Here is a 72,089-nt window from a genome sequence, read left to right on the forward strand (position 1 = left end):
ACAGTTTCGGGCCCTATTTTTAAATAATTCAAAAAAGTCACAAAATAAAATGTCAAGTCACCAGTCTAAAATCACAGTCAAAATATTCTGACAAAATACATAGCGGAAGCGAAAGAAAATCAGACGCGTCCATATGGCCTTCACGCATCCTTCCTGCCTCTCGTCGGTCTGCCCCTCGCTGTACCCCTACCTGAAAAGTTAAAGAAGAGAAAGGGTGAGTATAAACATACCCAGTAAGGGACCCACTACTAGGCCCGTTAGGGAACAACAGTTAACTTCCTATTCGAGGGTACCCTACATAACAGTCTAGTGGTTCCGTAGAACGCACATATCAGTCTAGTGCTCCCGAAGGATGCACATATCAGTCTAGTGCTCCCGAAGGATACACATATCAGTCTAGTGCTCCCGAAGGATACACATATCAGTCTAGTGCTCCCGAAGGATACACATATCAGTCTAGTGCTCCCGAAGGATGCACATATCAGTCTAGTGCTCCCGAAGGATGCACATATCAGTCTAGTGCTCCCGAAGGATGCACATATCCGTAAGGCACACTACCCGATAGATGAAGCTAACCGTTACCCCTCAGTCCAAACTAAACTGTCTACATCAGCCACATCCCAACGACATTCATATCACAGTCCCGCCATAGGCTTTGTCAGTCAGATAGTATAGGTTTAAACATCTACACCCTCAGTTGTTATATGCATTACCGATTCGTACACCAATAGGGAAACCCTAGGTCCAATCGACTAACCAACCAAAACCGGAGTCACTGTCCTTCCCCGTCCAAACTCCATGAACCACATCCAGACCAGTGTTTAATACATACTGAATCGTAACTTTAAGGTCCATCAACATAAAATCTCAATCCACAAATAGCAGTCACAGTATATTTTTATCAGACAAAATATAATATCAGTACTTAACAGTCAACACGCATACAGATATTCAGTACAATCACTAACGTGTAATCCCCTGTGGATTACTACGGTTTTAGCCTAGACTCGGGGTCCAGTAGTAGGAAAACCCTTACCTGAAACTCGGTTATGCCCCTCGATCGAAATCTACGCTCAACAGATCCACCTAAACGAAACACGAAGGTTTTAGTTGATGACCTTAGTAGCAGTTGTTTTAAAAGGTCAGAAGCGCTAACCGTTGACTTACCCAAGGAAAGGAAACTATCTCCAACCAGGCCTGCCGCGGAACCCGAGAACTTAAGCGTCAACTCTGTACTACCTTCAAGGGAGAAAAGTAGGGCCACATCTTAATCCAACATTCAAACTCGAATCGGACAAGGTAACATTAGGGAATTCATCAAAACAATCCTTACCGAAGACTCACCGTGAACCGAAGTGGAGGAAAGAAGGCTTAGGTGGCTCGGCTCGGCTCGGCTCAGCTCGGCTCGGCTCGGCTCGGCTCGGCTCGGCTTGGTTCGGCTCGCGGCTCGGCTCACTCGGCTTGCGGCTCGGCTTGGTTCGGCTCGCGGCTCGGCTTGGTTCGGCTCGCGGCTCGGCTCACTCGGCTCGCGGCTCGGCTTACTCGGCTTGCGGCTCGGCTTGGTTCGGCTCGCGGCTCGGCTCACGGCTCGGCTTGGTTCGGCTCGCGGCTCGGCTCACTCGGCTCGCGGCTCGGCTAGGACTGGAAGCGGTTTCGGGTCGGGTCAGCACTGGAACCGGGTCGGGTCGGGCGAAACGGGCAGCACGATTCTGCGGCTTCTCTTTTTTTTTTTTCCGGCGAACGACGGCGGTGGCGATTTGCGGACGACACACGAGCTGATGGCGGAGATGATGCCGGCGGTGGTAGAACGAAGAGAGAAAGCTGGAGAAGTGTCGGCTGTAGATGGACGGTACCCCCTCGGTGTTCTGCCGGCGCCGTAGTACGAGGTGAGGACGGGGAGGATAGGTGATGGCGGAGGCGAAGGCGGAAGAGAGAAAAAAAAAACGGAGACGGAGAGGAAGGGAAAGACGGAGACGGAAGCGAAAGGGGAAGATGGTGAGGCGCGGCGTCGGGGAGAGGAAGAAACGGAAGAGAAGAAGAAAAAGAGAAATTCTGGGGGGGGGGGCGGCGCGCGCGGGACGGCTAGGGTTTCTTCTTCTTTTTTTTTTTTTTTAAAATATATATATATATATAATATATTAAGTTTAGATAATAATAATAATAATAATAATCTTAATTATAATAAAAATAAAAATAATAATGATATATATATATATATATATATATATATATAGAATAAAATTAATATAAATTTATAATAGAATATTAATATATATTATTATAATAATATTAAATAAGAATATTAATATTTATTTTAAATAAAATAAAAGAAAATATTAACATTAAAATAATAATAATAATTCCCGATAATAATAATATAATCAATATTATATTATTATTTTACCGTTTTACCAAAACTCAAATTTCCGAACAATTTACTTAAAAAATGCTAAAATTTTACCTCGAACGTCGGGGCGTTACACGAAATTTCTGTAGAAATTCATAATGGGTTCCATAAAAGTTAAGTAAAAAATATTGTTTCAAAAAGTGTTTTCATGCCATGATCTAGGTTAGAGAGGAAAACCTAGAACGTGGTGTGACATACATAGCTAAACTCTTCTCACTGTAGATATATTTTTGTGTCCACGGATATACACCAATAATAGTAATGCATTGGATCATTGTGTTTGTATCAAATACAAAGTGAGCCGTATCCATAGTGTTACCAGAATAAGGTATCCCTATACTATAGACCCTTTAAACTGTATCTTTGTATGTCTCTACATATTGTTCAAGACTCGTCTCATCCAACAGCTTAAGATGTTAGTTTATTGGATTTAGGTTATTAAGATAAAACTAATAATATAATCAATAACACTTATAGAAATTATAATAATAACACTTTATCAATAACAGTCAATGAATTATATTTGCAATCTACGAGTTTTAGGACATAAAACCCAACAAAGCCTCTACTTAGCCCACTAAGAGTTAATGAGATTATCCAAACAAATGTTGGATTTTCTCACTAACTTTAGTCAAGGAGCAAAATGGTAATTTGACTATTCTAGTTAAAGTCAACCTTTGACTTTTCAAGTCATAAGTCAACATTTTGACTTTTACCATTTTGACCTTGTTGACTAATTTCGACCTCTCGAGCATAAATCCACATTCATTTTCTTGAAAATTTATAGATGGTCAGAGTTTGACTTTTCAAAGTCAAAAGTCAAGATTTTGACTTTTTACAACTTTGACCAATTCCATTATTTTCGAGCTTCCAAGTACGAATCTTTATTCATATTTTTGATATCAAATCATATTTAAACATAAAACTCCATCTCTAAATCAACGATTATACCACATATACTTGTCAGTTTCTCTCTCCTCACCCAATTCAAACAATTTGAATCGATCCATCATATTGTTCTAAGTTTATTCTATATAAGCTAACTGGGGAACCTAATGGACCTATAGATTATGGACCTCAATGATCAAAGATTAACTGACTAAACCCTTTTAGACCAGCTAATCAACATTTGCTAACTAATAGGTCATTACACTAAAGTCCAGTAGTTGCACTCCCATTACAATAGATATATTTGTGTCCTTTTGATATAACCACAATCAGCAAGTTAATCTTTCATAGGTTGTTCATAAGCTCAGTTGGATCAAAATTATATTTTACCCCCGAGGCTACAACTTGCTTCTTAAGTCCTACTGATCCACTATTGAACAATTGGTTTAAGGTCCAACCTATAAAACGAATCCGCCCTTAGGGCCAATGAGAGGGTGGGGCCCCTTGTTCAAGACTTGGATTCAGTCTTTAAGGGAACAATCTGTCTAGTAACCCTTAAGTAGGTAGAAGTGAATTTCGTCTTGCACCCTATTTCCGCAACTATTCACCTGGTCTTATCCCTGAAATGAGAGACTTATTGGGTCAACGCTAAAGAGCTACCCTCACCTATGCAGACCTAAGGATAATCTCATGTGAATAGAAGTTCATAGTTAGCTTCGGATTTAGATTAAGTTAACTAGGTCATCAACAATCAAAATAGTGAGTTTTAAATAGCAAATGACGTTATAAAGTAAAAGTGAATATTTCATGGTTCAGTCTCATGTAAAATCTTTACATAGGATGCCCCCACTTTCATGTCTCTACATGAACGATTCAAGATCACATCGTTTGTTCTAGAATAAGGTACCCAGCCTTTATTCATATACTATAAACCGTTTTAGGCTATATACTAAAACTCGATCCACGTTTATCCACATAAAGTTTAAGTTTACTCAAAATAGCCTCATGATCTTAGTTTATTGGATTTAAGATTATAGTATACAATTTCTCAATAGCGGCTTTATTGAATAGAATATGATTACAAACTACGAGTTTTAGAACATTCCAACAAAGTTGATTCATTTGTAGTATATATATTAATCCTTGAATTTTTTCTAATAAAGAACGATGTGTTAGTTTAGATTTATCATAGTATAGTTTAGATTTATCATAGTATATTTAATTTTTATTTTAATTATTGTTACTAATAGATTATCGTGTGTTTGTAGATTTGATGGTGAACATGTATGTCAATCATTGAACTTTTTTAATATAAAATACCATGTGCAAAAAATTTTAGATTTACCATAGTTCATTTAATTTTATTTAAACTATTATATGATTTGTAATACATTGAGATAAATTTGCAAATTTGATGATTAACATTCTAATAGAAGAATTGGAACCTTTTCAAAATACTTGGAATTTCGAAGGAAGTTATTGAAAGATATTATAAAACAAAAAATGAAGAAGTTTTAGTGATGTTGAAAGTTATTGTAATAAAAACGACAACAATAAATCTCATATTTATTTATTTATTGTTTATTTATAATTTAATAAATTAAGTTACTTAAAATGTGATCATATCTTTTTTTCACACTCTTTTACATTATTAATAATCCATATATATATACGAAATCCAAACTTTAGTTTAAAAATACTTATAGTGTTTTGTCCATTTTGATGCTCACAATTGATTTCACATTGTAAGTTAGACTTAAAGTTTGAGTTTGTGCGATCTATTAATTTTATTTATTTATTTATTTTTGGTTTTCAGTACTCCTCAATTTTAGAATGACTATTAACAAAAGGATCAAGGACAAACAATACTATATGATGAAATTTATCTTCCTGCTAGACAATAATTATAGGTTTGCAATTGCACTTTATAGAGTTATCTCAATCATTCATTCCATCCTTTGAAATTGGAAGTTTATCCTCTATCCCTACGATTACTCTATTAAAAAATATTAGTTTAATGAACTAATATTATATTTTCTTTAGTTATCATAATATGCTTCTTTAAAATTGTTGAATGTTCCTCAATTCAATATTATTTTCTTTTATATATATATATATATATAATTATGAAGGAAAGAAAATATATATAATTTCAAAAGAAAGATCTTGACACATGCAACACATGTCTGTGTATGATAGTTCATTAAAAAATGTTATTATAAACAATCAATAAACTTTTTAAATTTGCTATAAAATGTTTTTCATAGCTTTGACAATACACTATCATAAGTTATCTAAATACAAGAAGATGCTATTAAAAAGTTGTTTCTATAATCTTTCCAAAACGCTGTCAAAGGCATACTTTTTATAGCTTTTATAAAACTGTTTTAAAAAATCTAGACTTTTTAATATCGTGGGCTATGACGCCTTTTGGTAAAATATTATAAAATGTTTATGATAGGGTTTTTCGTGAGTTATCATAGACCTATTTTTTCCGTAGTGAATTGTAATTAACAATTACAAAGCATGATGTATTTGTAGAGCCACTAACATAAGGTACCCAACCTTACTCATTTACTACAAACTGCGCAAGTTATCACTTAAACATGATCTAGCCTGTAACACCCCAAAAATTTGGGATGTTTTAGTTTCAATTATCTTAAGTGTAATTATTGAAATTTTGGATGTTTTGAATTATTTGACTTATGAATATTTGATTTTTATTAGACATTAAGAAAATATCTAATGGTGGTGGTGCTTGGAAGTTGTGTTAATTGGATGTATTTGAGGAAACTTTATTAATTATATTTTGGTCGTGTAATTAATTAAGTTTTGAGGATAATATAATTATTTTATTTGGATAATAAAATTGGTAGATATATTTGTTGAAGATAAAGATAATTGGGTTGAGGAGAGAGAAAATTGAATTATTTGGTTAAAGATAATGGTGATATTTTATTTGAGAAAAAGATTGATGTGATTAGTTGATTTTGAATTTAAAAGGAGATTTGGTGGGTTTTAATTGAAGAGAGAGAAGATTGGTTTTGTTGGTTTAAAATAAGAAAAAGAAAAGAGAAAAATAATATTGGTTATTTATTTGTATTTTAAAAAAAAGGTCATTGGAATCTGTGCACCATTAAACCATCATCTTTTTCATTGAGAAAGAAAAGAAAAACCATAATTTTCTTGAACCCAAACCCTAGCCTCCTTGCAACTGCCGCCGCCGTCGTGCTCGTTCGATCACCGCCGGAATGGATCGTAAGTCACGCATCATCCTCCGCAACCCGAGCCATCTCCGTCCGATATCCTCCGTCTGGAAGTCGTCGCTGATCAGCTGCTTTCCGTCACAGCCCGTCGCTCACCGCTGCAAGACAAGCCGTCGATTGCGCAGGTCGCCGTCAAGCCCCAGTCGCTTCAACCGTCGCTTAAACCCGAACCCAGAAACCCAAGCCGCACCCACTGCCAGCAACACACACGTCCGTACCTGTACTGTAGCCGAGCTGCCTGTCTGAGCCATCCTACACGCGCGAGCCGGCTGTCCGAGCTGCCTTCTGCTTTCTAGTCGAGCCGCCTAGCCGCTTCACCTGTCTTTGAGCCGCCAGCCTGTTTTCAGTCCTTTTCACCTGTTTTGGTAAATTTGATTGGGTTTTGGAATACCCAACTAAGATTTATAATTTTTTTGATCTTAAATAATTTAATTTCAGGGTTAAATTAAATTATTTCTCTTAAGGGACATCTTGGACCAATTGATTTTTGGAGCGTGGGATTTCTCTAGTTAGGGGCTTATTCGTGGCAACCTCGACATAGGATAAGTTATTTCGACTGAATTCTTGAGTCCTTAGTCGTTTGATGGTTAAGTTATGTAAAATGATGTTTTCTAACTATTTAGGACTTCGCTGCTTGGAAAGCGTGCTTTATTGTTAGAATTCGTTTGAGCAAATCTCCAGGTAAGAGATTCTACTACTAGACCTACGAATGAAATTAAGAGGCATATATTTTTAGTTGTGCACATTGATAACTAGATTGCATAATGGCATGGTAATTAATGATGATAAGTTATGACATGACGATATGATATGACATGATGTTATGATATGACTTGATGATGTTATGATGGTTTATTACGTGCATGTTATGGTTAGGGTGTATGTTAGTTTATCCTATTAGATTCATACCTGCATGGGTGTCCTTCGGGATCACCACCTTTTTAAGACCGCGCAGTCCGACGGGACCGCCAGTCTGGCATTGACATAAACATGATTCGAGTGGTTCGATGAGATCGCTTGCAGCCCGATTGTCTTAGTGTCCTTTCGGGTACACTACAGATCAGATTGTCCTAGGCGTTCCTTTGGGATCACCGAAGACCAGTTATGTTCCTCCGGGATCACATTTTACACGTGTTCGGGAACGTGCTAGTTCTTGGGTACCACTTTCAGGACTTTAATAGGAAGTTAACAGTCACCAAGCGGGACTAGTAGTGGGTCCCTTACTGAGTATTTTATACTCACCATTTCCATTTCTATTTTTCAGGCAGAGGTAGAGGTAAGGGCAAAGGCAAGCTGGCGAATGACCAAAAGTGACCGTGGCGAGCTATAGGGATCTTTTGCTTCCGCTTTGTGTCATAGTTCAGATTTTGATGTTTTCATTTTATTTTATTCTTTATTTGGTATTTTATTTCTTTAGAATTAGATAGGGCCCGAGTTAGGATTTTATTTTTATACTTATCCCTAATCACATTGTTTATGCTTTTAAACGAAAAATTTGAGGTTTTGTTTTATTCTTATCTTAATTTTACGAATTTTATTTATCTTTTAAATTGGTAATGACTTCGACTTAGTATAAGGAGTTGGGTCGTTACACAGCCATGATATGTAAACTCTAAGATTTGAAAATTAGCAATCAAATTAGTGAACTCCTAATATCAAATTCTAAAATCCTCAATTCAAAATTTGACAACAATCTAAGAAAGTGGATTAGATTTGGATTACCCTTTGATCAAAGACCAAAAGATAAGGAGAACAAATTCTTCACTCCAAGTTCAAACACTCCACAAGCAAGATAATCAAATTTATCTTAATGTTCTTGGCATGCAACCTTGAGTCAAGAATTGCAAAAGAATGATGAAGAGGCTCTTTCATCTACTAGAGAATTTTCATTGATAGAAAATCCTAAATCTTCAAAATATCGAAAACTCATGTTCTGTGTATTTAGTTTTCCTACTTTTAAACCCAACCTAATGCACTAAAAAGAACTTAAAAAGTTCATTCTACCTCTAACTCAAAAAAAAACTAAAACCCAAGTAAACATATATGGGTCCAAAGATAAAAAGAAAAAAAAGTTCCATTTTTGCGAAATAAAATAAATTACAAAGCTCAATTGGTTCCTTCCTATGGCGTCAACCGACTCCAATTATAAATTTTCTGATCAATTGTTGTTGCTTTGAATCTTCTCAATTGAGTTCACCTCCTCTTGAATGGGAGAATTCAATGTCGAGTTGTAGTTTCTTGGCTTTTGATAGTGTGATTGGTCCTAGAGGTAACACAAGGACATCCGATCCTTGTTTATATCAACCGTACATGTGTATGTCTCCACATACATGTTTAGGTCATAATAGATAACTTTGGATCATGATTTATTTGTTCTGTGGGATAATGAAACTAAATGTCAAATAAAATAAAATGTTTTACTTTATTAGATAATAAAATGTTTGTACAGTACAATTACCAAACTACAAGAAGCATGAGGTTATTTAGTGCATCAGCCCCAATAGTATTTACATCATCCAAAATTTAGTATCAACAAACGTAAAATTAATGTACATCGCCAGATATGTTAAAGACAAGTAAGAAGTACGAACTTAACCCATTGTATCACAATATATGACCGGTATTCTTTAGCCAATAAAATAAGAAGTGTGTTCACATGGATGCTGGCGTTCCAACTTTATACCGAACTGTTTGATTTTGTCCATAATGATTTCAAGCTGAATTACACATAAACTTGTGCAGGAAGACGTGGAGTTAAAAAAATTTCAAGTGGGGTTGTTTTCATACTGGTTAATCCAACCTTCTCTTCCATATTGATTAGCTCCTGAGATGGCCTTCGAATTTCAAACCCATGAAGTAGATTTGCCAGCGTTAGATGCATTACTTGGTTGGCAAATGAAACTCCCGGGCACATCCTTCGACCACTCCCGAAAGGTATGAACTGGGTATGTTGTCCTCTGACATCGAAATCTTTATGTGTTGTAAGAAATCTCTCTGGTCGAAATTCATCGGGATCTTCCCATACAAGTGGATCTTTTTGAAGCTTTTTGAGATTCACTATTAAACGTGTCTTTGCAGGAATGTGGTAACCAACAAGATTACAATCTTCCATGGCCTCATGCATGGCTGCAAGTGGTGCAGCAGGGTATAAACGCATTGTCTCCTTTATAATTGCTTGAAGATACAACAAATTTTTCACATCCGACTCCGATACCAACCTATCTCTACCTACTTGTTCGTCTAACTCAAGTTGGGCCTTCATTAATACATCTTCATTATTATTAAGGAGCAAACAAAGAGCCCAAGTCAAAGTTGTTTGCGTAGTCTCTGCTCCACCCAATATTAGAGTCTACACAATAAGTTCCAAAATATTAGTTGGAATAGTTAAAAGAATGCCTTTAGATTATCAGTTTGAAAATTTTTTCTTCAAAATACACTTTCTAAGAAACAACGACAACGATTATGAAATATATTACTCTCATATACTTTGAGTTCCATTTTTTAAAAGTGTTCATTAATAAAAGTTTTTTGGTTTGTTTTATATACTTAGGTGCTTCTAGAAATATTAAATTACTGCAAAAATTAGACTTAAACACTACGATAAATTAATGGTAAGTTTCGAGTGATCGTGAGTTGAATCATTCAAGGCAACATATTTGAAAATTGGAAGTAAAACTAAAACATTAAGGCCCATTTGATAATCATTTCTTATATGTTTGAAATTTTTAAAATATTATTTTTAATAAATAATGAAATTAAAAAAATATTATTTTAATGAATAATTACAAAAATAGATGTTGAAATTGGTCCACTGTTTCAATATAGGATTAGGTGTATTGAAATTGAACCTAGGATGTTAGAGATGTAAGATAGGGTACTCATCTTAACCTAAGATGTAAGAGATGTAAGATAGGATACTCATCTTTCGATGGAAAAAAAAACCACTAATTAAACCAATGATACCTTTAAAACTTATTAAGTAACAAAATTCATAAATTCTATATGGAAATTGTGAATCTTGTCAATGAGTTCTTTCTTCTGATGTGGCAGTAAGGACGAGACGAGGTATGATGTAGGTGAAAATTGTGGGTCTGTTTCATGTTTTGACACCTATTTTTATATTCTTGAGTTATTTTCAAAATAAATTTGCTATTGACCCTCTTTTTGTCATCTTTTTAAACTATATTATTTTAAAAACTAACCTCATTTTTTTTTCTTTTAGTTTTTAGAATTAAGTATATTTCCTCTTTTTTGTTTTTAGGGTGATTTGCATTTTTTTGAGTAGTATGATTGATTCTTTAAACTCCAAAAACAAAACCAAAATTTTAAAAGTTACCTTTTTTTAGTACTCGACTTGTTTTTTTTAGAACCATTTATAACATTTAGATAGTTAAGGTGGAACGACTTAATTTCCAAAAATAAAAGGGTACTGATTGGAAAAATATTCATGATAAGAATTCTTACCAAACATGTGGCTTTTGTGATGGTACCAACATCATAGCCGGCAAGTTCTTCAACATCTTGAACAGTGGACAGCATCACATCCATAAAGTCCTCTTCCTTGTGGACTGCATCGCCACAATTATTATAATCTCTCTTTTGTTGATGTTCTATTAGCCATTTATGAAGCGTCTTGTCTAGAATTTTGGCTGTCTTCTTCATCGCCTTTTCATACCCTCCCAAATCCAACCAACTCAAAAACGGAAACGAATCTGACGGAATAAAAGCCATAAACAGTTGAAGAAAATCACTCAAGGCCTGTCGGAACTGCTCGCCTTCGTCAGTGCCCTCGTTGCTGCTCCCTTCAACCGTTGTCGAAAATCGCTTTCCAAGCACCATCCTAAATATGGTGTTCAAAGTTAATTCTCCAAACCAATTCTTCATCTCCACCAACACTTTCCCGCTTCCATTGACCACCCATAACTCATACAGTTTTTTTATCGAGACTTGAATCTCCGACTTGTAAATGTGTTGGAAAAGGTCAAGGCGTTGGTTAGAGAGAATCTCATGAATGGCTATTTTGCGGATATGACGCCACAATGGGCCGTATTGGGTGAAAGCAAACATGGTATTATTATAGCCCATATGCTTTGCGGCTACAAGCTTGGGACGAGAGGCAAATACCCTATCGTTTGTAGTAAAACACTCTTTCGCTATTTCCCAGTTGCTTACGACCACTGCTCTATGGCTTCCCATTTTCAGAGTAAAAATTGGTCCGAAAGTATCCGCCATTTTCCCTAAGGTTTTGTATGCTGGTTCAGAGCCACCTAAGAGATGAAGATGACCGATCACTGGCCAGGCGCCACTGGCTACCGGTGGCTGCAGTTTCTTATTCCGTTGTTGAGATCTGAATAATAATCTTCTAGATAAAACCCAGAAGAGAGAAAATAGAAATAAGAGAAGAGAGATGACTGCAGTTTTGGAATATGATTCCATTTAATTTTGCTCTGTTTTTTTATCTCCGGAAGCCTGAAATATTTCAGATTATTTGCTTAAAATTCAACTCGAATGGCCGATATATATATAAAATGTTAATTAAATCTATAAAATGGGATCTGATCCTTTTTTTTTTTCTTTTTTTTTTAATTCTCACGATCTGATCCTTTCATTAATATAATAAAAATTGTAAGTTTTTAAAGATTACTTTATAACTAAAGGAAACAAGAACTTATGTTTATCGGTTATTTGAAAGAATTTATTTTTATCTTTTTGATCGAGAAATTGTAGCTTGAAATTACTAGACGACCAAAATTTCTTGATTGCTTTGACCAAGAATGATTGCTAGCTGAGTTGGGAGAGCGCTTAGAAACTGTGAAGCCAAAATATGAGGATACCCTTAGGGGTTATTTGGCCCTCACTTCGGAATCAAGTGGGCTTGACATTTAATGCCAAGCTCATGTTTGGTCCACAATTTGAAAGCAAGGGATTAACAAAGAGTGTAAATTGGGGGTTTCAATATTTTTACAAAATAAAAAAGAAAAAAAAATCTCTATTGTCTTTCTTCCAGATCTCTCATCGTCTCTCTCTCCATCTTTTATTCATGTTCTCATTCAAACCCTAGGTTCTTCTTCTTCTCTACGTCTTTTCATCTCCTCATTTTTCTCTTCTTTCGTCAAGAATCTTTCGGCGGAGGTCTTCTTTTCTTTTTCTCATACAAAGAAGCAACCGTAAGAGATGCTTTTTTTGGCGGTTGAAATCAGATTCCGGCAGAGGAAAGTCGAATCCCCACAGAGAAAAGACAGATTTATTCGCGGGTCTGTGCTAACCTTCATAATGCTTTTTTCTTTTTGTAATTTTTAAATGCTTTCTTTGTTCTAATTTTTGCTTGTTCTGTACTGCTTTGTTCCATTTTTTTTGTTTGTTCTATCTTTTCTGTTTTGCATGCATCTTTTTGTTGTAAGGTTCCTTTTTTTTATGTTTTTTTTCTGTTGTGCATGCATTTCTTTGTTGTAAGATTCTTTTTTCTGTAATGCATGCATTTTTTGTTGTTGTTTTTTGTTGTAAAGTTCTTTTTGTCTGTGTTTTTTTTTTGTTATGTATTGCAAGATATACTTTTTGTTTTTTTTTTTAATTTTTATTACTTTTCTAAATTAAAGTTTGTAAATGATTTATACAGTTCTTAGTTTGTGTAGTCATAGAAGTTGAAGTTAATTATTCTGGACAACACCCATGCGAATCTTCTGTTAGAAATTCAAATTTCGGTTTAGTACTAAAACTATCATATTAAAAGAATCCATGGCATTGTCATTGATTAATGAGACCATCTTTCAAAGGTGACTGAGTTAACTTGGATGCTCATGAATATATTAAAAAAAAGAAAGTGATATATCGCTCATACTATAATTCTAGCTATGTTGCAGTGTTTTGTATGTGTTAAATAATCTGGACATTGCTTCAATTCTCTCATTCTCACTTACTTTCTTATTATTATTGAAAAGCTTATTTCTTATTGGAAAAAAAAAAGATGGAATTGGAGTTACTATTGTTTTTAATTCATTTTTTTAGTGTGGCATGCCTAGATGTTGTCCTTGACTCAAATTTTATTGAGTAGTTTGCACTAGATAGGATATTGCCCATGCGTTGTTGTGAATTTGTTATGAACCATGTTCATAATTGTTGCATCAGGTGAGAAAGGTGGATATGCTTGAAGGAGTTTCAATTACCCGATCTGAAAAAGTGAAGGATGAGTTAATTTTGGATGGAAATGATATTGAACTTGTGTTGCGGTCTTGTGCACTTATTAACTGGATTTTTCTTCTTCACTCTCACATACAAAGTTCATTGCACACTCAAATCATTCAGTGAATTATTCTTCTTTGCCTTATTTTGCTGAAATGTCATGTCAAGAACAAGGATATACGGAAGTTCCTTGATGGTATCTATGTCAGCCAGAAGGGAACCATAGTTGGAGTAGATGAGTGATTAATGCAATTGTAGGTTATATCTGCACTTAGTTTCAAGAGTTTGTTCTCTTCCGAAATTGTTTCTTTTTTTCATAACTAATAGATGTAAGACACTTGTTGAAATGAGCTCACAGACTACACAAGATATTGAGGAAGATGACATGAACATTAATCTTGAAGACTTTGATATTCCAAATCCACATGGACTCGAGCCACCTTCGGGGGAGGACATGCCATCCACTCCAACAAGTATGGCACATGATGCAGGATCATCTAGGCCAAGAAAGAAAAGACGGTCATATTCAGGGGACCTCGTGGACACATTTCGCACAAGTATGCAAGAAACTTCCAAGGAAATTGGAAAGATTGTTGCATGGTAGAGAGAAAAAATGGAAATAGAATCATCCCTACACAAACGATTATATGCTGAATTACAGACTATTCCTAGAATGGACGTGGACGATTATTTAATTGTAGTCTAGTATCTATTACCTGATCCCATTATGTTGCACGCATTCCATGACTACCCAGTAGAATGGAAGTACAAAAAATGCTTGCGTATCTTAGGAAGGCAACCATAACCATAGCTAAATGTAACTTTACTTGACTTTAATTCACTTTTGTTTGACCCATTGGTTATGTTTACTTCTGAAACAAACTAAACCCCTTGCTTAACTATAACTTTTGTAAACCCCGTAAAATTAAATGACTTGTTATATTTTGTGGATGGATTGTAATATTCCTAATTAGAGCAACCATTTTAATGCAACTTAGATCAAAATTATTGTTATTGAACGTTAAAATTTCTCATTTTTATACTATTGTCATGAGAAAACAGTAAACTAAAGAAATTGAATTAGAGGTAAAAAATTTGAAAAGAAAAAACATTTCAATTCAATAATTGAGACATGATAAAATTTAGGATGTACAATTCGAAAAAAAACTAGGAAGTTAAACCAAATAATGTAAAACCAACAACCAAACACATGCATAAAAAATCCAGATTTCCAAATCCTGCACAAACTCAGTTTTCAAATTTTGCACTCCAAACACAGACATTTCTAATTCTCAGGCATCAAAACCCCATCAAATAAGCCCACCGACATTTAATTCCAAGACATTTGATTCCGAACCTGCACACCAAACAATCTCTTAAGGTATTCTGATGTCGTGGTGCATCTGCTCGTACGCATGGATTTTGCACACCGCAATAGCGCTCTCTTGTGGAGCCGTGGTGCTGAGTGGCAGATTCAAGTGAATGCAACAGCCCTTGCCACACATTGCAGCAGTGCACTGCGTGATGAAAGGGGTATAGCAAACATAGTGCTTGTGCATTTTTCTATAAATACAACTTCGTTTTTAGGGTTTTGGAGGAGATGGAGATCGAAGCAATTCAACTCATTTTTCTTCTTTCTTTTTCACCTTTTAGCTAAGGATTCTATTCTTTTGGATTGTAATGAAGATTGGATGCTCCCCGTATACATGTAGTTATCTATGGCTTGTTGAGGGCAAGAGATTTTTTTTGGTTTTTTAGGAGAAGAAGCTTATGTTAATTTCTTAAGAATTACCTAAAATGAATTATATATGCATTTTGATTTAATATTCAACTCTTTCACCTTTGGTAAATTTATAGATGTATGTTTACGTAGGAATTAACTCTTCTTCGATGGATTGTATGTGTCTATTTAATCAATTCTAGGCTTGATCGTCCTTTCGTTGTTTGTCTATCTCAAGTGAACTAAGTATCAAATAAGTGAATCATGTATGCTAGGATCATATGTAGATTATATATATATAATATTGAAAGTAGAGATAATAAAGAACCCACACCGATTTATGTAAAAATTCGAGTATGGGAAGGAAAACCACGATATTTTGTTGTTATTATTTTCTAATAAATTACAAAGGTACAAGAAGGGAGATTAAATAGAATACAAAGGGCAAAGAAAAAAAAAGAAAAGAAAATTTTATGGTAAGTTATTCCATAAATATTTTTTTCGTAAATACAAATTCTAACCTATAAACCTAGAATTCATACTTTAATTAGGTTTAAAAGATCATTTGATTAGTTAAATTAAACGGTCTAATTAATAAACCACACAATGAAACCCTTAATTTTAATGCACATGTTCTTTGTATTAGATAGACGTTTTTCAAACTCAGTAGGACAAAACCATGTAGTTTAATTAGAGCATAGGTTTTGATTAATAATTAAGGTCTTGCTTCGTTTAATTGAAAAATTCAACTTCTTGTAGTTGAAGCTAGGATTTTATGTAGGGGCACAAATGGTAAATTCCCTACAATCAACAACTAAGATTTTCTGACCACATGTTACAGATATGGATGGACTATGGAGTCTACCCTAAAATTTATTACAATAAACTATAAAATAATAAATTACAATGAAACTATAAAATAAATCCATTGTCAAACTTAGAAAAGCAAAATATATATTCATAAAAATGTAGCGTGCAGAACATGTTTAATAAATATTACAAAAAAATCTTTTCCATTTTGACATTTTCACAACGTATCCATTAATAATATATTTGTAAATTGAATTATGATATCCACGTCAATTTTGATAATTTTAGTCATGGCTCATGGCCATTCACAAGAAACTTTATCTACACTCTAAATTTTCATATCAAACTTGTAACATCAATATCAAATTTTAGATCATGACAAGTCATGCATATCTTAGTTTAGACCTCTTAGTTTATTTGATTAGACAATTAAGGATTTAGAAGATTATATTTTAGCGAAATATAATTTGTCCATTAGGGTGACAATAAATATATAAGATGAGGACTCAAAATTGTTCTCTTAAAAAAAACAAAAAGTAAAAAGTAAATCAAAATATGATCGATTGAATAAACAACAAAATCACATTGAAGTATACATTAATCTTTGTCATTTCTCCCTTTCTATTACTTCACTTTATTCAGTAAAAAAAATCTGATTCTCATCAATCCTTATCAAATCAATGGAATTGAGAATATATAGGTTTACTTCAATTATATCCTTGTTTGCAGTCTCACTATTCTTCTTTTCATTGTGCCTATTATTTGTTCTGACAATAAATATTTGAAATTTTGAAAATTTTATCTTCATATGTATGTTCTTTTAATCCACTTTCTTATATAATATAATTCATTAAAAAAATGGTCTCTAATTTCAAATATAGTAAAATGGGGCGAATATAAAAACGGTCTTTTAAAAAAATATAATAAAGCGGCAAAATATTTACACTGTATAAAATATTTTCGAAAATGAAAAAAGCTTACGGGCCCTCCGTGAAAAGTACCAAAAATGCCAAGTCAACCACGTGCGCGTAATATATTTGGTACACGACTGTTTAGATTTTGTTACAATTTATTTTTTCAATTCTATCGTTTAATTTTATTACACGATCGTTTAATTTGGTTACGTTTAAATTTAGTTACACGATCGTTTAGATTTGGACCCAAATGTAAACGATTTTTCAAATTTTGGTACACTATTCTTTAGATTTTGCTACACAATTTTTTTAATCTTTTTGGTACACGATCGATTATTTTTTTTACACAATCGTTTAGTTTTTCAAGGTTCTTTAGTACACGATTGTTTAGATTTTGCTAAACAATTTTTGTTAGCTTTTGGTACACGATTGTTTAGATTTGTCTACACGATTTATTTTTTTACACAATCGTTTACATTTTGGCTACTCCAATCGAAATGATTTCACTACTACAAATTTGGTCTTCTTTGATGTGCAAAGCAGGTCAAAGAATGTCTATCTTGATGGTCTTTGCCCATCATGTAGGCAGACATCAAGAAAGCTCGACCACTAAGAAAACTAGTTTTCTTGATGATTAAAATATGTCATCAAAAATTTTATCTTCATATGTATGCTCTTTTAATCCCCTTTCTTATATAATATAATTCATTAAAAAATGGTCTCTAATTTAAAATATACTAAAATGGAGCGAATATAAAAACGGTCTTTTAAAAAATATAATAAAGCGACAAAATATTTACACTGTATAAAATATTTTCGAAAATGAAAAAAGCTTACAGGCCCTCCGTGGAAAGTACCAAAAATGCCCCGTCAACCACGTGCGCGTAATATATTTGGTACACGACCGTTTAGATTTTGTTACAATTTATTTTTTCAATTTTATCGTTTAATTTTATTACACGATCGTTTAATTTGGTTACGTTTAAATTTGGTTACACGATCGTTTAGATTTGGACCCAAATGTAAACGATTTTCAAATTTTGGTACACGATTCTTTAGATTTGGCTACACAATTTTTTTAATCTTTTTGGTACACGATCGCTTATTTTTTTTTACACAATCGCTTAGTTTTTCAAGATTCTTTAGTACACGATCGTTTAGATTTTGCTAAACGATTTTTTTTAGCTTTTGGTACACGATTGTTTAGATTTGTCTACACGATGATTTATTTTTTTACACAATCGTTTACATTTTGGCTACTCCAATCGAAATGATTTCACTACTACAAATTTGGTCTTCTTTGATGTGCAAAGCAGGTCAAAGAATGTCTATCTTGATGGTCTTTGCCCATCATGTAGGCAGACATCAAGAAAGCTCGACCATTAAGAAAACTAGTTTTCTTGATGGTTAAAATATGTCATCAAAAATTTTATCTTCATATGTATGTTCTTTTAATCCACTTTCTTATATAATATAATTCATTAAAAAAATGGTCTCTAATTTCAAATATAGTAAAATGGGGCGAATATAAAAACGATCTTTTAAAAAATATAATAAAGCGACAAAATATTTACACTGTATAAAATATTTTCGAAAATGAAAAAAGCTTACAGGCCCTTCGTGGAAAGTACCAAAAATGCCCCGTCAACCACGTGCGCGTAATATATTTGGTACACGACCGTTTAGATTTTGTTACAATTTATTTTTTCAATTCTATCGTTTAATTTTATTACACGATCGTTTAATTTGGTTACGTTTAAATTTGGTTACACGATCGTTTAGATTTGGACCCAAATGTAAACGATTTTCAAATTTTGGTACACGATTCTTTAGATTTGGCTACACAATTTTTTAATCTTTTTGGTACACGATCGCTTATTTTTTTTACACAATCGTTTAGTTTTTCAAGATTCTTTAGTACACGATCGTTTAGATTTTGCTAAACGATTTTTTTTAGCTTTTGGTACACGATTGTTTAGATTTGTCTACACGATGATTTTTTTTTTTACACAATCGTTTACATTTTGGCTACTCCAATCGAAATGATTTCACTACTACAAATTTGGCCTTCTATGATGTGCAAAGCAGGTCAAAGAATGTCTATCTTGATGGTCTTTACCCATCATGTAGGCAGACATCAAGAAAGCTCGACCACTAAGAAAACTAGTTTTCTTGATGGTTAAAATATGTCATCAAAAATTTTATCTTCATATGTATGTTCTTTTAATCCACTTTCTTATATAATATAATTCATTAAAAAAATGGTCTCTAATTTCAAATATAGTAAAATGGGGCGAATATAAAAACGGTCTTTTAAAAAATATAATAAAGCAACAAAATATTTACACTGTATAAAATATTTTTGAAAATGAAAAAAGCTTACAGGCCCTCCGTGAAAAGTACCAAAAATGCCCCGTCAACCACGTGCGGGTAATATATTTGGTACACGACCGTTTAGATTTTGTTACAATTTATTTTTTCAATTCTATCGTTTAATCTTATTACACGATCGTTTAATTTGGTTATGTTTAAATTTGGTTACACGATCGTTTAGTTTTGGACTCAAATGTAAACGATTTTCAAATTTTGGTACACGATTCTTTAGATTTGGCTACACAATTTTTTTAATCTTTTTGGTACACGATCGCTTATTTTTTTTACACAATCGTTTAGTTTTTCAAGATTCTTTAGTACACGATCGTTTAGATTTTTCTAAACGATTTTTTTTAGCTTTTGGTATACGATTGCTTAGATTTGTCTACACGATGATTTATTTTTTTACACAATCGTTTACATTTTGGCTACTTCAATCGAAATGATTTCACTACTACAAATTTGGCCTTCTTTGATGTGCAAAACAGGTCAAAGAATGTCTATTTTGATGGTCTTTGCCCATCATGTAGGCAGACATCAACAAAGCTCGACCATTAAGAAAACTAGTTTTCTTGATGGTTAAAATATGTCATCAAAAACTCTTTCTTGGTGGTACTGGCCATCAAGAAAGAAAACTTCGATGTTTTTTGCCCATCAATGAAACTGAAAAGCCCATCTTGATGGCCAAAATATGCCATAAAAAACCATATCTTGATGGTATTAGTCATCGAGAAAGAAGATTTTGAATTTTTTTGCCAATCAAGGAAACTAAAAAGCCAATCAAGACATTTGTTTTCTTGATGGCCAAAACATGCCATAAAAAACACTTTCTGAATGGTATTGGGCATCAAGAAAACTAAAAAGCCCATCAAGAAAACCAGTTTACTTGATAGTCAAAACATGTCATCAAAAATCTATTCTTGATGGAATTGGCCATTAAGAAAGGGGACTTTGACGTCTTTTTCCCATCAAAAAATTGCATCAGTCTATCAAGATAGCCCTTCTATTGACAATTTTTGCCCACCAAGATAGCCCTTTAACTGACAGATTTTGATCGTCAACAAAACTTTATTCTTCACGTTTTGAGCCCATCAACTATAACAACTTTAGAAAAATTAAAAAAGAAAGGGTTATTACGACTCGCTCATATATGTCACCTGTAATCGACCTCAAACAATCTAAAAAAACCTGAAATTACCAAAAGTCGAAAATATGCAAAATCCATTACATACAACTACAAACTAGTTCAAACAACTCCTGCAAATTCGTGTCAACTACATAACCCTCTGCCACAACTCCAAAACTACAAAACTCACACAACTTGAATCTTCTAACTTCAAAACTTATATAAAATCTATTATATACAACTAAAAACTAGTTCAAACAACTCCTGCAAATTCGTGTCAACTACATAACCCTCTGCCACAAGTCCAAAACTACAGAACTCTAACAACTCGAATCTTCTAACTTCACAACTTATATAAAATCCATTACATACAACTACAAACTAGTTCAAACAACTCTTGCAAATTCGTGTCAACTACATAACCCACTGCCACAACTCCAAAACTACAGAACTCACACAACTCCAGAACTCTAACAACTCGAATCTTCTAACTTCAAAACTTATATAAAATCCATTACGTATAACTACAAACTAGTTCAAACAACTCCTGCAAATTTGTGTAAACTACATAACCTGCAAAACTCCGCCCCAACTCCAGAACTACAAAACTCATACAACTTGAAACTTCCAACTTCACAACTTATGCAAAATCCATTACATACATCTACAAACTAGTTCAAACAGCTCCTTTAAATCTAGGACAACTACATAATCTACAGAACTAAGAACTCACACAACTCCAGAACTCCAAAAATTCGAAACTTTCAACTTTCGAACTTGAAACAACTAATGAAAAATATCAACAATCATAAATATGAAATTCATACCATCAGACCAGATAATTGAAACACAAGTAACATATATTTCATAAAATTACTAGACATCCATTAAATAAACTAATTAATTTTCATTAATCAACAGTAAAACCAATGTTTCTACAAAAAACAATGTCTAACAAATATGGTCATATAAGACATAACGCTACAGAAATTGATATCATATCAAGATATACCTAAACTATAAATATAAAAACTACCCGTTCATTGCAATAAAAACATGTATCATATGTAGCATTCTAGAAAGTCACAGTTGTAACGACCTGAACTTTTAAACTAAGTTAAGATCATTACTCAAAAAATAAACATCAAAAGACACTTTCTCGAAAAGAGGATAACTATATTTTTTATAAAATTAATATCAAGATATTCACAAAAACATAATATTATCAAAATTAACGAAAACAATTTGAAAACGTGACCCAAGGTTCTAACAATTTTAAAGAACTAAAAACAAACAAATAGGACAAAATCTTAAGAAAAATGGTTAAAATTTAAAATACTGAAAAACATATAAATAGACGTGAAACCTAACTGTGTCCCTATATGACATGCCACGAATCACTTTCTATCGCTCGCCAGCTTCTCAAGTTCTCTACTTAGCCTGAAATATTAAACATAGAAAATAGTGAAAATATAAATATACTCGGTTAGGAACCCACTACTAGTCCCGCTAGGTCTATTAAATTTTTGTAAGAAACATAATCATAACGTCGTGTGTCCAATGGAACACACCTGAGTGAGTGAGATCGTACGAACAGTCTTAAATCGTGCGAATGATCTTGTGGGAACACCTCTAGTCGTGCGAGTGATTGCAGGTACACAATCCATAAACATATATGTAATATGTAGGTACACCCCTAATCGTGCGAGTGGTCCCGTCGGAATACCCTCTAGTTCTGCGAGTGACCCCATATACACAATATAACTGTTCTCTAACCGTGCATATGGTTTGTAGGTACACCCTTATATCGTGCGAGTGATCCCATAGGAACACTACGAGTCGTGCGAATGACCCCATAGATAAGATCACAATACAAGTAGGGTAAAAAGCTCAACAAACAAAGTTAATAGACACACCACAATCCAAAGCATGTAACATCATCATAAACATCATAACATGACATGAATATTAATCATAACGTCCTTATTCATGTGATTAATATATCATGTATTATAAACATCATAAACATATCAGTCATCATCGTCAATCATGATATCAGTCATCATCATCAATTATAATATCAGTCATCATCAACATAATATCAATCATCATCTATAGCATCACATTATGCATCTGAGCTACCATCAATGAATAATCGTAAATACATGCAGTTACTTAAATTTAGTTCGAAGGTTCAATAGCAGAATCTCTTATCTAGAGATTAGCTAAAAATATTTATTTGCTGACGGTAATTTTCTAATTAAAGAAGACCTTAAACAATAAGGGAAAAATCATTAACTTAATTAATAAAATTTACCAATAGCTAGTGTCTAAAATTTTCCAATTTAACTTATCCAAAATTTAAGGTTGAAACCCATTCAACCTTATTCGGAAAAATCGAAGATTAAATTTAAAAAATTAGCCAATTGAACCTTTAATGAAACCCTAATTAGATCCAAAATTAAATCAACAAATTATTAATTTAATTACTTGAGGTTGAAAAATCATCTAAACCTTGATGAGAAAATTCATCACTTAAATCTTCAAGCTTTGCCAAAGAGACCAATCATAACTAAAACCCATGATGCAGCGATGAGAGAAGGTTATTTTAGTTAAGAAGATGAAGAACCTTTCTCTTTTTCCTTTTCTTTTCAACTTAAGCATTCCAACGCTATTTATAAACCCAAATAATAACAATAATATTTATTATTATTATTTTCTTTTTCCTTTAGGATATATATAATACCAAAATATACATATATCTTTATTCCCATTATCTTTTTTCAAAATAATTAATTATTATTTATCTTTCTCCAAAATAATTAATTATTTTCCACAATAATTAAATATTATTTGTCTTTCTCCAAAATAATTAATTATCTTCCACAATAATTAATTATTATTTCTCTTTCTCGAAAATAAATATCCTTTCCCAAAATATATTTATTTTCCTATTTCTCCATATATAAATATCTTTTCTCTAAAATATAAATTATATTTTCCTTTCCCATAATAATTATATATATATTTTCACATATACATATAATTATCAAATCTTCAACAAAATTTCACCCCTACAAATTAATTAAATAGCATTCATAATTATTTAATTTAATTCAATCTCAACAACACCACATACCAAAACCTCTAAATTAATTATATATTCATCTAACAAATATTTAATTAATTTCAGTTTCCACAAAATCAAATAATTATATTAAATGAATTCAAAATAACCCCCAATAAATTAAAGGGTCATTTAAAAAATATAAAAAAGCGGCAAAATATTTACACTCAATAGAACAATTCCAAAAACGGAGAAAGCCCATAGACACACTGTGTAAAATACCAAAAATGCCCCGTCAACCACGCCGTCAATAACGCGCGCGTAATATATTTGCGATTTATACGCGATCGTTTAGATATGGTTCAATATATACGCGATCGTTTAGATATAGTTCAATATATACTTGACCGTTTAGATATGACTATAATTTATACGCGATCGTTTAAATATAGCTACAAGGCGATCGTTTAGATATGGTTCAATATATACGCGATCATTTAGATATGGCTACAATTTATACGCGATCATTTAGATGTGGCTACAATTTATACGCGATCGTTTAGATATGGCTTCAATTTATATTTTCAATTTCATCGTTTAATTTTGTTACACAATCGTTTAGATTTGGGGACTCAAATCTAAATGATTTTTTTTAAAAAAATTTGGTACACGATTTTTTTAATTCTTTTGCTACACGATCGTTTACTTTTTTTTTTTACATGATCCTTTACTTTTTTTTACATGGTCGTTTACATTTCGCTACTCCAATTCAAATGAATTTTTTTCAAGATTTTTTATACACACAATCGTTTACTTTTTTTAAACGATTGTTTATTTTTTTTCAAGATTCTTTATACACATTCTTTTATTTTTTTACACAATCGTTTACTTTCTTTTTTATACGATCGTTTACATTTGGCTACTCCAATCTAAATAATTGTTTTCAAGATTCTTTATACACGATCTTTTAGATTTTGCTATTTTTTTGTACACAGTCTTATACACATTAGATTTTGCTATTTGTTTTACACAGTCTTATATAAAGTCGTTTAGATTTTGTTTCCCAAATGCAAACGCGTAAAAAAAGAAAAGAAGAAAGACGATGGAAAGAAATTGCAGCAAAAAAAAGAATAGGAAAAGTAGAAAGACGATGGAAAGAAATCAAAGCAAAAAAGAAAGAAGAGGAAAAGAAGAAAAACAATGGAAAGATTAAACGACGTAAATAAAGAATTGAAAAATAAGAAAGACGATGGAAAGAAATCGAAGCGAAAAAGAAAGAAGAGGTAAACAAGAAAAACGATGGAATGATTAAACGACGTAAATAAAGAATTGAAAAATAAAAAAGATAATGGAAAGAAATCGCATAAAAGAAAAAGAGGAAAGAAGAAAGACGAAATTGCAAAGGAAGAACGAAGAAGACGAAATAGAGGAGGAAGAAGACTGGCGATGAAGAAAGAAATATGGAAGGGCAAATCTGGAATATTTAAAAAATGGCAAATTTTACGGATTTTGTTACACGGGTCGTAAATAGTTTGATGTTTTGTTATATTTATAATAGTTTCCCTAAATTAAATCTAATTAAACAAAACTAAGATAATTAACTCTAAAATTATCTTAATTTTGTAGGCGTTACAAGAGTATTCCACTCTTACCACATCTAATTCAGATTGAGTATAAGGTGCTTGTCTCGTCAGCTATAAATTCTCCTACAAATTTAGTCTTATTTGAGGTGCAAAGCGCATCAAAAAATATCTACCTTGATGGTCTTTGCCCATCATGTAGGCAGACATCAAGAAAGCCCAACCATCAAGAAAACTTTTTCTTGATGGTTAAAACATGTCATAAAAAACTTTTTCTTGATAGTATTGGGCAACAAGAAAGAGAACTTCGATGTTTTTTGTCCTTCAATGAAACTGAAAAGCCCATCAAGAAAATCATTTCTTTATGGCCAAAACATGCCATAAAAAACCATTTCTTGATGGTATTGACCATCATGAAAGAAGACATTGATGATTTTTACCCCTCAAGGAAACTAAAAGGTCCATAAGAAATTTATTTTCTTGATGGCCAAAACATGCCATAAAAAACCCTTTCTTAATGGTATTGGCCATCAAGAAAGAATACTTTGATGTTTTTTGCCCATCAAGGAAACTAAAAAACCTATCAAGAAATTCGTTTTCTTAATGGCCAAAAAATGCCATAAAAAACCCTTTCTTGATGGTATTGGCCATAAAGAAAGAAGACTTTGATGTGTTTTGCCCATCAAGGAAACTAAAAAGTCCATCAAGAAAACCAGTTTACTTGGTGGTCAAAACATGTCATCAAAAACTTATTCTTGATGGGATTGACCATTAAGAAAGGGGACACTAACGTCTTTTACCCATCAAGAAATTGGATCAGTCTATCAAGATAGCCCTTCTATTGAAGGTTTTGTCCATCAAGATAGCTCTTTTATTGATGTATTTTGCCCATCAACAGAACTTTATTCTTGACGTATTTAGCACGTCAACTATAACAACTTTAGAAAAATAAAAAAAAAGGGTCATTACGACCCATCAAGATATGTGACGTGTATCGACCTCAAACATTATAAAAAAACCTAAAATTACCAAAAACTGAAAAATTATGCAAAATCCATTACATAAAACTACAAACTAGTTCAAACAATTCCTGCAAATTCGTGTCAACAACATAAACCTCCACCAGAACTCCAAAACTACATAACCCACACAACTTCAGAACTCCAACAACTTGAAACTTCTAACTTTCCAACTTATGTAAAATCCCTTACATACAACTAGAAACTAGTTCAAATAGCTCTTGCAAATTTGTGTCAACTACATAACTTGTAGAACTTCGCCACAACTCCAAATCTATAGAACTCACACAACTCCAAAACTCCAACAACTCGAAACTTCTAACTTTACAATTAACTTATGCCAAATCCATTACATGCAACTACAAACTAGTTCAAACAACTCCTCTAAATTCATGTCAACTATATAACCTGCAGAACACCGCCACAACTCCAAAACTACAAAACTCATACAACTTGAAACTTCTAACTTCATAACTTATGCAAAATCCATTCCATATAACTACAAACTAGTTCAAACAACTCCTTCAAATCTATGTCAACTACATAACTTGCAGAACTTAGAACTCACACATCTCTAGAACTCCAAAAATTTGAAACTTCTAACTTCCCAACTTCAAATAACTAATGAAAAATATCAACAATCACAGATATGAAATTCATACCATCAGACCATATAATTGAAACAGAAGTAACATATATTTTATAAAATTACTAGACATCCATCAAATGAACTAATTAATTTTCATTAATCAACTGTAAACCAATGTTTCTACAAAAAAACAATATCTAACAAATATGATCAAGACATGACCCTACAAAAATTGACATCGTATCAAGATATGCCTAAACTATAAATATAAAAACTACTCGTTCATTGCAATAAAAAGATGTATCATATGTAGCGTCTTAGAAAGTCCCAATATTCCACTCTCACCATATCCAATTCAGATTGAGTATAAGGTGCTGGTCTCATCAGTTGTAAACAAAACAAATGTAATTTAATTACTAGATTGTACTAAGCGTAAGAACAATAGCTATAAGAGATCGTTCAATAAAATGCATACCACATCTGTAATTGTGACGCTCTTTTGCCTTACTATGTCTTGCATGAACTTCGTCACATAGTACCCACATTCTGTACTGTCCGACTGTTTTGCACACTATATGCACACATATATTCAAAACACATTTCAAAATAAAAGTAAATATTTAAATTGAATGCACATTATCATTTGTTTAGAATTTAAGTACTCATACCTTAACGGAAACCCAAGTAAAAGGTCGAGGTCTTGTGTTTGTTCCAGTGTAAAATATTCTTAAGGCTCTGAATGAAAAAGAATAAAAAAATATATATAACAAGCTGCAATTTACATAATAAATATACACTAAATGTGAAATAATAGTTAAATACTTACGTGTTGACCATAGATTTCAACTTGTCTCAAACACTACCATATCTTAACGAATCGAGTGCATACATCGTATTCGCCCGTAATGAGATAATAAATAATATCCAATGATATCTATATAATAAACATATGTTTCAATCAAATTAATAAAAAATATTTATAATTAGAAACCATATGAAAAATAACGATACTTTGATGCTAACTTACCCGCAATTAAATGAACATATTAATAATTTATTCTTGATTGATACCAATCTATTACACAAGTATCGAGCTCTATGCTTGTCTGTACCTGAACCTTTTGAAATTTGTCCAGGATTCTTAAATGCATATTGCTCTAGAATACTTGGATCAGATTCACATAAACATCTACATTAAAAGAAAAAATCTTCTAATATTAGTAATAGGCATCTTAAAAAATAATAAAAATAAAGATTTTGAAGTTGCGCACTTACATCATGTAGGTCAAGATCACCGAAAGAGCTAATTCCTCCATCAAACAAAGTTGTTGAATGCTATCTTTTATCACGTTCACATTGAAGCTTTACCCAAAAATCTCCTAAGTGTCGACTGGGATAGTAAGATATTCATCTTTCATATCCTTCTCTACATGCCTCAACACTAACTTTATTGTCGTTGGCAGTTTGAATTCATTCATTTTCGACTTTGTTCCTTTCAAAGCTTCTAACTCACGAGACTTTTTACTAGATGTCTATAAAAAGAATGTCAAAAATTAAAATGAGAACATGCTAATGCGAAAATGCATATTTTGAAATCAAAACTTTACCTTTTTCTGTTCTTCTATAACTATAAGATACTTTGGCCATAGAACGTGTGAACCAATTGCATCGCGTATATAATAGATGCTTCCAACAATGGGTATGGGTAGTAGAGAATGACTATCACATGCAAGTTCAATGAGAACCCGCACATCACCTTCTCCATGTTGTACCCCATAAACTATTTTGTCTGTACTTATTCTTTCGAAGAGAGTTCATGTTGCAACAATGTTGTCAACCTTTCCAATAGCAAGACTACATGGTCTACCCTGAAAAATTACATTCACATCTAAATTTACTATCAATGTTGAATAAATCATGAAATATAATATATAAAATTGAATTAAACATAATATTTACTAGATCGACTTTTTTCGTGTGATGGATGGACGTAGAGATCAACTATTTTTCACTAATATTCTGACTGCATCCAGAGTGTGCATCTAAGCTTGTTTCTCTTGTTCTCTTCAAAGACTTTAACCTAAGCTTTTTTTTTTTTTTTTTTGACTGTATTCTGATAAAATATGTGATTTCTCATTTTTCCAGTTGGCGTCTACATCAATAGTAATCTGAGTTTCTTTGGGTTCTGATGGAATATGTTTATGAAAGCAGAGCGTATTGGTAGTAATTTTAATATTAAAACCAACTAAAGAATATCTTCTTGTTTCTTTAATATCCAATTTAAAACTAATGGAAAGTATAATACCATTTTCTTGCAGCCTTTTTGTTTTTTGGTTAAATATTATATGTGCACATAAGTTAAAATTTCAAATTTGTTCTTTAACATATCAATCCAAATGTTGATCTTTTTTAGACTTTTGAATGAAGTCAAAAAAAAAAAAAAAAAAAAGAAAGAAAATGACTTCCCTTTTCTTTACTTATGTCTTATTCCTTTCATTGCCTCATAACAAACTTACTTACTCTATTTTTTTACAAGTGTTGAATAAAGTCTTTGAAATTAAAAAATACAAGTTTATAGGGGAAGGAAGTTTGTTTTGTAATTGCTTGAAGCTCATCATCAACAAAATAAAGATTGAAATCATCACTTTATAAATTCGTAAAATAGATGCAACTTACAGCACAAAAACAAAAAGGTTGAAGGCAGAGCACCTTAGTATTTACTCTGCTACCTTGTCATTTCAAGCCAAAAAGCTTTCTTGCGAACTGAAATCCTGTTAGAAGAACCAAGACAATGTCATTTTAGTTTTCAAATGGGTCAAGTAGGTTGAAAAAATGAAGAAGAGTACCATGGGGAGAATGGAAAAAACGAATTAAATATTCAATGTAATTTCCAATTGAGCGACAGAAGAATTGATATATAGGAAACTTTTTGATCGACGGCGAGCGGTTGAGCGGCAGAAGAATAGAAATATCGAGAATATTCTGGTTGATGGCAGCTGAGTTGAGGGGCAAAAGAATAAAAATATCTTTCTGTTGACGGCGGGGGGTTGAACTGTAGAAGAATTGAAAAATCAACAAAGATTTTCGGTTGACGACGTCGGATTGAACGACAATTGAATAGAAAAATCAGAAAAAGTTTTTAAAGCTTTCTTTTGATCAGCGACAACTATGTTTAGCAAAGAAAAAGGGCAAAATTAGGTTTTTATAAATTGATTTCTTGATGGGCAATGCCCATCAAGATATCTTTTTCTTACTAGGCCTTGCCAATCAAAGTAAGCCCATCAAGATATTATATTGTAGATCAAATTAAATCCTTTTTGAAATTTTAATTAAATTTTTTTTCTCGTGATATTTTTTCTTAAATCGTAATATTTTTAAGTTTTCTTAAATTTATAACAAATTCAAATTGTAATATCCTTCGTCATTTTTAATATCTATACACACAAATGTTACAATTGACACATTATAAAACTTAACATGTCTATTTTTCTCACCAATTAAGAAGAAAAAAAAACTCAACTTACCAACAATTCTAAGATTGATTTTGTTCTAACAAATAATATGTTTAATTATCCGTACAAATATTTAAAAGGATGACAATTTAATGGCACATATACCATAGTTTTCTTAGAAGGGCTTTAGGAAATTCTTTATATAAAACTCACACATTTATATTTGTATTATACGATAAATTTCTTTCTCTCTATCATAAAATATGTTTCTTTTGGCATGTGAATGTGAAGTTAGTTAACATACAAACCATACAAATTCTTTTGTCAATTTCTTCTTTCTCTTATTTTTGTTTTTTACTTATTGGTTTTGTTTCTCATAACATGCGTGCATTCTACTAAATTAAATTCTTTTATGTATCAAATTAAACAACCATTTCTTAAAAACAAATCCAACCCAATCCCCATATCATGCAAATTGGATTAGATTGATAAATTTATTTGGAATTTTCTTTTGAAAGAGTGGTAATATAAACATTACCTTGATGATAGAAGGATTATTATTTGGCTTAGCGTTAGAGAAATCCGCCAACTCACCCTTAAGCTCATTAAATCCATCCTGAATGGTTTTCTTAAATAAACTTTAAATGTAAACAGATTTATTAATTTAATATTAGAAAGAAAAAAACTTGTTCGTGTACCTAACCATTTGTCTTTACTTTTTTTTTTTTAAAAAAAAGACTAGAAATTAATAAGAAAAATGATAAAATTAGAATAGTGTTAATTTAATTTAGGAATAGAGTGAAAGAGATAAAAATGATGATTATCGTGTTTTAGTCTGTTAATGAGGGCCCGAAATTCGTGTTTAGTGGGAAATATTTTTTCTTGATGGTCATGTCCATCAAGATATCGTTTTCTTGATAGGCCATGCCCATGATCTTATCGTAAACCCACAATAATGCCCATCAAGAATCATTTTGGGAAATCCGTGGAAATAGCAAATATGAGACTAGAAAATATAAAAATAGCAAACTGTTATTTTTTTTTTTATGATTTATGGCAAAACTAACTGTCATAAATATTTTCCAACTTTTTTTGCCCGAAATTACCTCTTCACGGATGTCAATTGTCCATATACAAATGCCATGTATTTATTGAGATAAAAAAATCAAACAAAATATCACGTATCACGAATACAGTGTATTTGTAAACAGACCCACTTATGATAATTATTAACTAAATCAAAAAATTATTATATTTTTTAAAAATTCCTAAACATATTCAATGAGTTTCAACATCCCCTAATTATCATGATAAGAATCAATAAATTAACGAAAAATAACTTCAAATATTCAATTTTTTATTTTTTGAATTATAGATTCATAATTGAATCCCTCCCTAAAATCATGTAAGAGATAATGCAATAATTAATCATTAGGATAAAAATTAAGAAATTAACGAAAAAGAATTTGAAATATTCAATTTTTTCCTAAAAAAATAATAAAATAATTAATTATTAGGATAAGCATTAAGAAATTATCGAAAAAGAATCTAAAAGATTCAATTTTTATGCACCACATACCAATCCTTCCCTAAAATCATGGCAAATATAATGCAAACAATTATGTTTGGTAAGTTTAAATTCAAAATTCAACCCCTCCCTAAAGTCGTGGCAAATACAATGCAATAATTAATTATTAGGATAAAAATTAAGAAATTAAAGAAACTAAATTAAAAGATTCAATTTGAAGCAACGGTGGAAAGTGATCTTAACAATCAATCGAAACTGAGAAAAAAACCGACATGGCCGCTCGAACAAAAATTTGAAGGATATTGATTTGAGGAAAGAACGGAGGAAAGAACCGAGATTTGAGAAAAGAATGGAGGAAAGGATATTGATTAGAGGAAATGATATTTGATTTGAGGAAAGAACAAAATCATTTTTTATTTTCTAAATTATTTATCAAAAAAACACACATAATAAATTAAGTTTACATTCTCTTTATTTTAACATTTTTATTTTCTAAATTATTTATGAAAAATCATTAATTTTGCATTCCTCAGATTAGATTCCTAAGATTATGCCATTTCGGTGTATTTGTTGAGAAAAAAAATTAAACAAAATATCACATATCACGAGAACAGTGTATTTGTAAACAATAATTCTTAACTAAATAATATATATATATATATATATATATATATATATATATATATATATATATATATATATATATATATATATATATATATATATATATATATATATTGCTTGAACAATTCCCAAAGATATGCCATTGGTTTTAACTTCCCCTAATTATTAAGGATACACAGTAGTGTATTAATTTTAGATTCTTAAGTTGAATTCCTAAAATTATGCCAAAGATAATGTACAATCCATTAATTTAGATAATTTATTTTGTTGGGTGTTAAAGTTATTTAAGTTTGGAAAGGAAAAGAAGAAAATAAACGAAAAGATATAAATTTTATAATATTATAATATAATATATACATAATATGAATTATATGATTATTATTATTATTATTATTATTATTATTATTATATATTTTTTAAACCCCTAAATTCATCATCATCATCTTCATCTCAACCGCAACCCCCCCAACTCTCATCTTCTTCTTCTTCGAAATCACACAGCCGCCACCGCCTCTACCTCTCTTCTTTTCATCGAGATCTTCGACGACAATCTCCCTCCGTCCGTCGAAGCCGCCACTGTCACCTTAGTTCTCTGTCTAGCTTTTGTTCGTTGTTAGCCCAAGCCACCACACCTCGAGCCGCTCCCCTTTCCATTAGCCATTTCCTCTACGTCGAGACGTCCGAATCTGAAGCGAGTGGATTGTGTCTGCTCCAACCGGTGTTTGTCCACGAAGCTCCGATCGTCGTTGTCGCATCTCCACGAACCTAGCCGCCGCCATCACGATCTCCCATTCGCATGGAGCTTGTTGCACCATCCATCATTCTCTACAGCATGCTGCTGCACCAGGGCGTGCTCTCCTCACCGTTAAAGAAGCCTTCGTCCTCGAGCAGTCATGTCCCAAGTGTAGGTCCATAGTTTGTATTAATTATAGGGTATTTATGGATTTAGGTGCATAGTTTGTATTAATTATAGGGTATTTATGGATTCTGTTACAAATGTACTTAGAAATCACATTTGTCAATTAGGTAGGGGCATTTAAGGCATTCTTCTCTTATTTATTATTTAAAAATTTTCTGTTTTGCTATTTTGTCAATTTAAAAATAAAATTGTCATTTATCCAAAGTAAATCTCTAATTTTGCTATTCTTCTTGTCAGCCCTATGATTTTTCTTGATGGAGGCCCATCATTTTTTTTTTGTCCATCAAGAAACCTTAGATCCATGAAGAATAATTTTAAACCCATCAAGAAATCCAAAACAAATATATTAATTTTATTCGATGATGGCCATTGCAAATGAAGAAAATATTGCAAATGAAGAAAATTCATCCCTTGATGGGCCTTGTCCATCAAGAAAACCTAACTAACTTGATGGGCATTTCCCATCAACTAATATATTATCCTTGATGTTTATTGTCCATCGAGAAAAAGTTGTCTTGACGTTTGTGGACAATCAATGAAACTAAGGGAACTTTGCCCTTCAAGGAAATTAAGAATCCACATTTTTTTTTACGTTTTTCGAATTTCTTTAACAAAATATGGGGATTTTTCTTAACATACATGACCGTCAAGATAAACATTGTATCAAGAAAAATATTTGTCTTGATGGTCGTTTGCCATGACCATCAAGAAATCAAATTTTGCGTGCATCAAGAAAGACCAAATTTGTAGTAGAACAAAATAAATGTAATTTAATTACTAGATTATACTAAGCATAAGAATAATAGCTATAAGAGATGGTGCAATAAAATGCATACCACATCTGTAACTGTGACGCTATTTTGTCTTACTATGTCTTATTTGAACTTCATCACATAATACCCACATTCTGTACTGTCCGGTTGTTGACACACTATACACACACATATCTGAGCACACTATACACACTCATCTTCGATGTTCAGGTGTCCCCATTTCTTAAAAAACAAATCCAACCCAATCCCCAAATCAAGCAAGTTGGATTAGGTTGATAAATTTATATGAACACTACTACAGATTCTGACTCTCTTGACGGTTTTAAACTGTTAAGAATGATTATTCTTGATGGTTTTAAAACCGTCTTTGAATCCAGTGTCAAGAAAGACAATTTTCTTGAAAGTTGTAAAAACGTCAAGAATTGTTAACGTTGACAGTTTATAACCGTCAAGTATTCAATTATTCATGACAGTTTAGAACTGTATACATTATAAGTTTTAATGACAGTTTAGAACCGTCAAGAATGTGACTATGAATGATAAAAACCGTCAACAATACGAATATTCATGACATTTTAAAACCGTCAAGAGTGCATTTTTCATGACATTTAATAATCATCAAGAAAGTGATTGTTTATGACATTTTGTACCCGTCAAAAGTATTCTTTTTCATGACATTTGGGAACCGTCAAGAGTATGCTTTTTAATTACATTTTGGAACCGTCAAGAATTTCGTTGTTTATGACATTTGCTAACCGTCAAGAAATTTATTGTTCATGACATTTCAGAACTATCAAGAAATTTTTCATTTTTCAATTGTAATTTATTTATATTATTGTTCCTATATTATACTCCCATTGGTCCAAGAATTCAACTACATATAAAAAACAAATATAGATCAAATATAGTTTGAAAACTCAAACATAAATATGCACTAGAACAATTCCAAAACTTTAACATATATTAATATTTTACCATATATGTATCAACATTTCAAAAACTTTACATATTTGTTCGATATTGTCATATACAAAACATTACTTCTATCAACCCAACTCAATAACCTTGAATGAAACTTGGCTTCAAATAAACTTGCATTCTGCAGCCTCTACTACCTCCAATTCATGAGCTAAAATAAGTACCACCAACAGCAGAGGCAAACTACAAGAAGTAGATAACATCACAACAACAAATATAGGATTAATGATCAGCTATGTTGATCATAACAATGTAAAGGGGAGGTGGAAATAGGTTTAGATCAGATTTTCAATACCAAATATTTACATACTCCTTGTAACTAATTGTTTCCAATTCACTTGTACTCTGAGCCATCACCAAGATAGGCACCATAGCCTCCAATGGATGCTGCAACCAAAGCCCTATTGTAATTATGCCCTGGGAAACACTTCACAGAATCCTAGAAACTATCATGAGCTTCAATGGCCAATTTAACACTCTTTTCTAAGAGCAACTCCCCTTCTTCCGCGGAGAGCCCCTTTGATTTAAACCCAGGAATTGTAGCCTGTACTGATTTATTGACATTCTATTTATAATTTCTAAAAGAAGCAATTATTTGTATAAAAAGTATATGAGAAATAAAGCCAGAAAACATTTCAATTCCTGGAGATTGTTGGAATTCTTAAGAAACTATAAGCCACAAACTGATGTCATATTTTACACTCAAATTCTATCTGGGGTCAATAAAATAAAGAGAATTCTGACATGGAACAATAAAGTTATGAAAACTAAAAGGGGATATCAATTCAATTCTGAGTTATACAAAATTGAATTTAATTTTAAATGGAAAAATGAAGATCTTTTACATTAGCATGAAAAACAAAATGTCATTTTAAATGCCATTCGATCAATCTGTTGAACAGATCACTTAATTCTGCAACGTTTAACATTGGAGAACTTACAAGATATTTAATATCTTACATAAGTAATCATACATTTAGAATAGGGATCTTGATTTACTGTATGCACTTTTGACAATGGAGCTAAACCGATGTGGTTAGATATCATTAAGCACACAAACATTAGCCTTCCAGATATTAAATACTGTCTGCTTCCTATACATCAGGTCCACTACCTATAACAATTTGAATGTCCAGAAATGTTACTTCATCGAAAGAACTTCAATCCAATTCATTTAAATTGATTGAAATTTCTCCAATTTGATCCTATTCATTGAACAGGGGATCAAATTTCGTAAAGAAAGACATCCCAAAGCCATCACAGAGTGAAAAGTACAAAAACAAAGAAAGCTTAATCCATTGGCATTGCAAACTTGGTAAGATGAAGTAACCAAAATATCTGCTCCAGCCTCCAATATTTGATCTTCCAATCCTATAAACAGGAATTTGAGTTAGTAAAAAAAATAAAAGTAGAAGTCAAGGTGCAAAAATATTTCAATTAGATCTCATCATCAAACTACAGACAATTATTTATTCCATTTATGACCACATAACAGTTTGATACAAATCACAATCATGCCCCTTAAATCACTATCACCAAGCCTGTGATCATATATGTAACAGTGCTAAAGAATCAAATATGTTGATGGTACATGGAATTTCTTTTAAGAGGAATCAAATTTTAAAGTTTTCTTAAACAAGTAAATTGATAAAAAGAATGAAAGTGCCCCAACTCGTAATTCCATTTAAGACCATATAAGAAAGTATCAATAAGAAAGTAGACACATAAACCTGATCAAATAATAAACACAAAAATTTCAGTACCTAAGTGAGCATAAAAAACTGCTTTCAATTAGCTTTATGCACCTACCCTTCTTATTTATGCTATCAACTCTCAAGGACTTTAGCAACATAAAAATAAATCATATTTAAAAGAGAATTTAACATTATTCACACTTCTTTTTTAACAAAACTTAAAGTACCTATGCTTGACAGTATGACAAAGCTCTCTCTACGACCATGTGATAATAATTTAGAACTCTTGAAAAAAAATAGAAACACATCCATCTTAACAATTTGGAACCCATTCAGGCAGCCAAAATTGATCAATTCAAGTAATATATATTATGGTTGTACTTATGATTAGTTTGCACCAACTAGTTAAAAATTGCATAATCTGTTTTTTTTTCGAATAACACAGAAGAGGAATAATTTTGCTCTATCTCACCACTTCCATGAACTCTGCATTTTATCATCAAGTGTACCGAATTAGATTGAGAATTAAGAAACTAGGAATAAATGAAAAAAAAATCATACAAATATCTAAGAATATCGCTATTAAGTTATTATAGAGTAATCAGCAAAACTTATGTTATAAAAAGAGCTTAACAAAGCCCGAGATAAGTACAAGATAAGATAAATGCCTGTATATTTCATCTGGCTGCATTGAGAAAAAAAGAAGCAGCAGGGCATGTACGAAACTGAAGAATGTCATCTCCACGGAGTGTAAAGGAAGGCACATCTCTTCAACCTACATATTGATTTAACTGCAATAAAAATAAGCTTCAAAACATTATAAACACTATTTACACGTCAAGTAAAATTGTATAGTTGACACTACAAATTAAAGTACTTGGAGTTTGGTGTTAGTTTACGTCTTAGGAACTACCAAGCAATAATTAGAGAGATTAAAGAAAAACTTAAATGGATACTTCTTATTCTTCAGTTCATTCTCTTAATCGTAATCTTAATGTTAATCAATACCAAAATTACTCCGGATACGAATCGGCTTTTGTGAAGCGAAGAATAAAGAAATTAATTAATGAATTAAAGAGAGAATTAACCTGGAAAAAAAGCCAGAACTCCTCAGCTCCAGAACTTCCTTCTTCTTCAGATTCTATGGTGTATGATAATTCAACAAAGATGCAGTTGGAATCTATACATTATTAAAAAAGAAAATTACAAACAACTTTAAAATAAAGAAAAGTATACGTAGTGGGTGATGTTTAAGCAATTTCTTTTTCTTCACTACTACTTCTATAACTTTCATTAGGTGCAGCGGCGGGTTTGTAAAACAGAGTACATAGAATTATCCTTCCCTCTTCTAACAAAAAACTGAATCCTTGTTCTTTTCTTATTTAATACAAGTTAAAAATTAGGTTGGGCGAGAACCATTATTTAGTCACTTTTGTTCTTCAATACAAACAACAAATATTAGCATGTACTCTAGTTAAAAAGGAGTCCAAATAGAAGAAAACCTCTTACAATTTGAGGCTTATTGGTATTATTAATGAGAATGATATATATGTTCTGATCTTACCATGGGTCGGAGTTAGTGTGGGAGTGGTCGGACTGCAGTGGGTCGCCATCGGAAGGCCGTGGGTCGCCGTCGGAAGTCCGTGGGCCGTCGTCGGAAGACCGTGGTTCACAATCCAAAGCCCGTCGAGGTCGCCGTCCGAAGCCCGTTGCATGTGGAGATGCCGTCTGACGAAGACCGTCGTCTCGAGATGCCGTCTGACGAAGCCCGTCGCGTGTGGAGATGTCGTCTAAAACCCATCGCGTTTATGGTGGCTGGCAGTGGATCATTTGCGTGGGTTATAATGGACGGCTGCTGAAGATAGAGTGACTGAATATGGAGATAGAGATGGAGAGATTGAGGGTTTTGGGAAAGAAAGGGGGAGATGAAAGGTTTGAAGCCAAATTTTTTATAAATTTGTTTTTAATAAAATAATTTAATTATTTTAATAAATTTCTTTTAATAATTAATTTTTAATAAGTTTCTTTTTACTAAATTTATTTTATTAAATTAATTTTTAATAAGTATTTTTAATAAATCTATTTTAATAGGTTTGTATTAATATCTTTATTTTAATAGGTCTGTATTAATAACTTTATTTTATTTTAGTAAGTTTATTTGATAACTTTATTTAATAAATTTATCTTAATAAGTTTATTTAATAGAATGAGATAAATAAAAAAAATATTTTTATATTTTATATTTTTATTTAAAAAGTTAAAAGAATTTAGTTTTTTTTAAAAAAAAATTATTTATTATTTTTTTTCAATTAATTTAGTAATTCTTGACGTTTCTGAAACGTCAAGTAAAATTCTCTTACTTGACGTTTTAAAAATGTCAAGAAATTTTAAAATTTCTCAGTTTCCGCCTTTTCATTAAAATTTTTGACGTTTTAAAACGTCAAGAGTTTAATCGATATTTCTAGACGTTTATAAAACATCAAGAATGTAATCGATATTTCTTGACGTTTATAAAACGTCAAGAATGTAATCAATATTTCTTGACGTTTTTAAAACGTCAAGTATAATTACATATTATTTGACGTTTAAAAAACGTCAAGAATGTCGATTTTATAAAAAATCTTGACGTTTTAAAAACGTCAAGAATTTAGAAGATAATCCTTGATAGTTTATAACAGTCAAGAAAACGTTCATATTGCTTGACAGTTTAACACCGTCAAGAATTCTAAAAATTGCCTCCCCTTCGCCTTTTCATCAAAATTCTTGACGGTTTTCCTATTAAACCACACATTTTTTTATGTTTTTATCAAAAACCGTCAAGAAAAGAAAAACCAACCGTCAAGAAAGGGTATTTTTCTAGTAGTGGGAATTTTCTTTTGAAAGAGTCATAATATAAACGTTACCTTGATGATAGGAGGATGATTATTTGGCTTAGCATTAGAGAAATCCATCCAACTTGCCCTTAAGCTCACCAAATCCATCCTCGAGATGGAGTGTTTTTGTTTTTTAAATAAAATTTAAATGTAAGTGGATTTATTAATTTAATTAAAAAAAAACTTGTTGAAGTTAGGTACATAACCATTTTTCTTTACCTTTTCATTTGTTTTTAAAAAAACTAGAAATTGATAAGAAAAAATGATAAAATTAGATTAGTGTTAATTTAATTTGGGAATAGAGCGAAAGGGATCACTACTACAAAACTAGCTTTACTTGAAATTTTTTACCTGTCAAGTATTGGTTTACTTGACACATTTCAATGTGTCAAGTAATCTAGTGTCAAGAATAAGAGAGGTTTACTTGACAGTTTTTAAGCGTCATGTATAAGTATACTTGACAGGTAAAAAGCGTCTAGTATATAATTATACTTGACAGTTTTTATGCGTCAAGTAATCCGGTGTCAAGAATAACAAAGTTTTTTCTTTTGACAATTTTTAAGCGTCAAGAATAAATAATTCTTGACACATTTTCCATGTCAAGGCTTTTTTTAAAAAAATTGTACAATTTGAAATATCCATATAATTATATTGCACACCTGTTTTGAAGTTCATTTGCACACATATAAGTAGAGCCTTTGAGATTACACAAAGTTGCTAAACTACGCATATTAACTGAACAATAGAATCAACATAAACTTTCCATCAAAGAACTAAATATTTTAAAAAATTGCTTATATCATTAAACCATACATATAGTGGGTTATTACATACTTACTTACAATAGTCCAAACTTAATTCTAGATATGAAAGAAATTGTTTTACCTAGCTCTATGCCTAACATGAAAAATCTTAAAGTCTGTAAAATGTAAATATGTAGAAAAGCTAATATTTGGTCTATGCTCTTAGTTCTTTTGTAACATGCCCTTAATAAGTGTTTTCCTGAACAAGAAATCAAGAATTAAGTCATCTTAATGTATGAAGTTAGTTCTTCAAGCATATTATCTTTTCATTAAAAAAATACGTATATATGCTCGCTATAATGTGATACTATGGTCATTAATTCATAATAATATATAAATAAACCTTTCAACATAAGAAAACACACTACCACAAATTTGGGTCTTAACGACGTAAGTTTTGTGTCATAAAGACTTTCAACGACACAATTTTCTCGTCGTTAAAGCCACTGTCAAGAAAGGTTATTTAACGACACTTTGAAAAACGTGTCATTAAATATGCTTAGATGACAACAAATTTGTGTCATTGATACCTTTACTTTGAAGCAATAAATATGTCACCGTTATCTATAATTCGTCACCAATATATTGTCATCAATAATCTTACATTGACGCAAATCATGTGTCACCATTATCTATATCTTGACACTAATATATTGTCATTAATACTCTTAGATTGACGTTTTAAATGTGTCACCGTTATCTATTACTCGACACAAATTTATTGTCATTAATAACCTTATATTAACGCTTTATGTATGTCACTGTTATCTATACCTTGACATAAATATATTGTCATTAATACCCTTACAATGACACTTTAAATGTGTCACCGTAATCTGTCACTCGACACAAATATATTGTCATTAATACTATTATATTGACAATTTAAATGTGTCACCGTTATCTATCACTTGACACCAATATATTGTCATTAATACTAGCTCTTATAACGACGTTTTAAGTGTGTCACCTTTTAATAAAACTCGACACTAATATATTGTCGTTGTAAATGTTTCGTTACACAAAATTGTTGTCAAGAAATGTGTTTTAACGACACTGTTTCTGTTTAATAAAGGCTTATATCACTACTACAAATTTGGGTTTCAACGACGCAAAATATGTGTCATAAAGAGTTTCAACGACACACTTTTGGCGTCATTGAAGCCACTGTCAAGAAAAGCTCTTTAACGACACTTTGGAAAATGTGTCATTAAATATGATTCGATGACACTAAAATTGTGTCGTTAATACCTTTACCTTGACGCAATAAATATGTCACTGTCCTCTATAAAACGACACCAATATAGTGTCATTAATACTCTTACATTGATGCAAATTATGTGTCACCGTTATCTATACCTTGACAGAAATATATTGTCATTAATACACTTACATTGACGCAAATCAGGTGTCGCCGTTATCTATACCTCGACACTAATATACTGTCATTAATACTCTTACATTGACGCTGTAATTGTGTCACCGTTATCTATACATTGACACAACTATATTGTCATTAATACACTTACATTGACATAAATCAGGTGTCATCGTTATCTATATCTCGACACTAATATACTGTCATTAATACTCTTACATTGACGCTTTAATTGTGTCACCGTTAGCTATACATTGACACAAATATATTGTCATTAATACTCTTACATTGACGTAAATCAGGTGTCATCGTTATCTATATCTCGACACGAATATATTGTCATTAATACCCTTATATTGACGCTTTAAATGTGTCATCGTTATCTATACCTCGACACGAATATATTGTCATTAATACCCTTATATTGACACTTCAAATGTGTCACCGTTATCTATACCTCGACCCGAATATATTATCATTAATACCCTTATAACGACACTAATATATTGTCATTGTAAATGTTTCGTTACATATAGTTCTTGCCAAGAAATGTGCTTTGACGACACTGTTGCTGTTTACTAAAGACTTATATGTCGACACATGTTTGGTGTCATTATTCATTTTCGCAGCACGTATTTCCTGTCATATATTTCTTCTTTCAAAAAAATTAATTACTAAATTTTAACATTATGCACATTTGTTTGGAAAGATATTTATATGGATAATAAAAAATGTAAATCACATTGTCGGTAAAGGTTTTCCAATAATCCAAAAGATAAATTAACTGTAATATATGTATGACCTAATCTAATCAAACTAATGTAAGAATGAACTTGATCGATACCATGATTCATCTATTCTTCAATTACCTACAAAATTGAAGAAAATGAACCTTAGTCAACTTTCATTACGGAAAATGCATAATGACACCACATTAAGTACATTCCAAATAGGAACTTTTTAACATAAACGTCCAAAGTTCATACAACCAAGGTTCTTTATAAAAGACCCATAAAGAACACAAAAGATAAAAGAAAAACACCGACTACATAAGCATAAGCATAAGCATAAACATGGTTGCAAATAAATATGTTTCAATTCAATCTTTACAGACCTAACAATATTTTGATTTAAATTTAAAACTTAAGCATACACGTATCCTTAGCCCCCCCTTCAAAGTCATTTATAAACTTAAACATTAACTTAGCATCTCACTCACTCCTTCCAAGGTCATTATCAAGAATAAATGTATCACTCCCCTCCCACCCAAGTCATACAACCAAGTTTCTTAGTAAAAGATTCATAAGGAAAGCAAAAGAGAAATAAAAACACCAACTTCATAAGCATAAGCATAATATATAAGTAATGCAATAATTTGTTTTGATTCATTCTTTACAGACCGAACAATGTTTTAGTTTGCATCAAAGAACAACTTAAGCATAAACGTACCCCTAGTCCCACCCCCCCCCCCCAAGTCATTTCTAACCTTAGCAACTCACTCCCTCCTTCCAAGGTCATTATTAAACATAAAGGTATTCCCCCCCCCCCCCCAATTTCCCACTCCCTCACCCCTTCTAAAGTCAAAGTTGAGCTTAAACATGAACTTAGCACTCCCACCGTCCCGCTCCCCACTTCCAAGGTCATTAATAAACCTAAACATAGACTTACCTCCTCCATTCCACAAACACCTATGCTATGAATAGAACTTTACAAGTAAACAAAGTGAACGAGAAATTAACAAAACAAAACAATGTCAACACGGTTCCTAAAACATGTGTAAGCAGATTGAACAAAATAGCTAGCTTATCAATGACTACCATAACTGCAGGATAGTCAACACAACTATGAACAGAGATCAAAAGTACATGTCAACATGATTCCTAAAACATATGTCTAAAAATCAACAAAAGAGCATTTCAATGACTACCATAACTGCAGGATAGTCGACGCAACAACACGTGTTGTAATAAAATCCACACAAAAAAGCATATAAAGTTGTCTCGTTTACAAATTTTACCTTTGAGATTGGGAACAGAAAATATATTTGTTTACGAATTCAGCCCACTCCGTTCTTACGACATCTAAATCGTCTTGTGAGTATGTTGAGGTTGATCCTTCCATCTATTCATCATTTAAAAATGATTTAATATGCAACAATTGTAAATAACATAAGAAAAGAGAAAAGGTAAAATGAAATACTTACTACTTCAATGATTGACCTGTTGCTTGACAATATTATATCACGCATGAATCGCATCACATAATACCCGCACTCCACAATGCCACCTTGCTTCGAACACTATCCATCAGAGAAAAAGAACAAAATACCCATGTTACAGTTGCAAAACATAAAGTATGTTTACCTATTTCTTCTACTAAATCCCCACTCCTCATACCTTGATTATCCTCCAAACAGGCTTCTTCTTGTTCGAAATGTCGAAAGTCCTAAGAATGCATATCAAACTACGTAAGTTATACAATCTTGTCTCACATGCAACATATTAAATCATTATTGTTTTATCATAGATAAAAATTCCAACATACATCCGGACGACATCAGAGGCATCATTGTTAATTCGATTTCTCAACGGATCCATCCAATATACAGTGTCTCTTGAAAAATCGATGGCTATTAGACACCAATGGTTTTTATATTGACAGGTAAATGTGAGTTAAACTTAGAATGAAGGTCACATAGTTCATTAGGTGCATTAGCTGAAAAAAGTTTTGCACACACCCTGAATTGTATGTCAAAATCTGACGATGGTCGGTCCCAAGCAATCTAGAATTCAGGATCTGTGCTCGATCTTCTTTACTTATACCAATTGAAACAGAGCTAGCGTCTGCAAACTTGTAGGATCCCAACGTTCCATTCTCTTCCATCACTTTGTAGAGGTGACTACAAATATGAACAGCATACTCGACTTTACTGCGTGGTACACGTTATTATACTATATAATTGATGTACAAAAGAGGTAACTTACAACATGAATGCATCAATGCATTGGGTTGATATAGGCTGCATTTGACAAAATTCTTGGAGTGCCTCGAGGAATATGCAACATTTTCGTTCATACCCAAAAACTTTAGCAGGTATGTGAATTTGAATTTTTGACCCAATATAATCAAGTTCCCATAGCAATGATTGTAGTGTAACTGGTGCTCTCTTTGTATTCAGTGTCAACGACGGTAATCGCGGATTAGCTTGGTACACGCTTTTCATCTGCCACAAACATAAAATCTCATCCATATGAAATATATTTAAACAAAATCCATTGTGAAAAACACATTACCTTTTCGTCTATAGGAATGACTAAATGACAAGGCCATAACAACTGTGAACCAACTTCTTGGGAAAGCATAGTCCTACCTACCCTTGTTGGAACAAGAACGAAGCAATTACCATCGGTAACCATGTCCACTGATACCTTCACGTTGTCACCGTCCATGTTGTAGTCGAAAATAGTTCCAACACCGACAACATTGTCCTTAGTCCCAATTGCAAGTCGACAAGAAGTGCCATCCTACAATATACAGTGAAAGAAAATATGATCATATTACTATATTGCATCTGAGAAATTGGAAACTATAGGAATCAAATTCATACTGACCTTCACTTTTGTCAATGTCTCAATCGATGCACAAACATATTTGTTCTCCTCACCAACCTTCGCCGCACATAAGTGTTAATTGATCAGATATTTAATCATTAAAAAAATAACGTTTGAGTTAAAAAAATAAAAGTAGATGCCTTCTACCTTATCTTGTTTTTCCATTGTCAAGTCCTCTATTGTCAAGTCTTCTAGAACTTGTCTATTTTCTTCTTTTGCGTCATGGTCATTTGCATCATCTGACGTGTCAATGCTTTTAGAAGCCATTTGACTCTTGATCTTGCTCTCGTCAGTTTCTCCCTTTGTGGCCACTTCAGGAACCCTCTTATGCTTCATTAATTTTGCTTCCAGTTCTAAGATACGAGCAGCCATTCTCGCTCGCTCTTCAGCATAATCTTCTTCTTTACCGACCTTCTTTCGTTTTTCTCTTGCAGTGTGGAAGTATTTACTTGGTGTGACGTATTGACCCACCCCTCGAATCCTTCCTGGTGGATCATTCCCTCCGATGGCTCGCGATAATATATCACAAGTTACATTGTCCATTGAATGAGACGCACGTTTTGAAACAAGTAGGTTGTCCTATCATGAAAAGGTTATAGTATTTTTAGTAAGTACAAAAAAAAAAAAAAAAAAAAACACCCTTACAAGAGGAAAGTACTTACAATTTTATTGGCCACCTCCTTTGTGTCTATGTCTGGAATCTCTCCATCTTTAGTAGTTCGTGCTTTCTTCCATACTAAAGCACGATCAATTAACTCACCATTAGATGTGCTTGCTTTCTGAAAAAGGAAAGAACATTATGATTAGTTATAACGCATTACATGTTGCATTATTCGAACTTATATATACTATTCCTTGCGTACCATCTCTTCGGTAAGGTTTGCATAACCTTTTCGCGACATTCGGTGGTTGTACTTGTTGTTCTTTCTCCGCTCACGACCCTTGTTGCTAACCATCTTCACACATAAACTACATTTTAGTATAATTACTGTCATATATGAATGAAGAGAATGGTGATTATAGTTACCTCAAATTGTTCGGTTAATCTGGAAGCGACAAATATGTTCCAATGCTCACGATCGATGAAAGAGTATTCTGTTGGTGGGTCTTTTAGTTTCTCTAAATCTTTCTTATATGGTAATACATGTTTTGTAGTTAGCGACGACTTGAAGTTTCGAAAACATACACTCGCATTTTGTAAAATACTCTTTTTGGATTTGGGGTCTACTACGAAGCCACCCTATTACATTACATTATATAATGAACGTTAGTGACAAAATGCGAACAACGTTACTAACTAAAGCTCAGAAAATTACCTCAATTAGTTCGTAAATTTTATTTTTGAGCTCTGTAGGTACATCCTTCCAGGATTGGTAACTGATCGAAACATGAACCCGCACGGTTGTTCCAATGAAACTCTTTAACTTGGTTGCACTTTCACCAATGGGTTGACCGAGCTCATTGTATTCAACCACTCTCTTGTGTCCATCACAACTAACCTGTGTGATCTCAGACATTTCCGTAGGTCCATGTGTACCTTTACCTTTATTAATGACTCCCTCGATACTTGGTACGCTCGAGCAACCAGCTTCTAATCTAGCTTGTTTTCCAAGTGTCATTGTTTGGTAAGTGATGGTCCACCTGCATGAAATGACACATAATTTTCAGTATAATACACTATTCATCAACATATCAATTATTTAGGCGAAATGAAAATGAAAAACAATAATCATAAACAACAATAATCCATTAGTGAGATCCATCATAAAGTTGACATAACATATAGATCAACATACATGAAGATTTGATTAGTTTGTTACAAGACGTAAAAGAAAATGTTTACAAGTATCACTAATCGCTCAATGGAAATACTAAAAAACAAAGCTAAGAACTGCCAAGTGGACTATTGAATACTACAAGTAGGTCTTCCAGATTGGAATTAAAAGTGTCCTGCAAAGAAAGAAACAATAATATTATTTATTAGGCTTAAAATGAATGTTTTTCAATGACTAGAATGAATGATGCGAAACTTTGGAGAAACATTATATTACCAAATGTTTATGTGTTTACCCAAGTGCCTTCACAGTCGACCCTGATATATGGGATCTCTTCATATTCTCTAGTCATGTCTGCTGGACATTCTAAAATTGTCGGGCAATGGAGGGATGTATCGCCTAGCTCGTCGTTGTAACAATTATCAACAAAATCTTTTTCTTGTGGCTTCACAACGACGGACCATCTGTCATCACTGGGATCTTTAACATAGAACACTTGTCTTGCTTGTGATGCTAATATGAATGAATCTGAATAGTGTCCTATACGATTGAGGTCAACTAGTGTGAATCCAAGATCGTCTACTTGTACTCCATTCTTCGTATCGACCCAGTTACATCTAAACAGTGTGACCCCAAAAGTGTTGTAACTGACTTCCCATATTCCTTGAATCACACCATAAAAGGATATGTCAGCAATTATCGGGTTTTTGTCTTTGGCACTAGCCACATGCATTGTTGATGCAACGAACATAACCCCACTATTTTGAACCGTTCTAGTGTCATCACGGCACTTTGTGTTGTAGCAAATTCCATTGACTTTATATCCCTCATATATCATCACAACGGGATGTGGGCCATGTGCAATCCATCTGATTATCGTGCTCACGACTTGACCTTCCTGGATTTCACGCATGACCTATTATGGCGATCATAATTCGTCACGGTTGTTGGTACTTTCTATTATGTGTCAATAACATGAAAGTACATTTAAACAACATACCTCGTCTCGTATCCAGTTAGGAAATGATCTATTGTGCTCATCTTGCAACCATTTCTCATTACTTGCCCTTCGTGGGTTGGAAGATTTTAAGATTTCCATATGTCGTCTATGTAAGGCCAATCGAGTTGGAAGTAGTGAGTATAATTTATTTAAAAGAATGTATATAAAAGTAAAATAACTTGTCAACGGTAATGAATCGTACTCTCTGTATGGATGAACTTCTTCAATGTTTTCTAGTATGTGTAGATGGGCTTGTTTTAGTACAACTTGACTAGGTGTAATAGATGATCTAGCAGATAACGGTCTTTCGATCCGACCTTCCTCTCGAAATCTAAATGAACCTAGTCCAATGGGGTCAAGCCCAGATAGAAACTCAGAACAAAATTCAACAGCTTCCTCACATATGTGTGCTTCTGCAATCGATCCTTCCGGACGATTTCTATTACGGACATAACTTTTCAACACTTTCATATATCTTTCGAATGGGTACATCCACCGTAGGTATATGGGTCCACAAAGTTTTGCCTCTCGCACAAGGTGGATGCATAGATGTACCATAAGGGTGAAAAATGATGGTGGAAAGTACTTTTCAAGCAAACATAATGTTTCAACAACGTCTTGCTGCAATTTATCTAAATCTGATATTCGCAAAGTTATGGAGCAAATAGCGTTGAAAAAAGAACACAATCTAGTGATAGCTACTCTAACATTGTTAGGTAAAACTCCACGTATTGCAATTGGGAGAAGTTGTTGCATTAGAACATGGCAATCATGTGATTTAAGACCAGAGAGCGTTAGGTTCTCTAAAGATACCAAACTTCTGAAATTCGACGAATAACCTTCTGGAACCTTAAGATCAGACAAAGTTCTGCAAATAGAGACTTTCTTCTCTCTTGACAATGTATAACATGCTGCAGGTATGTAAGTTCTACTTCCATCGGACACAGGGGCCAACTCGGGTCGAATGTTCATTTCTACCAAATCAAGTCTAGCACTCAATCCATCCTTACTCTTCCCTGGTATGTCAAGCAGTGTACCAATTATATTCATTAATACATTCTTCTCAATATGCATAACATCAAGACAGTGTCTTACATGTAATTTTTTCCAGTACGCTAACTCATAGAATGCAGAAATCCTCTTCCAGTATTCGTTCGAAATATCTTCATTCAACCTCCTAGTAGACCTTTTACCGCATGGAAAGGTCTTATCCTTAAGTCTATTATAAATTGTCTCGCCTGATAAAGGGAGAGGAGGTGTCCCATGCTTCTGATTACCGTCAAATGCTTTCTTTTGTCTCCTATAAGGGTGATGACGTGGTAAGTATTTTCTATGTCTCATATATGCATTTTTCTTCCCATATGGTAGTCTTATAGAAGAAGTTTCCTCTCCACATATTGAACAGGCCTTATACCCCTTCACGCTACACCCACACAGGTTCCCGTATGCAGGAAAATCATTGATAGTCCACAGTAAGACAGCTCGCAGGGTGAATCTTTCATTTCTATGTGCATCAAAACACTGAACACCTTCTTCCCACATAAGTTTGAGATCACCAATCAAAGGTGCTAGGTAGACATTTATGTCGTATTCTGGTTGCTTAGGTCCCGAGATTAACATAGTTAACATCAAATACTTCCTCCTCATACATAGCCATGGTTGAAGGTTGTATAATGTAGCAATCACAGGCCAACAACTATATTTCGTTGATAAATCTTCGTACGGATTGATGCCATCTGTGGACAACCCCAAGCGGAGGTTTCTCGGTTCGGACCCAAAATCTGGCCACAAATGGTCTACCAACCTCCAAGATGGAGTATCAGCTAGATGCCTTAACACACTGTCTACTTTCCTGTCATTTGCATGCCAACACAAGTGCTTTGCATATTCGGAGTTCTTGAACATCCTTAAAAACCTCGGAACAATTGGAAAATACCACAGCTGTTTAACTGCAACTCCCTTAATCTCTTCGTTTGAGTTCTTACTTGTCTTCCACCTCGAAATGTTACATTTAGGACACCTACTGATGTCTGCCAGATCTTTTCTATACAAGCAACAATCGTTAGGGCATGCATCTATTTTTTGATAATTAAGGCCCAATGCAGTAAGCATTTTTTTTGCTTCATACATGGATATCGCCATTTTATTATTTTCAGGCAATAACTCGCTAACCGTTGCCAGTAGTTCGGAGAAGCTAGCATTACTCCATCCAAATCTAACCTTCAGGTTGTATAGCCTAACTAATGCTGATAACTTTGTGAATCTTTTACAACCAGGAAATAGAGGCTTCTTTGCATCATCGAACATATTGTCAAACGTATTAGGTACTTTAGAAAACTGATCGCGGACATTTTGAACCATATTTATCACATGAAATAAATCATCGTCGACCGTTTCTTCGTTCGTGTAAGCCTGTCGATTACATGAAGTCTCTGATGTAAAAGATTCGCCATGCCAAAACCATATTTTATAGCTTTGATCGATCCCATTGGCATATAGATGATATCTGAATGTTGATTCATCTTGCGGCAAACGGTTCCCACATTTCAAACATGGACACCTGATAGTACTGGAACCTTTGGCATGACGAAAACCAAATTGAATGAACGCTTCCACTCCCAATTCATACTCCCTGGACATCCTATTCTCCATCATCCATGATTTATCCATTAGACGATATTACACGGTTTATATATCTCAAAAGTTAGGACTTAGTCAAACCTGTTTGCAAAGGAATAGTAAGAAAACTGGCCAAATCCTCTAAATGAAAATAAAAAGAAACCAAATGGTTATCAAATTCCTGACCAAAAATTTACGTCTAAAACAAACTCTTTTTTTGGTTTAAAGCACATTAAATTACTTCTCAACGTATAATTTTAGCATGTTAGAACTTAGAAAGACACTCCAAAGTTCCAAATCTAGTCTTAATTTAGAGAAACCATGCATCTATAAGTGGGGAGTGACTGAGAGTTTAAATAGTTCGTTAAGAGAAGATAAGTGACGAGGAGGGGGAGTAGTGGGGAGACCATCTAGAGGGAGAGGTTGAGGAGGAGATGATCTCCTGTGGGGAGACCATTTCGATATATTTCCCTCACCAACCTGAAGCCTGTGTAGAGAAATTTCCACAACAAACTAGTCATTCAGCATGATTTTAACTTCTTCCCACACCCTTTCCCTTGACAGCAGCACAGTAGCCTAGGATCACTCCATAATTGTGTGTTGCTCCACAATCAATGAGCACAACAACTTTTTCTCCATGGATTGTTCCTCTCACCTTCATTGTAAGTTCAAACGAACCTAAAAAGTTCTAAAAATGTGTATAAGTGTCACTTGAACTTTCAAATGACCTAACAATGCTCAAGTGATAGTTCGTAACTCATAACCTTCCAAAAAGTTAAAAGAAGTCGAAAAAAAGCACTTCCTGGCCTAATTGGCAACCAAGTGTGTAATTTCAACAAACTTAGTCTTAAACAAACCTACAAAGTATTCACAACGTGCATAAGCATAACTTTCAGAAGGACCTAACAAAACATAAGTGTAAGTTCGTAAGTCATCACCTACCAAAAAGTTAAAACCATCTAAAAAAAACACTTGAAGTTCGTAACTCATAACTTACCCAACCAAAAAAGCGTTCAACACATTTATAAGTATCACATTACTTTTCAAAATGACCTAACAATGCTGAAATGCAAGTTCGTAACTCATAACGTACCGAGAAGTTCAAAAAGTGTGGAAAAAACACTTAAAGACCCAAAATGGAAACCCGGTGTGTAAGTTGAACAAACTTAGTTTCAAACGAACCTAAAAAGTTCTAAAAACGTGTCTATGTGCCACTTGAACTTTCAAAACGACTTAACAATGTTTAAAAAGTGTGAAAAAAGCACATGAACACTCAAAATGGCAATCGAGAATGTAAGTGCAACAAACTTTTTTTGAAACGAACTAAGCAAGTCTTGTAAACGTGTGTAAGTATCACTTGAACTTTCAAATGACCTAACAATGGTTAAGTGTTAGTTCGTAACTCATAACCTCCCAAAAAGTTAAAAGAAGTCGAAAAAAAGCACTTCCTGGACTAAGTGGCAACCAAGCGTGTAAGTTCAACAAACTTAGTCTTAAACCAACCTACAAAGTATTCACAACGTGCATAAGCATAACTTTCAAAAGGTCCTAACAAAACATAAGTGTGAGTTTGTAAGTCATCACCTACCAAGAAGTTAAAAACATCTAAAAAAAACACTTGAAGTTCGTAACTCATACCCTACCCAACCAAAAAAGCATTCAAAACATTTATAAGTATCACATTACTTTTTAAAATGACCTAACAATGCTGAAATGCAAGTTCGTAACTCATAACCTACCCCAAAAGTTAAAAGAAGTTGAGAAAAAGCACTTCCTAGCCTAATTGGCAACCTACCCAACCAAAAAGTTAAAAGAAGTCGAAAAAAGCACTTCAAGTTCGTAACTCATAACCTACCCAACCAAAAAAGCATCCATAACATTTATAAGTATCACATTACTTTTTAAAATGACCTAACAATGCTGAAATGCAAGTTCGTAACTCATAACCTACCCAAAAGTTTAAAAAGTGTGGAAAAAGCACTTAAAGACCCAAAATGGCAACCCAGTTTGTAAGTTCAACAAAATTAGTTTCAAACGAACCTAAAAAGTGATCAAAAGGGGTCTAAGTATCACTTGAACTTTGGGGTACTCAGCTTTACAGAGCTCTGTTAAATGTTTTCCTACACTTACCATAAAAACAAGAAGACAAAGATGTCTCACAACTGTTGAAACTATGAAAATATCACAACTTTGATAAGCCAATAAAAGAAAGAAAGAAAGAACGTTATGCAGCAGTCATTTACCTGTGACAACCCCTAGATTGGCTGCTAAAGACTGAATGATGACAGCAGCAAAAGGAAGCCACTAATATGATCCAAAGCAACTGTACGGAGAGAAGCAGCATTAGTTGTCAGGTCCACTAGGAATATAACAAGCAAGTGAATTCTAGTGACATAACAGGACTTACTAGCTTCAACAAGAAAAGATAAATATAAATAAAATTGGAGCCTATTCAAAAACATTACAAAATTGAAAACTTTAGGAAATTCCTAGTTCTGAAACTTGTCTTGATTAGATTTATGATTAGGCTGGAGGCAACACCATACATATGTTTACAAACGAAAAGGCCTATGGTGAATATGGGTCATCTCAGCTCTTCATAGCAGCATACAAACTCTTCTAGGGGAAGGAATGGCATTAAGCAAATAGACATTGTTGATTCTTCCAAGTCCAATGAGAATGCTAAAGAAACTAAACAAGCTGAAAGTCTAGAGGAAGAGAAGGTTGAAAATGTTCACAGTGAAGAGAAGATTAGAAGAAAACAAAAACGTACCGTAATGAACGAAAAGCAGATCTCAGTAATTGAAGAGCTCTCTTTGATGAACCCGAAATGCAGCAGAAATTCCTATAAGGCAGCAGAAATTTCAGATTTTCAGTGAAACAGACCTAAGAGTAGAAGTTCACAGCATAAAAAGCCACTTAATTAAGTGGTTTCTTCAACGAACTTCCAAAGTATTTTCATATCATTTAATAGCATTATATAGCATACAACCATACAATTAACAAACAATTGAATGACAGCTGTGACTGTTCATTAGACATCCCATTACTCTTGCTATAATTAGTGTTTTACACATTAAATATTCTGCTGAAACTTTGCCTTTAGCACAATTATTATTTGTATATATCCCTTCATTGGAAGGTACATAGATTTATTAGATATCCCATTACTTTTGCTATAATTAGTGTTTTACACATTAAATATTCTGCTGAAACTTTGCCTTTAGCACAATTATTATTTGTATATATATATCCCTTCATTGGAAGGTACTTAGATTTATTATTTTAATGGTTTCTTTGAGATTTTGCTCCTTCAGTTTCTCCATTTAGCGATACAATTAAACATGATTTGAGACATGTACTTTCACAGCCTTGAAGAGAAACTACACGATCTACCTTAATTGTATGGCTGTTAAACAATGTTGCTTTAGGTGAGCTTACTGACCATTCACATAGTACAAATAGCTACTAAGCTGATGCGTGACTGGCTAATTAGCCACCAAAACAACAAGAAACAGTGTAAAACAACAACAAAACGGGAATTCAACAATCGTTCTTCATTTCTTTAAAGGAAACAGACAAACAACGCTCTTCTTGGCAACGAAGAGAAAAGAAAAAACAACCATCGAACATCACTTCTTAGGTATTTAAAGTAAGAAGATCATTTCCAGCAGTAAAAATCAAAATAAAAACACAACAAAAATTGAAGAATACAAACAAGAGGAGTGACAAGAAACAATTAAACGTACTAAAAGTAGTCATCTTGGCCACCTACAAGAGCTAAAAGCAGTCCCCTTTTTTCCATTAAAAGTGTGTTTTGCAATTACTTCTTAGACCAATATCTTTTAAATGAAGCATTTGTCTCGTCTACTGTATTTTGATTACATAAAGTGTAATACTGAAAATTTTATTGGTTGATTTGATACTTGAACAAAAAATTGTTTTTGAGTTCTAAGGTTTGGTGAGGCCTTATTTCCATGTTTGTTGTTAATAACTATCTTGCTGGAGATGAGAGATCAAGAAAACAATTTCTGCTGGAAACCAAGACTTGTTTTATATGTTCGAATTATGACTTGGTTCTCTTACATGTCAACTAACCTAATTTAAGTTTATAATTTGAGCATTATCCATGTAACATGCCTAGGATGATTTTGAAGTATCGGTAATCTTTATTTTTCTTAGGTTGTTCTCGCTTAGTAGTAACTATTTCATCGTATACTTTGTCATGGAAGGTTGAAGGGTCCAAGTAGTTATAGGAAAATGTGATGAATGTGATGTTTTCTTTAGCCATTGTGTCTTTGGTATGGTGTATGAGTTAGGTAGCTGAAGTGTTTGAAAAAAGTACCCAATCTTCAAAAAGCTTCAGATTGGATCATTAGAAATGGTTAGTGTATTGCCATCATATATCTGTATTGCAGTTCTCAAGCGCCAGAAGTTTCAAGCCTTTCTATTTTAAGGACATAATTATATTATCAATGTTTGTAGACTTAGAAGTTAAAGTTCTTAGTTTTAACACTATTCTCACTTTGTGCTTTGTTACTTGCTAAATCATGCTTGTCGTTAGTGTGCATTGATAAACTGAACTGGATGATAAATTTGCAAGGAATGGCAGCAGTAGACAGTAAAAAATAACATAGGATTCAAAATAGCAATCAAAGAACTTAAATTTCAGCCAAAAAATGTGAATGGAAGAAAAGAGAGTAATGGGAGCGAACCGAAATGAATGGAAAATGAAGCAGACGAAGGAGGGAGCAAGGAGAAGCAATCAACAGCAAAAGACAACTACACGGATGTAACCAGAAATTGATTTTGACGGTATTGCAAATGTGCTGCGCTTCAACAACTATTCCTAAAACACAAGGACCTGCAAGTGTCAAAAACGAGAATCTAAATAGAGCTAACCTAATGGCTAATTCATTCAATTCACACTAGTTGAAGTGCAATGCAATACAGATGATAAAACTAGACAGTAACCATATTTAAAAAATTAAAATCAAAAATCATTTTTATTAAGCATTCATAACTTTAAAAAACACCACTTAATTAAGTGGTTTCTTTAACTAACTTCCAAATTATTTTCATATCATTCAATAGCATTATATAGCATACAACCATACAATTAAGTCTAAAATTTCTCTCTAGTTCTTGTTGAGTTTCTATCTGGATTAAGTCTAAAACTTCTCTCAGCTTCAAGTCACTCCTGGCTGCAGAACCACCTTCATATTAACAACCTTCATCTACTTCTAAGTTTAAATGAAAAATGATACAAATACGAATTGGTATAAACCTGGTTGGATCCTTCGGGCTAATAGGTTGCCAACACATGGGGCATTAATGAATGGAACTTTTGTGTAACAAAAGGGTGAATGCAAATAACAACAATAATATTAATATGATGAGTCAGTAAAGTCAAATAAATATTTAATCATATACATATAAGGACTACAGAGAATTCCCATATAATTTGAAAGCTGTCCAATTTGTAATATTTTAGGGTATGGTCATGCAACATTAATTAAACTACTTGAAAAGGGCACATGATATTATAGTAGGAAATGAAGCCGCATGTCAAGGAGATTCATTCACTTTTTAATTTTTCTTGTATTTCGGGTTTCAGGACGTCGTATCCTCATAATTTCCTTCCTCAATTCTTTAATTTGAACTTGGACTCCTCTCTGAGTTAGAGTGTTATATAATCATTGTTATTGTTATGGGATTTGACGTTTTATAGCCATTTGGATAATTTGAATTAATAATATTCATTTTGGGATTAGGTATCACGAAAGGAAATGATAATTACAAGGTTTTAATTTGAAGCAATTGTACTTAATTCCATTCATATATTATATAAATTTAACTCTATTATAGTATGGAGTTTTAAAGTTAAAAAATGCCTTCATATCCAAAAATAAATAGACCATTATATGAGAATGTTTTTGTGCTGTCAATGTTTTCAACCATAGCCAATAGGTCATTCATTGTGACTTTGATTTACAGGATTATGATAGTGACTTAGATTTTGAAGTAGAACCTTTTCCATCTGTCAAAGCTAATGGTATACCGAATGAGTCAGATGTTCCAAATAGTTCTGCAGTTAAGGCCCCAATATCCCAATACAAATTTTCTAATCGTGGTGATAGAAAAATGGCCATAAAGTTATGAAAAGAAGAAAAAAGTAAAGCACTCAACAGTTCAATAAGATGGAATTTCCAACATAGCAAGTGCAGAATTTCAAAAGTCTTGAAACAACTTAAACATACTCGAAGTCAATCTCAAGGACATCAAAGGGACCTCTCAATTAAGCAAGAAAACAAGAATCAAAACACGAAGAAGAAAAAATATATAAACTCCCAAACATATACAATGTTAACAACATAACTTACAACATGAATGCATTGGTAAAGGAAAACCAACCATAAAAGCAATAGTTGAAAAAGAAAAAGAACAACAGATCAGGAAACTAATATTTAGGTACCAATAACCAAACAAGAGTTTTGTAAAGGAATGGTAGCAATATACGGGATTAGACCTGTGCAGTATTTAAGTTATAAAAACGTTAGAAGCTTATCGGGTAGTCGGAACCAAATGCTAAGGATGCTTTGCAACTTAAAAGTGATCTAAATAAAAGGGATTCTTTTTCAGCTCTCTATGCTGCAAGTTTGTTTGTCGGAAACTTAGCATCATCTAGAAGGTGTTCGGGCTGCCAAGAAACATATTAGATCACAATAACTTAGATGAAACCATCGAAAAGGATACTGAGATACCAACATGCTAAATAGTAATGTTAAAACCAAACTGTAAATTAAACTAAAAGGAACACTTGATGAAATTAAAATGTTTAGAGATCTAACTCATCCTACAAAGTTGGCGTTTTCTCGTCTGATCCTACAACTAAAATCAAATAAACTCGTAGGAAATAAATTCCGTAGATGACTACCCATGACCTTTTAGTTGAGATATCACCACTAGGTCAAATCACAATGGTTTAGGAATATATAGGTATTATTAAAGACGTCTTTAAGGAAGAGCAAGAATTAGGGGTAGATCATGTCTCCTTCCATCCAATATATGCCTTATGTTACTCTTTGATTTAATATGGTATTTGGATTCCAACCGAAGTATCCAATAATCACATCTACTTTCATCAACTTTCATGTTTGTGTAACCTAATTCCAGTCACAAGAAAATTAAATAAATCAAGCAAAAGTATTTGAGTCATTCGGGCCAACTTCTCTTAAATCTAATTATGGGAGTTGAAGATCTTTTTAAAATATGTATCTTCATATTACAATAGCATGCATAATTAGAGATATGAGCCGAAAGAGGACATCAATGGCATATAGAAAGAGAACAACATTGGCACAAAATAAAACCTACTTGAACACCTTTAACTTACGCAGGACATAGTTCTCAAAGAGCATAAAAACCCAAATGAAAAAGAGAAAAAAACGAGATCTTAATTATCAATTACTCAGGCTAACTATTACTACTCAAGGTGGCAACATTCTTCTCTCTTATCTCTATCATTTGCAAGTGCTAAGATAAAGAAGAAAGTCAGTTTTCAATATTTAAAAGTAAACGTATATGATAAACATCTGAGCATTATCCATGTAACATGCCTAGGATGATTTTGAAGTATCGGTAATCTCTATTTTTCTTAGGTTGTTCTCTCTTAGTAGCTAATTAGCCAGTCACGCATCAGCTTAAACAACGTTGCTTTAGATGAGCTTACTGACCATTCACATAGAACAAATAGCTACTAAGCTGATGCGTGACTGGCTAATTAGCCACCAAAACAACAAGAAATAGTGTAAAACAACAACAAAACGAGAGGAGTGACAAGAAACAATTAAAAGTGCTAAAAGCTAAAAGCAGTCTCCTTTTTCCATTAAAAGTGTGTTTTGCAATTACTTCTTAGACCAATATCTTTTAAATGAAGCATTTGTCTCGTCATTGTTTGGTAAGTGATGGAGTTAAAGAAAGGAGATGAGAGATCAAGAAAAAAATATCTGCTGGAAACCAAGACTTGTTTTATATGTTGGAATTATGGCTTGGTTCTCTTACATGTCAACTAACCTAATTTAAGTTTATAATTTGAGCATTATCCATGTAACATGCCTAGGATGATTTTTCTTAGGTTGTTCTTACTTAGTAGTAACTATTTCGTCATATACTTGTTCATGGAAGGTTGAAGGGTCCAAGTAGTTATGGGAAAATGTGATGAATGTGATGTTTTCTTTAGCCGTTGTGTCATTGGTATGGTGTATGAGTTAGGTAGCTGAAGTGTTTGAAAAAAGTACCCAATCTTTAACAAGCTTCAGATTGGATCATTAGAAATTGTTAGTGTATTGCCATTATATATCTTGTATTGCAATTCTCAAGCGCCAGAAGTTCCAAGTCTTTATATTTCAAGGACATAATTCTATTATCAATGTTCATAGACTTAGAAGTTAAAGTTCTTAGTTTTAACACTATTCTCATTTTGTGCTTTGTTACTTGCTAATTCATGCTTGTCGATAGTGTGCATTTATAATCTAAACTGGATGACAAATTTGCAAAGAATGGCAGCAGTGGACAGTAAAAAATAACATAGGATTCAAAATAGCAATCAAAGAACTCAAATTTCAGCCAAAAAATGTGAATGGAAGAAAAGAGAGTGAAGGGAGCGAACCGAAATAAACGGAGAATGAAGCGGATGAAAGAGGGAGCAAGGAGAAGCAATCAACAGCGGAAGACAACTTCACGGAGGTAACCAGAAATTGAATTTGACGGTGTTGCAAATGTGATGCGCTTCAACAACTATTCCTAAAACACATAGACTTGCAAGTGTCAAAAATGAGTTTCAAAATGGAACTAACCTAATGGCTACCATAAAACTTGATATTTTAAACCTTCCTTAAAGAATACTCATGTCTTACAAACCATAAAACTGAAAGATAAGAAACTCCAACCAGGCCCTACGACCATAAAGTATCTCTCTCAATCTAACAGTAACAAAACAGAAAAAATCCTTCTCATCTAACAGTAACAAAACAAACAGTTCACGTAATTAGAACCACAATGCAAGCAGCCTACGAAGCAGACAATGAACTAGCCAAGCAAACTTGGTATTAGTTAGTAATCCGAGCGATTAGACATAGCTTGGTATTCTGATAGGAAACATGTTTGAATGATTTTTTGTATCTAATGATGATTAGTTTATTGGGTTTTTATTTAAATAGGAGCAAGACAAAGCTCCCTAAAAAGATGATAGTTGATAGTGAAATTCAACGTTGACTAGTAAAAGTTAGATACAAGTGTAGAAGGTTATTCTATTCAATGTATAACTTTGGTCCAAAGAAAACACAAATGAAGTGCATGAACCATTCAAAATGATATGAATAATCACTAGATCTTGTCAAAGAAGATGTGGTAGAAGTTCTCAGGTGTTGTTCCAAGTTTTTGTTAACTCAATCAAACTCAAAGCTATTGATTTTGTTATACTTCAATGTATGACTAAGCAAAAACGAACAATACAGGGGTGCCTCTTCTGAGTCTTATCTTAAATATTTATGCATTTATGAGAAAGCTATCAATGATGAAAAGCAGAGAAATATTTGCTGAAGAGGTTGCTAAGCTATTTTGCACTTAAGTTTCTAATGTGGTCACATCAAAACTGTTGCTGGTGATGATGGAACACTAAAATAAGCTTCAAACATCTCCTAAATTCAATCCTTTTCCTATCACAGTTCCATATTTATTTCTACCTATTATATTATGATCATTGCAATCGATCATTATTGCTAATATAGAAGGGACCAGAGACAAGAAATGATATCTCATTTGTCTAATATGGTCAAACTTTACTTCTTTTTTCACTCAGGAACGAAATTTGAGGAGAAATCTTAGTCTGATTTCCTTTCCAATCATCCTCTGTTCATTGCTCGCTGCAATTCAAACGTTGTTATAAATTTATTCTTCAAACTGATCAAAAGTCACCGATAATTAATTGGATTAAGGAGATAAAGGGATGAGTGTCTGAAGAATATCTGTGAACTTTGTGAAAACAGAAAAGTAGTACCTGAAGAATATCAACGTCGAGTTTGAACTTTAGAACTTGTTCCTCCAAATAGACCTGTTGTCAACGGAGTAAGAAGTATATTGAATAAGAATTGAAAAGGAGTGGGTAGACTCTTATAAAAAATAAATACTTAAACAATATTCTCGTAAACTGCTCTAAAGAGGCTATAAATCAAACATGATACAGCAAAAATTGTACAACTATCAAATCGACTAAATAACAACAGTAGCAAAAGAATTGACAGTTATTGTTGAAATTGCAAAAGTGGTGAACGTTTTCAGGTACTTTCTATCAACCATGTAGGCAAAGCAAAGGGTTTTTCATATCTTTAGTAGTTAAGCACATGTCTTGCATCTGATAGATTTAACTCCACAAAAGGAAAATACAAAACTCCACTATTCGCACTAGATTATTCCCATAGATTCACACGACACCTTTTAAGTTGAGAGTTGGTGAAAGGTTGAATTCCACCAATATAAAAAAAAATAAGAACAACAATATTAAACTGAAGACAAGAGAGGTAATGAGTTAACCATTATAAAGTTTCTCGATTAACATGCTAATAGAGATTATGATGTAAACACTACAAAATAGCTTTTATCTAAATCAAATAGTCTATTCACACATTCTAGAATAGCAGTAGTTTTGGGTGTATGCATTTCTTCAACTATTAGACCAACCTTCCATAGTGTTCGTATTTGAAACATTATGGTTATTCATTAGAGAGAATGCCTTCTGGCTTTTGCCTTTTTCTCTACACTGCAGGCTTGGTAAGTGAAACCATTAAAAGGGTTTAATTCCTAACCATCTCAATTGTCTCTCTGAAAGTACTAATCCAATTTCTGTCCTGTCAAGGTCAACTAGCATTTCAGGTTCAAGAAGAAGTTCCAACGAAGACATCTTTCTCTCATAAAGAAGGCTTTAATAATTACTCGAGTAAGAACAGAAAGCGAAGGTTCTTCTTAATGAAGAGTTTAATATACAATATGCTTCAAAGAGTACGGTTCTTGAAAGGTTAAAGAGAAATTGTATTTTTCACAGAAAAGACAGTACATTTATTAAAATCAAGGGTAATTATCATGCAGCTTCCACATTAGATAATAAAGAAACTCAAAACTCGAGATTGAGTTTCGAAGAACAAATGCTTTGAGAGCACAATGACAAAAAAAAAAAAAAAATCCTCTTTTGACTTTCAACCATCTCAAATCAATCATAAATCATAAACTTAAATTGATACCCACGTCTAAGACCCAATAACATTTTCTAAGTTACAAAAAATAATGCTCAAAGAGTTTACCGGAGCTATCATTTACTTTGAAACCATCTCAAACCTCATTCTTACAATACGAACCTAAACAGGACAAAATTTTAAAAGTTGGACCGAAAACCACAGCAACAATAAACTCGAAAGGGATCGAAGTCTCGATACTCACAGAGAATTTACTAATTGAACCTTAACCAGGACAATATACTAACACCATTCAAAACTCGATAACTCGAATCTTAAGACACAGTACCATGTGTAAATAAAAGGAGTCAAATGGACTGTAGGTAACAAGAAAATAGCGAGAATAATGCTAAAACGCCACAACACGAGCTGAACATGGAAGATCAAATGAGATTATGAAGTGCGAGGAAGTTAAAAGATAGCAATTATACCTTCACATATTGCCATCTTACTTTTAAAAATGAAAGGAAAAATAAAACACGCATTTTAGAATACTATGAAAAGTTGACACCGAAGCACCAAAGTTTAGAAAATTTTCAATAGTCTTATTCTACATATAGAAGAGAAGATAATCTTCAAACTTGGATCATAGAAAAAAAAATAACAGACCCAAAGGATGAAGCCAAAATAAGAGATGACAACCACAATTGATCCACTCAAGATGAGTGATGATCTAATGCAACCAAACACTCTGCATTCCAAGGAAGCCTTAAAAGCTCAATGTGCAGTAAATACACACAAATCTACAAGATTTCAAAAACAACTCGAACGAGAAGAACCCCAAAGTTACAACCAAAATAAACAAACACTATCAGTCTTAAGTTAAAAAAGAAAAAAAGAGCCCAACAAGTTCAACGACAGAAAAAGGCCACCAGAAAAATGTCTTAGCTCTCAATTCCACTAGACAACTTTTTTTTATGGTTCTCTTATTGCGTTCCATTAAGTTCTTTTTTCCCTCACTTGAAGAGTTTGTATGTCAAAAGTATCAATCACTTTTCAATTATAAACTGAAAAATTTTCTGTCTATAATTCTATATTGTATAGGTTCCAAGTGATTCTTCATTGTTCCATAGACAATAAGGTCACTCCTTTGTAGTTGTATAACAAAATAGCTCCATGATTGAAGGGATTAAAAAAAGCTCCATAAACAGGAGAAAAACAATCAAAACAAGAAACAGAAAAAACCAAGATCAGTCACCAACTTCAATTTACACCCAATAGAATTTTCTTGAACAAGAGGCCAAAAAACAGCTGAATAACAACCAACCAAATTCCCAATATTCCAACAAAGGGGGAGAAGAAACCCAATAGATTAGGAAAACAGAGAATCAAATTCATGTTAGAATTCCCAAAAAATGGTATGGTATCATAAGACCAAAAAGAGAGGTCGAAGAACAATACCCATATCCTAAAACACCATAAATTGAATAAAAACAAAAACACAGAATGTTACATTGACGATGGAATTACCTGAACGATGGTAGAGATTGGATTGAGAGAGACGACGTCGGCGGCCAGAAATCAGATGGAGCGGTGGATGGTGGAGGGAGAAAACGGCAACGATCGATCGGGTAGTGGAGGGAGAAAACGGTGACGATGGTGGAAGGAGAAAACGGCTGAGGTCGATCGATTGGTGGAGGGAGAAAACGGCAACGATGGTGGATGGTGGAGGGAGAGAACGGCTGAGGTCGAACGGCTTTGAGTGCTGGGTGGCAGACGGAAACGACGGCTAAGGTATGCAAGTGGTAGAGGATGGAGGGAGACGAAGGCGGAGATTGGATTGAGAGAGATGACGTTGAAGGTAGGGAGGCGGCGCGAATGGTCAAGTTAGGGATTTTTTTTACACTTTTAATTTGTGTCAAGAAATAATTTTCTTTTTTTTATTATTTGAATAACTTTTTAATGACACTTTAATTATGTCGTTAATTAGCGACGCAAAATTTTTGTCAAGAAACATTAAATAACAACGCAAAAAATGTGTCGTTAAAAAGTCTGCATTTGTTAGTTTTAACGACACATTTTTCTTCCACCCCACCCTTTTTTACTTTCAACGACACAATAATTTGATTACTAGTGTCGTTGAAACCCAAATTTGTAGTAGTGTATGTCGATAAATGTTTGGTGTCGTTATTCTTCATTTTCGCAACACATATTCTTCTGTCATATATTTCTTCTTTCAAAAGAATCAAATACTAAATTTCAGCATTACCCACATATTTTGGAAATATATTTATATTGATAATAAAAAATATAACTTACATTATCGGTAAAGATTTTACAATAATCCAAAAGATAAATTTACTATAATATTACATGTATTCTTCAACTTGACACATAAATGAGAACTTGATCGATACCATGGTCCATGGATTCTTCAACATCCTGCAAATTTGAAGAAAATAAACCTTAGCCAATATTCATTACGGAAAATGCATAAGCATAAGCATAAACATTAAATACATGTCAAACAAAAATCACCTTCTTAATAAGCAGACAAATAAAATTTTCAAAATAAGTGTCCAAAGTTCATACAACCAAGGTTTTTAATAAAAGACCCATAAGGAATGTAAAAGATTAAAAAAAAAAAACACCGACTACATAAGCATAGGGATAACCATAGTATATAAATGTTGCAAATGTAAGTTTCGATTCAATCTTTATAGGCCAAACAATGTTCTAGTTTGCATCAAGTTGAAACTTAGCATACACTTACCCTTAGCCCTCCTCTTCCAAAGTAAATACAAAACAATATGATTCTATAACATATATCTAAGCAGATTGAACAAAATAGCTTTTTAATGACTACCATAACTGTCGAATAGTCAATACAATAAAGTATCAAGTTTCTAAATACATGTCAACATGATTCCTAAAACATATGTCTAAGCGGATTGCACAAAATATATTTTTAATGGCTACCACTGCAGGATAGTCAAAGCAACATTCCTAAGTACATGTTAACATGATTCCTAAAATAAAATACTTAAGTTACGTTACAAAACATAAAGCACGCTTACCTCTTTCTTTTACTAAATCCACACCCTCATATCTTGATTACCCTCCATAGAGGCTTCTTCTTTCTTACAAGTTCGGAAGCCCTAATAATGAATAGCAAACTACGTAAGCTATACAATTATTGTTTCATATGCAATATATTAACTCTCATTATTTGATCTCTAACGGAGTTTATGATAAATTAAGATAACATCATTCTCAAAGTTATTCCAAGAACAATAGTTACAACCAATGTTATGAGAAAACAACAAACAATGTAATAAATAACAAACAATTTAAAATTTTACATACTCAAAAAATCCAAATAATATATAAAATCCAGTTGCAAAATAAGTAAGTTTCAAGACTTTCTTACCATGAGGATTGGGAAGTATTGCTATCAAAGATCTCTTATAGTTCCTCTTCTATCAAATTTAACCCCAAAAATTGAGTAGACAATATATTGATCTAAATAATCCTTGTTTTTTGTTAGGAACCATAGCACAAGAAAACATCATCATTGACATACAACACATAAGAAAATCTTTAATGGCTTAAATTGAGAAGTCCTAGTTTTGTATCTTATCTGCTTATAGTTTTAAATTTAGTGTATCACTATTCATAAATGTTAAAATTAGATGATAATGAAACTTACATAGCATGATACTTCATAGATTGGCAGAAGTTCAAAAAAGAAAAAAAAGTCAAGTGAGGAAAAATGATGTTTTTTTTACTAATTAGAAAATGTAATATACTAGTTGCAAACTAAGAACCATAAAATCCATAAATGAACATTATTCTTTCCCGTCTCAAATTTTTATATCCACATGGCAAAAAACAAATGAATTTTTCATACATTTTGCAATTATAGAAATTGAAAAATAAATAATAATAATGATAATGATAATAATAATATTAGCAAAACAATGTGAAATATGATAAATACAGGTTGGGAAATAATATAGGTTGATAAATGATTTGGCAAATAATACACGTTGAAATAAAATAGATACAGGTTGAAAAATACTATATTGGAAATAATATATAGATTGAGAATAAATATACTGGAAATAATATAAAATAATATATTGGAAACAATATAAAACAATGTATTGAAAATAATATAAAATAATATATTAGAAATAATATAAAATAATATATTAGAAATAATATAAAATAATATATCGATTATAATTTAAAATAATATATCTAATATAATATACAAGTTGAGAAATAATACAGGATTGTGAAATAAATATCAAACCTAACAAACTATTCTGTCTTTTACAAGTTTAATCAATTAATAAAGTAATAAATAGTAAACCAAAAAATTAACAGCCAAATTAAATCAATTAGCTTAAACATAACAATTTTAAAGAATATAGAATAAAATGGCATAAATCTAACAAATTTGAATCAATTAGTCTAAATCTACTAAATTTGGAGCAACGACAAATTCAATTGGCCTAAACCTTACAAAATTAAAAGCTCAAATGACCTAAATCTAACAAATTCGAAGTACATCGAAATTAATTGGCCTAAATTTGCTAAATTTGATGCAACAATAAATTTAATTGACCTAAACAACAATAAATTCAACCAAAATTTGAAGTAACAATAAAAGCAAACAATTAAAAGAACAGTAAACCGAATTAGCCTAAATTTGAAGTAACAATAAAAACACAATAAAGCCAATTGACCTAAGCGTAGGCCTAACCCAAACAAAATTAAAGTCACCTTAAAATTAATTAACAAAATTACAACAAAAACAAATTTGAAAAATAATTGATCACACTCTCAAAAGGGAAGGGAAAATGACAAAATTTAAAAAAAAAAATTTACATTTGAAGATCAATTTGACAGAATAGTTTTCCTTAGCTTTTTTCAACCCTCAAAAGGGAAAGAGAGGAAATTAATAAAAAGTTACCTTTGATAAAATAGTTTCCTTAGCTTTTGTTTTACCCTTCCAATTGATCACCCTCCCAAAAAAATACTCGTTTATTTTTATAGTAGAGAAGGTGGGAGTGAGAGAGAAAATTGGGTTAGTTGAGGGAAAATAGGGAGGAGAGTGAAGAAGGTGGGAGTGGAGAGAAAATTGGGTTAGTTGAGAAAAAATGAAGACAAGAGTGGAGAAGGTGGGAGTGAGAGAGAAAATTGGGTAAGTTGAGGGAAAATAAGGAAGAGACTAATATTCATTTTTTTTAAAAAAAAATTAAATTCAAATTCAAATCCAACTTTCAAAATAGAAATAAAAAATAAAAATAAAGTAAAATAAAGTAAATAAATAAAATAAAATAATAAATAAAGAACAAAATGATGTATCTACAACTTCTTAAAAGATTACCGCTTCATTGTATCAAAAAATATTTCCTGTAGACAAAGATAATCAATTGAATTTTGCACTTTAATTTACTAAACAAAATGTATCTTGCATACTAATTAAACAATCAAGAGCAAATTAAAAGTTTGTTTCATAGAGATCACATGGAATTGAATTTGTTCTTAAACAAAAATTAAAGAATCAACATGCTAAATTACAAGAAAAATGGAAGAAACTCTTAAATAAATTGAATACCCACGATTCTCTTACCTCTTAGAAGATTACCCCTCTATTGGAATAAAAGATTGATGGAATATCTTGCTGGAATTTTTTCTCCATTGAAATAAAAGATTGCCGCAATATTTTTAAGAGAAAAAATGACAGAATGAGAGATGGGAGAGTTATGAAAAAATGATATGTAAAGAGAATTTTGGGTGAAAATTGGAGTTGGACTTATGAATGGATCAAATATAACTGAAAATTGATTAAGATTTGCAGAAAAATGAGTTATATATAGAAAAGAAATGAAAATAACCGCTTCATGGGTTTCAAACCCATAACTTCAAGGCCAGGCGCACACTCAAAATGAGTTATTTCAAAATTTATTTAATGACACAAAGAATTTGTCGTTAATTAACGGCATTTTAAATGTGTCAAGAAAAATTAAATTGTGACAATAGAATTGTGTCAAGAAATAGTGTGTCCCTTCTATTTTCAACGACATATTTTACTTCCACCCTACCCCTTTTTTATTTTTAACACCACAATGTTTTGATTTATAGTGTCGTTAAAACCCAAATTTGTACTAGTGACAGAAGAAGAATAGTAAAAACCAGCACAGCGGAGCATAACTTGAGCAAATTGTCTAGCCGTATACATTAGAAAACAAAAGGAAAATCTGAAATACCTGGTAACTACCAACATATAGCAAAAGCGCAACTACAACAACAACAGGCACATTACCCAGGAAAAGGTAATATGATCTCAAGAGGAACAAAGAAATCACCTGTCACATGAATACAGTGTATAAATAAGAGGACAAGATAATGATCTTGTGAAGTCAGATGCGTTTTTTTTTAAAGAACTGTTAACTATGTGTACTTCAAAACAATTGATATGTTGTGACAGTAGGATTGATGCTAGAAAGATGAAGGAAAAGAACAAAATAATCGAACTACAATTGGTAGTAGTTTGTGTACAGGGTGATGGTGCCCTATGCATCTTATGTTCAAAAGTTTGAATGAAAAAAATCTTATGTTGGACCTGGCCGATTTATGTAGCGAACTCCTTGAGCAGTAACTCCATGTATGTACTAATGAGAAGAAAAAAGTAAACAAACAAAACTCTTTAACACTTCAAGAGCTAATAAGTTTATATACAATACAAGTTAAACAAGAGACAAAGCTAATAAGTTAACCAAATCCTAATTAAAACACGTTTAGGAACAAATGATCATTTAAGCACACATAAAATAATGAGCATAAAGCCATGAACATAAAACCATTATGAATCACATTTAGAACTCTCAAACAAAACTAAAATAGATAAGCATGCGACACATACAATGAGGAGGGGGTCAAACATACAAAAACCTTTATAGATATTTGAAATTCAAAGAAACTCATCAATAAGCTAGATCTAATCAAAAACTTTATATCAAACTAGAGTTTCAAGCATAACATACTTTAGTTGTAAAAATTACCTGTTGATTGTCATTAGATTGTTATGAGCTCAATTCCATGTTAGATGTAGCTTCATTCGGTGCTTTAAAAAAAAGGCCTTGAAAAAGGCATACTGAGTTTTTAGGTTACCTATAATCTTTCAAAAGAAATCAATAATGGCTTCAAACTGTGAGTGATGTTCCTTCTTTCAATTTCACTTGGTGCTTTCTACTCAACTCAAAATTCAGTTTCCCCACGAATTTAATTTGTTTGGCTCATGCTGCAAATTGCTGTAAATCTCCCAAAATTGGTAATGGATTCAATATGTTATACCATGAATATACTCAACAATAAATGAAGCTATAACTCATCAAAGAAGCTCAGTGGAATGAGAAGTCGTTTATTATATAGGCTCACGACATAACTTAATTAAAAGTTACGTCCACTGCCAATAACACATCAAAGTCTTCTGTTATCATAGCTTCATCTCCACCTAAATTAAATGTCATAAACAGAGGAAAATGTATTGCATTATTGCCAATTACCAAACTAAACTACATTATAACAAGTCTAATATACTAAGTTAAAAATATGCTTTAGTGTCTGTAACATTCAGATAATTGATAAAAAAATCTCACTGAAATTGGCTAAGATTATTTGAAATATCATCATAAGCCCATAGAATCAAATACACAATCTAAAAATTGGAAAGATGTGAAGATAATTTAGTAAACCCTGCAGATAACAGAAAGCAAATAAAAAATGAGATAAGTTTCTAACACAGAATTATATGAGTATGAAAGATGTAGTTCAAACTTCATAGGCATTCTCGTCATTTCGTTATGTTTTTTCTTTAGACCATCCTAACATTCACAGTTTAAGCCTTCAGTATTGGTGTAACGCCCCGAAAAATAAGATAATTTTGGAGTTAATTATCTTAGTTTTGTTTAATTAAATTTAATTTATTGGGGGTTATTTTGAATTCATTTAATAAGAAGTATTTGATTTTTATGGGAATTGAAATTAATTAATATTTATTGGATGAATATTTAATTAATTTAGAGGTTTTGGCATGTGCTGTTTGTTGAGATTTTGATTAAATAGTAGGTTAAGAGGATTAAGTAAAGTTGTGAATTTTTAGTGTTCTTGAAGTTGAATTAAATAATTATGGATGTTATTTAATTAAATTGTAGAGCAGAAAGTTTGTTGGAGATTTGATAATTATATGTATATGTGGAAATATATATATATATATATAATTATTTGTTGAAATATAATTATTTAAAGTAAAGATAATTGTATTTTGGAGAAAGGATATTTATTAAGGGATAAAAAGTAAAATAATTATATTTTTAGAAAATATAATTATTTCTAAAAGGTTAATTATTTTAGAGAAAGATAAATAATAATTAATTATTGTGGAAGATAATTAATTATTTTGGAGGAAAATAAATAATAATTAATTATTGTGGAAGATAATTGATTATTTTGGAGAAAAATAAATAATAAATAATTGTTGTGGAAGATAATTAATTATTCTGCAGAAAGATAAATCTTTGTTATGAAGTGGAGTTGTTATGGTTGGGTTAAGATAATTCATGTTGGAAGTTATAAGTGATTTATTGGAAAAAATTTAATTGATTAAATTAATTGAGGAATTAAGTTAATTTGAGATTTTGGAGAAAAAAGTTTGTTTTGGTGGAAATTGAATTTAATTGAGTATATATATATATATATATATATATATATTTAATTAATAATTTGGAAAGTGAAGTTAATTACATGATGAAATATATTTATATTTGTTTGGAAAAGAAGATAATTCGTTAGGAGGAAGATGGTTGATTTGATTGAATGAAAAAGATATATATTTATTTAAAAGAGATAATAATGGTTTAAATAAATATATATATGTTTATTGTAGATTTTGGTGAGAGAAAAATAATAATAATAAAGAAGTATTATTATTATTAATGGTTATAAATGCCTAAGATTTTATGCATTTAAGGCATTTATTTAGAAAAGATAATGGAAATAAAGATATATGTATATATTTGGTATTATATATATATATATATATATATCCTAAAATGAAAATGAAATAAGAATAATAAATATTATTGTTATTATTTGGGTCTATAAATAGCATTGGAATGCTTAAGTCAAAAAGTAAAGGAAAAAGAAAAAGGTTCTTCCTCTTCTTAACTAACATAACCTCATGCCACCGTCGCTTCACCAGTTTTAGTTATGATTGGTCCTTTTGGCAAAGCTTGAAGAATTGATGAATTTTGTCATCAAGGTTTAGAAAAAATTTCAACCTCCATTTGGTTAATGTAACGACCCAACTTTCCGGACTAAGCTGAGGTCACTACCAAATACCAAAACTCGACCATCCAACATAAAATTTAAAACGGACCAGTTACGATTCATTAAAACATTAGAAACCTTACAAAAGACAGTTTCGGGCCCTATTTTAAATCAATCAAAAAGTCACAAATAAAAACTCAAGTCACCAGTTCAAAATCACAAGTCAAAATATTCTGACAAAATACATAGCGGAAACGATAAGAAAACCAGACGCGTCCATATGGCCTTCACGCATCCTTCTTGCCTCTCGTCGGTCTGCCCCTCGCTGTGCCCCTACCTGAAAAGTTAAAGAAGAGAAAGGGTGAGTATAAACATACCCAGTAAGGGACCCACTACTGGGCCCGTTAGGGGACAACAGTTAACTTCCTATTCGGGGGTACCCTACATAACAGTCTAGTGGTTCCGTAGAACGCACATATCAGTCTAGTGCTCCCGAGGGATGCACATATCAGTCTAGTGCTCCCGAAGGATGCACACATCAGTCTAGTGCTCCC

The 72,089-nt window shown here is 32.5% G+C and overlaps 3 protein-coding genes, 3 long non-coding RNA genes and 2 other non-coding genes across 10 annotated transcripts; 1 reads left to right on the forward strand and 7 right to left on the reverse strand.

The window, feature by feature from the left end:
• Window positions 1–1,054: 1,054 nt before the first annotated feature.
• On the reverse strand, window positions 1,055–1,483 carry LOC127148849 (uncharacterized). The gene is made up of 3 exons (XR_007819985.1): window positions 1,345–1,483; window positions 1,168–1,239; window positions 1,055–1,086 (listed from the first exon to the last, which is right to left on the reverse strand). It is a non-coding gene; the product is annotated as an uncharacterized LOC127148849 (long non-coding RNA).
• Window positions 1,484–8,965: 7,482 nt separating this feature from the next.
• On the reverse strand, window positions 8,966–12,038 carry LOC103503993 (cytochrome P450 CYP82D47-like). The gene is made up of 2 exons (XM_008468416.3): window positions 11,026–12,038; window positions 8,966–9,910 (listed from the first exon to the last, which is right to left on the reverse strand). The coding sequence occupies exons 1-2, from the start codon at window positions 11,995–11,997 to the stop codon at window positions 9,284–9,286; spliced, it is 1,599 nt and encodes a 532-aa protein (XP_008466638.2). The 5' UTR covers window positions 11,998–12,038; the 3' UTR covers window positions 8,966–9,283.
• Window positions 12,039–12,234: 196 nt separating this feature from the next.
• LOC103503994 (uncharacterized) lies at window positions 12,235–14,596 on the forward strand. Its single transcript, XR_540910.3, has 2 exons — window positions 12,235–12,815; window positions 13,687–14,596. It is a non-coding gene; the product is annotated as an uncharacterized LOC103503994 (long non-coding RNA).
• Window positions 14,597–36,229: 21,633 nt separating this feature from the next.
• Window positions 36,230–38,848, reverse strand: LOC127148850 (uncharacterized). Of its 3 annotated transcripts, none has more exons than XM_051083228.1 (4): window positions 38,471–38,848; window positions 37,995–38,047; window positions 37,575–37,681; window positions 36,230–36,583 (listed from the first exon to the last, which is right to left on the reverse strand). In XM_051083228.1, exons 1-4 carry the CDS (start codon window positions 38,619–38,621, stop codon window positions 36,418–36,420), a joined length of 477 nt encoding a protein of 158 aa, XP_050939185.1. In that variant the 5' UTR covers window positions 38,622–38,848; the 3' UTR covers window positions 36,230–36,417. The 3 variants fall into 3 exon arrangements, 2 of the variants coding, with proteins under 2 accessions (XP_050939185.1, XP_050939184.1); XM_051083227.1 differs by having other exon boundaries at window positions 37,995–38,086; window positions 38,471–38,846; XR_007819986.1 differs by lacking the exon at window positions 36,230–36,583 and having other exon boundaries at window positions 37,569–37,697; window positions 37,995–38,086; window positions 38,471–38,843.
• A 7,288-nt stretch (window positions 38,849–46,136) lies between these two features.
• LOC127148851 (uncharacterized) lies at window positions 46,137–46,774 on the reverse strand. The gene is made up of 3 exons (XR_007819987.1): window positions 46,599–46,774; window positions 46,435–46,527; window positions 46,137–46,350 (listed from the first exon to the last, which is right to left on the reverse strand). It is a non-coding gene; the product is annotated as an uncharacterized LOC127148851 (long non-coding RNA).
• A 101-nt stretch (window positions 46,775–46,875) lies between these two features.
• Window positions 46,876–51,016, reverse strand: LOC127148861 (uncharacterized). Its single transcript, XM_051083243.1, has 4 exons — window positions 48,549–51,016; window positions 48,347–48,452; window positions 47,808–48,244; window positions 46,876–47,212 (listed from the first exon to the last, which is right to left on the reverse strand). Exons 1-4 carry the CDS (start codon window positions 51,014–51,016, stop codon window positions 46,876–46,878), a joined length of 3,348 nt encoding a protein of 1,115 aa, XP_050939200.1.
• An 18,587-nt stretch (window positions 51,017–69,603) lies between these two features.
• LOC127149148 (small nucleolar RNA Z152/R70/R12) lies at window positions 69,604–69,713 on the reverse strand. Its single transcript, XR_007820553.1, has one exon. It is a non-coding gene; the product is annotated as a small nucleolar RNA Z152/R70/R12 (small nucleolar RNA).
• Window positions 69,714–69,819: 106 nt separating this feature from the next.
• On the reverse strand, window positions 69,820–69,906 carry LOC127149147 (small nucleolar RNA R11/Z151). Its single transcript, XR_007820552.1, has one exon. It is a non-coding gene; the product is annotated as a small nucleolar RNA R11/Z151 (small nucleolar RNA).
• Window positions 69,907–72,089: the final 2,183 nt, after the last annotated feature.

This window comes from Cucumis melo, chromosome 4 (assembly GCF_025177605.1).
Source record: "Cucumis melo cultivar AY chromosome 4, USDA_Cmelo_AY_1.0, whole genome shotgun sequence".
In the NCBI taxonomy this organism is placed as follows: Eukaryota; Viridiplantae; Streptophyta; class Magnoliopsida; order Cucurbitales; family Cucurbitaceae; genus Cucumis; species Cucumis melo.

Coding starts and splice junctions, on each gene's coding strand:
- LOC127148850 (XM_051083227.1), bottom strand. CDS start 38,621: ATGCAACGGGCTTCGGACGGCGACCTCGACGGGCTTTGGATTGTGAAC. Junction 38,087..38,470: donor CACACTAACTCCGACCCATG/GTAAGATCAGAA, acceptor AATAATGTATAG/ATTCCAACTGCATCTTTGTT. Junction 36,584..37,574: donor CAGCCAGATGAAATATACAG/GCATTTATCTTA, acceptor TCCTGTTTATAG/GATTGGAAGATCAAATATTG.
- LOC103503993 (XM_008468416.3), bottom strand. CDS start 11,997: ATGGAATCATATTCCAAAACTGCAGTCATCTCTCTTCTCTTATTTCTA. Junction 9,911..11,025: donor TCACAAAAGCCACATGTTTG/GTAAGAATTCTT, acceptor CTTATTGTGTAG/ACTCTAATATTGGGTGGAGC.
- LOC127148861 (XM_051083243.1), bottom strand. CDS start 51,016: ATGGATAAATCATGGATGATGGAGAATAGGATGTCCAGGGAGTATGAA. Junction 48,453..48,548: donor GAAGTTCATCCATACAGAGA/GTACGATTCATT, acceptor GGCCTTACATAG/ACGACATATGGAAATCTTAA. Junction 48,245..48,346: donor CTAACTGGATACGAGACGAG/GTATGTTGTTTA, acceptor CGTGAAATCCAG/GAAGGTCAAGTCGTGAGCAC.